General features: G+C 38.1%; 1 pseudogene; it reads left to right on the top strand.

The window, feature by feature from the left end:
• The first annotated feature begins 55,054 nt into the window (after nt 1-55,054).
• On the top strand, nt 55,055-56,655 carry LOC103004409 (E3 ubiquitin-protein ligase Hakai-like; annotated as a pseudogene).
• The last annotated feature ends 15,434 nt before the right edge of the window (nt 56,656-72,089 follow it).

Genomic DNA, 72,089 nt, shown 5'->3' with positions numbered 1-72,089 from the left:
TGAGCTATAACTTACTTAATAAGTAATGAGGCTACAGCTCATTACTTATTAAGTAAATTATAGCCTTCACCCTATAGCCTTCACTGACTGAGCTTTTTTTTTTTTTTAAATACAAAGACTTGCATGTCCTCCAAGTGTCATGTAGTCTAAACAATAAGTTGTTTGCCCAAGTTGTTTTTCAGGATCTTGGGGTCAGCTGTGTCCAGTTAGGGCTTGAGCACGATAAGACTGGTTGGGACCACTGACCCTCCAACTGGGCATGCACAAGTGTCTGATCAGTGACCATTTGATGTCAGAGGGCCAAAAACTCCACCCTCAGAACACGCTAACACCGCCATTTTCATCCCATGAGGAAGCTTATAGCTTAGCTGTGTTTGCTGTGCCTGCGCAGAATGATGATTACCTCACTTTTTTCTTATGTTCAGTCACCTTTCCCCATGCTCCCCATGCCTCAGCTTCATCCCATAAATATCCAGAGCCCCTTGCCTTGGTGGAGGCAGATTTGAGATTTCTTCTCCCATATTCTTGCTTGGTTTCCTTGTGAGTAAACCTTTTCTCTGCTACAAACCTTAGCGCCTCAGCGTTTGCTTGGTGTGCATCAGACAGATGAATCTGGTTCGGTAACAAGGCCAACATTTATCTAACATTGAAGCCAGACAAGTATGCTACAAAAAACTACAGAACAGTATCTTTTATGAATATAGATACAAAATCCTCAATAAACTATAGTAAACTGAATCCAGCAGCATATAAAAAGGATTATACACCATGACCAGGTGGGATTTATCCTAGGAATACAAGAGTTGTTCAACACACAAAAAATAATCAATACAGTACATCACATTAATAGAATTAAGAGAAAAAAACACATGATCATCTTGATGCAGAAGAAGAATTTGACAAAATCCTATACCTTCACATTATATAAAGACTCAGCAAACTAGGAAGAGAAGGGAACTTCCTCAACATGATAAAAGCCATAAATGAAAAACGCACAGCTTACATCATACTCAATGGTGAAAGACTAAAAGCTTTCCCAATAAGATCAGGAACAAGACAAGGATGCCCACTTTTGCCAGTTCTACTCAATAAAGTACTATAAGTTCTAACCAGAGCAACTAGGAAATAAAGAGAAATAAAAGTCATCCAAATTAGAGAGGAAGAAGTCAAATTATCACTGTTCACAGATGGCATGATCTTATGTGTAGAAAACCTTAAATATTCCAATGTTACAGCTAATGAACAAACTCAATGTTGCTGAATACAAAAATCAATATGCAAAAATCATTTGCATTTCTATACACTACCAATGAAACATCCAAAAAGAAAATTAAGGAAACAATTCCATTTATAATAGCATCAAAAAGAATAAAATACTTACAAATAAATTTAACCAAGGAGGAAAAGACTTTTACACTGAAAACTACAAAACATTGCTGAAGAAATTAAAGAAAGCATAAATCAGTGGAAAGGTATTCTGTGTTCATGGATTGGAAAACTTAATATTGTTAACATGACAATTCTACCCAAAGTGATCACAATTTCAATGCAATCTCTATGAACATCCCAATGACTTTTTTACAGAAATGAAAAAACTCATCCTAAAAATCATATGGAATTTCAAGGGACCCAGAATAGCCAAAACAATCTTGAAAAAGAAGAACAATAAAGAGGACTCACACTTCCTGATTTCAAAACTTACTATAAACCTACAGTAATCAAAACAGTGAGATACTAGCATAAGTAAAGATATATGGACCAATGGAATTGAATTGACAGCCTGGAACTAAACCTTCACATCTATGGTCAACTGACTTTCAACAAGGATGCTGAGACCATGTAATGAGGAAAGAACAGTCTTTTCAACAAATACTGCTGGGAAAACTAGATAACCACATGCAAAAGAATGAAGTTGGACCTTTACCTTACATCATATACAAAACTTAACACAAATGAATCAAAGACCTAAACTTAAGAGCTAAAACCATAGAACTCTTAGAAGAAAACATACAAGCAAGTCTGTATGACCTTGGATTTTACAATGGTTTCTCAAATATGACACCAAAAGAAAAGGCAACAAAAGAAAAAATAGACTTCATTAAAATTAAAACTTTTGTGCAAAGGACACTATCAAGAGAGTAAAAAAACAATCCACAGAATGGGAGAATATATTTGCAAATCATATAGCTGACAAGGGTTTAGTGTCCAGAATATATAAAGAACCCTTGAAACTCAACAAAAAAACAAAAAAAAATTTTTTTAATGGGGAAAGGACATTAATAGGCATCTCTTCAAAGAACATATACACATACCCAATAAGCATATGAAAAGATGCTTAGTATCATTAGTCATTAGGGAAATGCAAATAAAACCATCTCATTGGAGATCACATTTACTGAGATGGCTGTGATTTTTAAAATAGGGAAAATAACAAGTGTTGGTGAAAGTATCAAGAAATTGGAGCCCTCATACATTGCTGGTAAGAATGTAAAATTGGGGAATTCCCTGGCGGTCCAGCGGATAGGACTCCACACTTTCACTGCAGAGGGAATGGGTCAGGGAATTAAGATCCCGCAAGCCATGGGGTGCAGCCAAAAAAAAAAAAAAATAGAAGAAGAAGAATGTAAAAGTGTACACCCACTGTGGAAAACAGTTTAGTGGTTCCTCAAAAAGTTAAATACATAATTTTCATATGACCCAGCAATTCCACTCCTATATATCTATCTATCTATATATATATATACCCAAAAGAAACAGAATTAGACATTCAAACGGATACTTGCACACCAATGTTCATAGCAGCATCATTCACAATAGTCAAAAGGTAGAAAAAATCCATGTGTCCATCAAAAGATGAATGGGTAAGCAAAATGTGGTATAATCTAGTCTTTTTATTCATGGTTATTATAAGGTTGCTGTGAACACCAAATTAGCAAATCCTAAACCACTGCTCCTAGGGGAACTTCAGGTTCAGGTTGCTCAAGCCTCTGGTCACAATATTTTCATCATCCAATCAATACATAACCTTGCCTTATGTGTGTTTTTTATTTAATATATATTGTTGATTTATTAACATTGAATTCATAGCCAACAGCACTATAACTCATACCTGAACAAAGCTAATCTAATAATATATTTTCTCCATAAGGCACATTAGAGCTTTCCTGTGCTTAGAAACACTAGATAGCATTTCAACACTATATTCAGTGTCAATTTTAAGCAGAAAAATCACCCCAAAAGGAAAAAAAACACCTAAAACCACGGCACTAACTAGACTTCAAAGAAGACACTTATTTATGAAAGCTAAAACAAGAAGGCAGAGCATCACCTCATTCAACCTTAACTGGGAACATGTACATCAAGAGATTGAAACTTTTTGTCATTCTGCAAAAAATTTGCTCTGCAAATGACTACAAAAATGCCATTAGTATTAACTTAGGGATTACAAATAAATCTCAGTGAGTAGGTGAATTCTCAAATACAGAATCCACGAATAATCAAAATCAACTGTACTTACATACAATGGAATATTAGTCATTAAAGGAAATGAAGTTCTGATACATGCTACAATATGGTTGAACCTTGAAAACATGATGCTAAGTGAAATAAGCCAGACACAAAATGACAAATACTGTATGAGTCCACCTATATGAAATACCAGAATAGGAAATTCATAGAAACAGAAAGTAGATTAGAGGTTACCAGGGATTGGGTAAAGGGTAGTATGAGAAGTTATTGCTTAATGGGTGTAGAGTTTCTGTTTGGGGTAATGAAAATCTTTGGAAATGAGACAGTGGTGATGGCTGCACAACACTGTGGATATAACTAATGCCATCAAATTGTACACTTAAAATTAGTTACAATGGTAAATTTTATGTTATATATATTTTACCACAATAAACACTAAACAAAAAATACACATGATATCTACCCAAATGAAATTTTGTTTTTATGTTACAGAACAAAAATACCAATGTTTGAGTATTCACAGTCATACCCTACCTCACCCCCACCTCAAAGGATGCAGCTATGTTTAACAACTTGCCTCTTGAACTTCTGATTTGGTGAAGACATTAAACTAGAGAATTCGAAGGACTGATTTGATTTTGGAAGGAGCAGACAGTCACTCATAGAGGTAAAACTAGATCTGGGAAGGCACAGAGGGAGAACAAGGTATGGAAGAGCCAGCACAGACAGCCAGATCTTGGGGAATTTCAGGGAGAGTAGACAAGAGATGGAGGGCAACTGCCATACAGTGTAAGTTACCGGAAGAGAGATGGGAAATGAGGATTCTAAGAGGTTTCACTCTGGACTATAATTTTCATCCCTTTCTGGTACCTCATCAAAAAACATTACTAAAAACAATACTTCCAAAGTTTTCCTTAGGGTGGGGATTTCTGTTTCCTTTTGGACGTAACACTTTATTTAGACTGGCCAGCTTTATTCAGATTACATTAAACAATGGTTAGAGGGGTTGTTTAACTCAGAACTTTATGAAAATGAACAAAAGAATGTGTTAAGAATGACTATACCAAATATCCGTAATAAGAACAATATACACTTAACTCTCATGCCTAGATATACTGAACTACAAAGAATACAAATGATTCTGATTTCAGTCGCTAGCTCTTTCTAACTAAGTTAACTGGTATCAACCATGTTCTTTGCTTTGTAACAAACTACCCCCAAAATCTAGTGACTTAAAACAATAACCATTTAGTTATATCTCATGATTTTACAGGTTATGAATTCCAGCAGAGCTTGACTGGGTGGTTCTTCTGTTCCACATGACATCAACTGGGATCACTTAGTGGTATTCAACTGGTGGCTTCACTCATATTCCTGGTGCCCTGTCGAGGATGGCTGGAAGATCCATCTCAATGGAACACCTTTCTCTCTCTATGGAGTCTCAAGGCTTCTCCACATGTCCTCTCAGCAGGATATTGAGACCTTTTACATGATATCTCAGTGCTCCAGGAAACCAAAGGAGAAGCTGCCAGTACTCTCACTGGAGAGGCCCAGAACTGACTTAGCATCATTTCTACATATTTCATTAGCCAGAAGAGGGACGAGCCAGCCCAGATTCAAGTGTAGGGGAGATAGGTACCAACACTTGGTGGGAGAAATGCCAAAGAATTTTAAGCCATCTTTAATTTCCCACAAACACTTAACCAAAAGGGCTAGGGGTCATCTATTCCAATTTAGATCATCTCCTGTCCTACACTGCTTATTCCACACAGTCAATTTTGTCTCTGGGGTGGTTGTTTTATACTTTATGATGCCTATTAATAATGGAAATGAAGTGTATGGCATGAAACTTAGGTTTTAAGATCTTTTTTGAAATCTCTGATGAATAAAAGAGGTGGACAGAAGTTTCAGTCATTTCAAGGACTGCAAGGAGTTCTCTCTCTCTAGAGATGAAGCCTTCATTTTATTCTTGGGGAAAATTGCGTAGTCACTATTAAGGTCCATGCAAAGACTACAGATGGAAATTTCAACTCTACCACTGAATAAATTGGGTATATCTTTAGCTGGAGTTAAGAATATTTTTAATACAAATTTATATTGGATTGTCTCTGAAAATTATTTTTTGTTCACTGAAATTCTAAGTAGGTCTTTTTGTCCAAATATTTGCTCCCAGGAAATTGAGAGAACAAAACCATGCCAAGAAGAGTATGTAGATCTAATCGTTTCTTCATCTCATAATGGAATAAAGGCTGTGAAAAGAAAATGAACTGAATGTACATTAAGTGTTCTGGTTTTGCAATATAAATTGTTGTTCATGGTTGAGCAAGGACTATTTCTGAAGTTTTATGCAACCTAAGGGTGAGTAGAAAAATGTTGCTAGACTATGTATGAACTGAAATAGTATTACACCTGAACAGTTACTTGTGACTAAAGAAATAAGCATGGACTTTGTTTTTTGTTTAGTTTTTCTTTTGTTTTGTTTTGTTTTTGTTAAGAGATGATGTTATGAGACTTTGTGTGCAGCAATGTAGCTTTGGTTGCCTAGGGGACAAAGTTTCATATATAGCTAGAGAGACAGACATTCTCCTTACTTACACAAAGAGCCCAGCATTCCTCTGACACCCCAAGGAGAGGCACCTCTGGAAGATGGCACCTTAGGCACAGATGCTGACAATCATCTGAAGGATAACCCCAATACAAGCTACAGTGAGGCATCCTAAAATGCTTCAGGGGAAGTGGCTACTGGCTGGAGGGGAAGGTGGAACACAAGGAAAATATCACAGCAGTTGTGATGTGGTAGAGGGCAGATAGATTTGTGATAACATTCACCGATACTTTCAGGAACTCCCAGATATGCGGAGAGGAGAATGGGTGCTAAGGTCAAGATATCAAGCCAATAGGAGTTCAAGCTATGGTAATCTGATCATTAAATGTTAGTGTGTCAGGGAAGGATTTCTTAAACAAGACTCAAAAAGCTTAAATTATACAGGAAGACTGATAAATATGAGCACACTAAAGAAATTCTGATGATCAAAAGTCACTATGAAGAAAGTAAAACAAGCCACAACCTGGAGAAAGATATCTGTAACACATATAACAAAAGTATTAGTACGGAGATTATATTAATAACTCCTAAAAATAAATTTTAAAGCAATAGCCAATATAAAAATGGGCAAAAGACACAAACAAGCATATCACAGAAGATGAAACCTGAATGGCCAATAACCATATGAAAAAGTGCCCAAACTCATTAGTAACCAAAGAAAAGCAAAATCACAAAGAGTTAATACAATACACTCACTAAAGAAAAAATAAGAGTTTTGTAATACCAAGCATTGCCTAAGAATTTGGTACACCAAAATTCTCATACATTGCTTGAAATATAAATATGTTCAGTGATTTTGGAATTTAAAAATGTTTTGCATTATCTGGAAAAGTAGAAGACATGCATATCCTACTGTATAGCAATTCTATTCCTAGGTATTTGTCCTAGAGAATTTCTCACCCTTCTAACAATATTCATATACAGGATTCCAATACAGCAACATGCTAAATGTTCGTTGGCACAATAGACAAGTTGTTACATAGTTATATGATGGAATATTATACATAAGTGAAAATGAATCAACTATAGATACATGCAACAACAAAGAACAATCTTAGAATATAAAGTAAAAAATCATGCCCCAGAAAAATATATACAGCATGATACAATTTTTATGAAGCTCAAAATTTAGCAAAAATAAGCAATAATTGTTTAAGAATATCTACATATATGGGAAAGCTCTAAAGAAATTCAAAGGAATACTAAAATACTAACTTCAGGACAGTAGTTACCTCTGAGACACAGCAGTGATATGATATCAGGGAAGAACACACAAGAATTTCAACAGTATTTGTCATTTGCTAGTTCTGTGGTAAAGTGGTGGTTTAGAGTTGTTTTATTATTATGATCAATAACTTTTATATATGTTACATGTATTCTTTTGTGTGGATCAAATATTTCATACAAAAATTATGGAAACTTTTTCCATTGGAAAAAAGTTAATGTGATCACATTTTACCATAGGCTTGTGATGAAGTGTAAACACATATCTTAGGCAGACAAAGCTTGGCTAAGAGACTGTTAGAAACCCTATCATTTTAAAAAATAAAAGCATGCTCATTTTCAGCTACATAGCATGCCATTATGAACAATGCCTACAGGCTGGCTCCTAAGAGGCCCCCCGGGAAGGTGCTCATTACTTTGGTGAATTAACCGTAGTCCTGAGTTTGGCCCTCTGCCTTGCAACCTCTGAAGTCAGATACTGTCAGCTCACTGAGAGCACATCCACCTCTCAACAATGCATGCACACTAATTATGCTCCTTAGACTAAGACAGACACCAAAATGCCAATTCATTTATTGACAAAGTAAACTATAATTCTCACATGGACTGGAATAATCAAGGCAGGATGATGAGAGAATTCTCTCCCAGTAATCACACCACATGGACGGCCAAATCACAATAAAAGGTTATTTTTTTAAATTTACATTGAGAATTAACTGTCACAGGTACCAGATTATTCATAGTTTATATGAATAGTGTATTTTTCTCCCTGTAGTTATGGTGCATGGAAAGCCACATCATACTCAGAAAGTTATCTGATGAGCTTGAAATTGTAACAAAGAGAATAAAGTTAATCAAATGCTTAAAATCATCAGGGTAGCTTGATGAATCCATCTCATTGGGATGCTCTCAATAATAAGTCAAAGTACTAGATATAAATTGGCTCAGGCTCTCTCTTGCACTGAGCATGCTTGGGTGGACACAGCTACCATGTAGCTTCTTGAGTCTCCTTTTTCTATGCTTATGGAATTGACCACATCCTCTTATTGATATAGGTCTTTATTTAGATATATTACAATATTACAGTAATTCTGGTCTTAGACATCTTCTTTTGGGTAACAGTATAGATCTACCCTGACCTATGTGTTGATTTCAAGGGCAATGTGTCCCCTTCATTTTTCCATATTCTTGGGGATACCTCATTAAAGCTCCCCCCAAGTACTTATACTTCCTATTTCCTAATGAATGTAAAGTACCGTGAGTAAAATACAAATATCCACAAAATAGTTCAATAAAGATCAGACAGAAACTAGATACCATTAATAAGAAAGGGAGTTATAGTTGTACCAGAAACTAAAGATGAGATCATTACTATTATTGAGTTTTCAATACAGCAATGCATATCCTGACAGCCAAGTCAGAAAGGAAAGGCAAAAACAAGCTGCACTTCCCAAAAGAGGATATAAATATTCTTTGGGAAGACTCCATGTAGAGTCTGTCTGGTATATTATTTAAGTTGCCTCTTTGTTAACTTTGTAGAAAATATCACTGCTCTTCCTAGACAAAGAGGTCATAACTGACCCAAGATCAGTAGACTGAAGTATTTTTTGTAGCTTGATCGGAGCCAGCCATCTTTCCCTGACTGACTCTGGAAAATAATCATTTGTGACCAAGGTTGCAAGTACCATCTGAAGCTTCTGAAGACAAGTTACCTAACTGTCCCTTCACAAAAATAAAACTTTAGCCATGGCTTCCTTGGCCCCAAACTGAGCAAACCACTGAGTTGGCTGGCCACTAATTTCCCTAAGCCCTATAGTAGTGAATCTTGGGTATATATAGCACCCAAGCAGACTTTACCATTCTTAGGAGCCCACAGACAGTGAAAAGCAAGAAAAGCCCAGAGTTAAATTTAAGAGTCAATAGATAAATACCAATGTCACAGCCTTATTCACATAACAAATGTGCCTGAGGAAACAACATACCCATATTTCTTCTAGGAAATATTTTCCAAAGATGCAAACACATTCCCGTAATCAGGTACATTTTTTTCATACTGAATTAATCAGGGTCCCCCCTCAGGAAAAAGATGGCACACTCAAAAGGATAATTTAATAAAGGGACTATTTATTATGCTGTAAAAAAAATTTAAGGGAAATCAACAAGGGAAGCTGAAGCATTTCAGGGTTACCAACAGAGACAAGAAGGATTTACCACCACCCTTATCAAAGGGGGCAGTGGAGGAAGGAGTAACCAGAACCTGTAGAGAACTTCAAGGGAGAGCTACCAGATAGGAGCTGAGGTATTCAGTAGAGGAACAAAGTTAAATCCAAACCACCTCAGGAAGGGAGTCTGGAATAGACATCTCAATCTCTCTTTTCTCCTACTCTCCAACTTCCTGTTGGTACCACCCCTTCACTAAACCCAAATCAAAAGCCAGAGGGAAAGGGAGCCCATTAATGCAGCCCATTAAGACCGGCCTCCCAGGGCACAAAGTAGGTGTAGGGGAGGAAAAATAATTTTCCCTCTTGTTGACTTAAAAAAAATGCACAACATGAGAGCTGAGAGTTAAGTTTTATTTGGGGCAAAATGAGGACTGCGACCCTGGAGACAGCATTTCAGATAGCTCTGAGAAACTGCTCCAAAGAGGTAGAGGGGGAAGGTCAGTATACATGTGATTTTGGTGAAGGGGGAGTACATGCAATTGAGCACATATTTTTTTGCAGAAGGTCTCTGCTAGTCACGAGGAGCAGACATCACCATGAAGAATTTTACTGTTTTTCTAGATATGAGGAGATACAAGAATTGGGCTCATAAAATCGGCTCCTGAAAATATCTAACTATCTGAAGACCTGTTCTGCCAGTTTTTCCCAGAGCACAGAGTGCCTCATTCCTGATCTCCTTCCAGGGGGGTGTTAAAAATCAGCAGCTGTAGCAGCACATGATTTAATCCTTGTAGAGGTAGATGACAAGTGCCAATGGTGAGTGCCAACTGTAGCTGACACTCTACCCTTCTAGGGTCTTAGCTGGAACTGCCCCACCCCACCCCACCCCCGTGATAAAAGACAGATTAACACAAGAAAAACAAACAGAAATTTAATAACATGTATACCTTCCATATATATGTGAGATACCCAGGAAAACTGAGTAGCTCTCTGAAATAGCCCAAGCCACCACTTTATATACCATACCCATCTAAAGGCAAAAAAAGACTGGGGGTTGAGATGAAGTTGTAGGAGGTTATCAGGCAAAGCACAGTAAACCAGGGTATGGTTGTTATGCAGATTTAAGTCCCTGCCTTCTCCATTGATAAGTGTTTCTAGAAATTTAATCATTTTCCTTTTTTTGGTACAGAAAGGGAGACACCCTTACAAATGGAGATCTCCCTTATAAAACGGTAACTTCTATTCAGTATTCAGAGCTTTTCCGATGTCTGCTGTTTCTTAAAAATAACCAGCTCAAGATAATTTTTATGCCAAAAAGATGTATTTCGCAGTGACTTATTCTGCGCTTCCTCACAGATAAGAAAATTCTGCCTCAGAGAGATGAATTGCCTAAGGTCACACAGGTACTAAATGGCAGAAGCAAAACTTGAATGAAAGACCTCTGATTCCTCTTTTAAGAGAAGAATTAGAGTGAACTTCTTGACAGCCCTGACCATTTTCCCCACCTCATTTGTTGCTTGGTGCAGAGAGGAAATGAGAAGAACAAAAGAGTAGGAGAAAAGAAGCAAAGAGAGCTAGTGGAAGCAGAAGGGAAGGTACTGAGGTTATCAACAATTAATAAACATGCAATCCAGCACTCAGACCAAATGATAACACAAAACATATTTATATTGACAAAGCACCATAGCCAAAGGTTTACACACATGAATAAGCATATGTAACATATTGGGATGTTTTCTCAAATACGCCAAGATTTATGAAGTCTGGCAACAATCCTTTTGGTTTTTCTTACAACAGTTGCTAATTCCCTCTGTGACTTCTAACAGCCCAATTTTCTAAAAGTTGGATCGGTGTAAATGTAGAAGATACTCTATTGCAAAAAATACAGTTCAAAAATGAAGTTACCCTTGGGTTAAATCTGTCCAGGCCAGAAAGATGCCCTGTTTCTGTTTCTTCTGCGTTTCCTCTAGAAAGAGAATCACCAGTCCATTCTAGGTTTTAGCCTCAGCTCTGAAATAACTTGCTACCTGAACTAGGGCAAGCTACTCTCCCTTTTTAACTCTTGGATTCCTCCTATGTAAAGTGGGTGTACAGGACTAGATGATTTCTAAAATTCAACCTTAATGTTGCCATTATTTGTTCTATAGTTCTACTGTTTAATAATTACCTAAGGCTATGAATTTACACAATTCTGTAATATAAATCAAAAGGAGCCAGAAAGCCAATTTTATTTCCTAATGGACCCTTACTTGGAAAGGATTTGACTTAAAAGACATTTTATAAGAAGCAAACAATATCTTAACCCCTCCCCTAGCTGGTCACAGTCTGACTGAAATAACTGAAAGGACTTTTTAAAAGAATAAAACTTTATCAAGATGTAAACGAAGAAAGGGTACCACTGACAATCTTTAAGGAATTCTTGGAATGTAAAAGTCAAATGGTACTGGATTGATGGATAAGCAGAGAAGATGAAACCTCATCCCAGGACAGTAAAAGGAAGTGTAGTTTTTCTAAAAAGAGCCACAGGTGAAAATGTAAACAGGAGAAAATAAAACCATAGGCAGAGACTGGGCCCAGGAGAGATCATCAGTTTACTTCATTTAATAAATTACATTCGGGCTTCCCTGGTGGCGCAGTGGTTGAGAATCCGCCTGCCAATGCAGGGGACACGGGTTCGAGCCCTGGTCTGGGAAGATCCCACATGCCGCGGAGCGGCTGGGCCCGTGAGCCACAATTGCTGAGCCTGCGCGTCTGGAGCCTGTGCTCCGCAACAAGAGAGGCCGCGATAGCGAGAGGCCCGCGCACCGCGATGAAGAGTGGCCCCCGCTTGCCACAACTGGAGAGAGCCCTCGCACAGAAACGAAGACCCAACACAGCCATAAATAAAATAAATTAAAAAAAAAAAAATTAAAAAAAAATAAAAAATAAAAAAAAATAAATTACATTCAAAACACCTGAACCAAGGGGATTCCACCCCCGCCTCAGATATAAGAAGAGCAACTGGCAACAGCAGCTTTTGCTTCTTGGACAGCTGTTCTCAAACTTGAGCATGTTATCAGAATCGCTTGAAGAACTTGTTAAAACACAAGTTTCTGGCATTTATCCCCCCAAATTTCTTATTCAGTATGTCTGGGATGGGGCCTAAGAATTTGTATTTCTGTTAAGATTTCAGATGATGCTCATGATACTGGTTTAGGGACCTTACTTTGAGAACCACTGCCCTAGAATAAAGCTCCCAAATCCTATCTTTTAAAAAGTACTCAGTCAACATAGGGATCATTTCTAATATGGGTGTTAGACCCAATCAGCAAAACAGCTTAGAGACTGTAGTAACACAATTGATATAGGAAGGGAGAATAAAGGAAAACTATTTCTACTCAGGAATAATAATCATTAAATCGTTTAAACCACGCTCCCAGTAAATCTCAATTTACTTTGGAAACTGTGGGTAGCCACTGTGAATCCATCTGCCTGACCCTTGAACCCATGTGCTATAGGAAGATCTGCCCATCAATACTCTATATACACTTAAAAGAATCAAATCAGCCATCCCTTTCAAAGAAGTTTACTGATAAATCTGTATAACAAAGGGGGAAAACTTACTTGTACTAATCAATATAATCCTTTTATTTGTAGATCTGAATGGACAACTAATGATAGCCAGACATCTGGGAAAAAAAAAAAAAAGCATCAAAGAAAAGGATCAAGATCAACAAAAAGGAACACCATAGAGGAGAAAGTAATGAGAAAGGAAAACTGAGATAAAGACATAATTCAAAGGATAAAAACAACTTTAAAAATTCTAATTACTATCCTCATAGATATTTTAAAAGATATGACATCCATAAAAGAGCACACTCTGATATGTAAAAAGAAAAGGAAAAAACAAAAGAGTTCTTGCACATTAAAACTATTATTACCCTAGAAATTTTTTTCATCTCAACGCATAGGATGAAACCACTCAATCTAAAAAATGAAGTCAAGGAAATCTTCAAGGACATAGAGAAAAAAGACAGAAAGATGGAAATTATGAGAAAATAGTTAAGATAACTGAAGGATAGATCGAGGATGTTGAACAAGTATTTAAAATGAGTCCAGAATAAAAGAATAGAGGCAATGAAAGAAAAAATATAGAAGAAAACTTCCCTGAACTTAAAACAAAACTTTATATATTTTTTTGAATTTTTGAATTTTATTCTATTTATTTTTTTATACAGCAGGTTCTTATTAGTTATCCATTTTATATATATTAGTGTATAAATGTCAATCCCAATCTCCTAATTCAGCACACCACCACCAACGCCCCCCCACAGCTTTCCTCCCTTGGTGTCCATATGTTTGTTCTCTACATCTGTGTCTCTATTTCTGCCCTGCAAACCGGTTCATCTGTACCATTCTTCTAGGTTCCACATATATGCGTTAATATACGATATCTGTTTTACTCTTTCTGACTTACTTCACTCTGTATAGACAGTCTCCAGGTCCATCCACATCTCTACAAATGACCCAATTTCATTCTTTTTTATGGCTGAGTAATATTCCACTGTATATATGTATCACATCTTCTTTCTCCATTCATCTGTCAATGGGCATTTAGGTTGCTTCCATGTCTTGGCTATTGTACATAGTGCTGCAATGAATACTGGGGTGCATGCGCCTTTTTGAATTTTGGTTTTCTCTGGGTATATGCCCAGTAGTGGGATTGCTGGGTCATACAGTAATTCCATTTTTAGATTTTTTTTTTTTTTTTTTTTATTTATGGCTGTGTTGGGTCTTCGTTTCTGTGCAAGGGCTTTCTCTAGTTGCAGCAAGTGGGGGCCACTCTTCATCATGGTGCATGGGCCTCTCATTATCGCGGCCTCTCTTGTTGCGGAGCACAGGCTCCAGATGCGCAGGCTCAATAATTGTGTCTCATGGGCCTAGTTGCTCCGCAGCATGTGGGATCTTCCCAGACCAGGGCTCGAACCCGTGTCCCCCGCATTGGCAGGCAGACTCTCAACCACTGTGCCATCAGGGAAGCCCCCATTTTTAGTTTTTTAAGGAACCTCCATACTGTTCTCCATAGTGGCTGTATCAATTTACATTCCCACCAACAGTGCAAGAGGGTTCCCTTTTCTCCACACCCTCTCCAGCATTTGTTGTTTGTAGATTTTCTGATGATGCCCATTCTAACTGGTATGAGGTGATACCTCATTGTAGTATTGATTTGCATTTCTCTAATAATTAGTGATGTTGAGCTTTTCATGTGGTTCTTGGCCATCTGCATGTCTTCTATGGAGAAATGTCTATTTCGGTCTTCTGCCCATTTTTTGATTGGGTTGTTTGTTTTTTTTAATATTGAGCTGCATGAGCTGTTTATATATTTTGGAGATTGAGCCTTTGTCCGTTGATTCATTTGCAAATATTTTCTCACATTCTGAGGGTTGTCTTTTCGTCTTGTTTGTAGTTTCCTTTGCTTTGCAAACGCTTCTAAGTTTCATTTGGTCCCATTTGTTTATTTTTGTTTTTATTTCCATTACTCTAGGAGGTGGACCAAAAAAGATCTTGCTGTGATTTATGTCAGAGAGTGTTCTTCCTATGTTTTCTTCTATGAGTTTTATACTGTCCAGTCTATCATTTAGGTCTCTAATCATTTTGAGCTTCTTTTTCTGTATGGTGTTAGGAAGTGTTCTATTTTCATTCTTTTACATGTAGCTGTCCAGTTTTTCCAGCCCCACTTACAGAAGAGACTGTCTTTTCACCATTGTATATTCTTGCCTCCTTTGTCATAGATTAGTTGACCATAGGTACGTGGGTATATCTCTGGGCTTACTATTCTGTTCCATTGATCTGTTTCTGTTTTTGTCCAGTACCATATTGTCTTGATTACTGTAGCTTTGTAGTATAGTCTGAAGTCAGGGAGTCTGATTCCTCCAGCTCTGTTTTTTTCCCTCAATACTGCTTTGGCTATTTGGGGCCTTCTGCATCTCCAAACAAATTTTAAGATTTTTTGTTCTAGTTCTGTAAAAAAATGCCATTGGTAATTCGATAGGGATTGCATTGAACCTGTAGATTGCTTTGGGTAGTATAGTCATTTTCACAATGTTGATTCTTCTAATCCAAGAACATGGTATATCTCTCCATCTATTTTTAACATCTTTAATTTCCTTCATCAGTGTCCTATAGTTTTCTGCATACAGATCGTTTGTCTCCCTTGGCAGGTTTATTCATAGGTATTTTATTCTTTTTGTTGCAAGGGTAAATGGGACTCTTTCCTTAATTTCTCTTTCAGATTTTTCATCATTAGTGTACAGGAATGCAAGAGATTTCTGTGCATGAATTTTGTATCCTGCAAATTTCCCTAATTCATTGATTAGCTCTAGTTGTTTTCTGGCGGCATCTTTAGGATTCTCTATGTATAGTATCATGTCATCTGCAAACAGTGACAGCTTTACTCCTTCTTTTCCGATTTGGATTCCTTTTATTTCTTTTTCTTCCCTGACTGCTGTGCCTAAAACTTCCAAAACTATGTTGAATAATAGTGGCAAGAGTGGACATGCTTGTCTTGTTCCTGATCGTAGAGGAAATGCTTTCAGTTTTTCACCACTGAGAATGATGTTTCCTGTGGGTTTGTCGTATATGGCCTTTATTATGTTGAGGTAGGTTCCCTCTATGCCCACTCTCTGGAGAGTTTTTATCATAAATGGGTGTTGAATTTCATCAAAAGCTTTTTCTGCATCTATTGAGATAATCATGTGGTTTTTACTCTTCAATTTGTTAATATGGTGTATCACATTGATTGATTTGCATATACTGAAGAATACTCGCATCCCTGGGATAAATCCCACTTGATCATGGTGTCTGATCCTTTTAATGTGTCATTGTATTCTGTTTGCTAGTATTTTGTTGAGGAATTTTGCATCTATATTCATCAGTGATATTGGTGCGTAATTTTCTTTTTTTGTAGCATCTTTGTCTGGTTTTGGTATCAGGGTGATGGTGGCCTCATAGAATGAGTTTGGGAGTGTTCCTTCCTCTGCAACTTTTTGGTAGAGTTTGAGAAGGATGGGTGTTAGCTATTCTCTAAATGTTTGATAGAATTCACCTGTGAAGCCATCTGGTCCTGGACTTTTGTTTGTTGGAAGATTTTTAATCACAGTTTCAATTTCATTACTTGTGATTGGTCTGTTCATATTTTCTACTTCTTCCTGGTTCAGTCTTGGAAGGTTATACCTTTCTAAGAATTTGTCCATTTCTTCCAGGTTGTCCATTTTATTGGCATAGAGTTGCTTGAAGTAGTCTCTTAGGATGCTTTATATTTCTGTGGTGTCTGTTGTAACTACACCTTTTTCATTTCTAATTCTATTGATTTAAGTCCTCTCCCTCTTTTGCTTGATGAGTCTGGATAATGGTTTATCAATTTTGTTTATCTTCTCAAAGAACCAGCTCTTAGTTTTATTCATGTTTGCTATTGTTTTCTTTGTTTCTATTTCATTTATTTCTGCTCTGATCTTTATAATTTCTTTCCTTCTACTAACTTTGGGTTGTGTTTGTTCTTCTTTCTCTAGTTCTTTTAGGTGTAAGGTTAGATTGTTTTTTTCAGATTTTTCTTGTTTCTTGAGGTAGGCTTGTATTGCTATAAACTTCCCTCTTAGAACTGTTTTTGCTGCATCCCACAGGTTTTGGATCATCGTGTTTTCATTGTCATTTGTCTCTAGGTATTTTTAATTTCCTCTTTGATTCTTCAGTGATCTCTTGGTTATTTAGTAACGTATTGTTTAGCCTCCATGTGTTTGTCTTTTTTACGTTTTTTTCCCTGTAATTCATTTCTAATCTCATAGCATTGTGGTCAGAAAAGATGCTTGATATGATTTCAATTTTCTTAAATTTACTGAGGCTTGATTTGTGACCCAAGATGTGATCTATCCTGGAGAATGTTCCGTGCGCACTTGAGAAGAACGTGTAATCTGCTGTTTTTGGATGGAATGTCCTATATATATCAATTAAATCTATCTGGTCTATTGTGTCATTTAAAGCTTCTGTTTCCTTATTTATTTTCATTTTGGATGATCTGTCCATTGGTGTAAGTGAGGTGTTAAAGTCCCCCACTATTATTGTGTTACTGTCGATTTGCTCTTTTATAGCTGTTAGCAGTTGCCTTATGTATTGAGGTGCTCCTATGTTGGGTGCATATATATTTATACTTGTTATATCTTCTTCTTGGATTGATCCCTTGATCATTATGTAGTGTCCTTCCTTTTCTCTTGCAACATTCTTTATTTTAAAGTCTATTTTACCTGATATGAGGATTGCTACTCCGGCTTTCTTTTGATTTCCATTTGCATGGAATATCTTTTTCCATTCCCTCACTTTGAGTCTGTACGTGTCTCTAGGTCTGAAGTGGGTCTCTTGTACACAGCATATATATGGGTCTTGTTTTTGTATCCATTCAGCAAGCCTGTGTCTTTTGGTTGGAGCATTCAATCCCTTCACGTTTAAGGTAATTATCCATATGTATGCTCCTATCACCATTTTCTTAATTGCTATGGGTTTGTTTTTGTAGGTCCTTTTCTTCTCTTGTGTTTCCCACTTAGAGAAGTTCCTTTAGCATTTGTTGTAGAGCTGGTTTGGTGGTGCTCAATTCTCTTAGCTTTTGCTTTTCTGTAAAGCTTTTGATTTCTCCATCGAACCTGAATGAGATCCTTGCCAGGTAGAGTAATCTTGGTTGTAGGTTCTTTCCTTTCACCACTTTAAGTATATCATGCCACTCCCTTCTGGCTTGTAGAGTTTCTGCTGAGAAATCAGCTGTTAACCTTATGGGAGTTCCCTTGCATGTTATTTGTTGTTTTTCCCTTGCTGCTTTCAATAATTTTTCTTTGTCTTTAATTTTTGCCAATTTGATTACTATGTGTCTTGGCGTGTTTCTCCTTGGGTTTATCCTGCCTGGGACTCTCTGCGCTTCCTGGACTTGAGTGGCTATTTTCTTTCCCATGTTAGGGAAGTTTTCGACTATAATCTCTTCAAATATTTTCTCGGGTCATTTCTCTCTCTCTTCTCCTTCTGGGACCCCTATAATGCGAATGTTGTTGCGTTTAATGTTGTCCCAGAGGTCTCTTAGGATGTCTTCATTTCTTTTCATGGTTTTTTCTTTATTCTGTTCCGTGGCAGTGAATTCTACCATTCTGTCTTCCAGGTCACTTATCCGTTCTTCTGCCTCAGTTATTCTGCTATTGATTCCTTCTAATGTATTTTTCATTTCAGTTATTGTATTGTTCACCTCTGTTTGTTTGTTAATTCTTCTAGGTGTTTCTTCTTTAATTCTTCTAGGTCTTTGGTAAACATTTCTTGCATCTTCTAGATCTTTGCCACCATTCTTTTTCCAAGGTACTGGATCATCTTCACTATCATTATTCTGAATTCTTTTTCTGGAAGGTTGTGTATCTCCACTTCATTTAGTTGTTTTTCTGGGGTTTTATCGTCTTCATTCATCTGGTACATAGCCCTCTGCCTTTTCATCTTGTCTATCTTTCTGTGAATGTGGTTTTTGTTCCACAGGCTGCAGGATTGTAGTTCTTCTTGCTTCTGCTGTCTGCCCTCTGGTGGATGAGGCTATCTTAAGAGGTTTGTGCAAGTTTCCTGATGGGAGGGACTGGTGGTGGATAGAGCTGGCTGTTGCTTGGTGGGCAGAGCTCAGTAAAACTTTAATCCGCTTGTCTGATGATGGGTGGGGGTGAGATCCCTCCCTGTTGGTTGTTTGGCCCGAGGCGACCCAACATTGGAGCCTACCCAGGCTCTTTGGTGGGGCTAATGGCGGACTCTGGGAGGGCTCACGCCAAGGAGTACTTCCCAGAACTTCTGCTGCCAGTGTCCTTGTCCTCACGGTGAGCCACAGCCACCCCCCGCCTCTGCAGGAGACCCTCCAACACTAGCAGGTAGGTCTGATTCAGTCTCCTATGGGGTCACTGCTCCTTCCCCTGGGTCCTGATGTGCACACTACTTTGTGTGTGCCCTCCAAGAGTGGAGTCTCTGTTTCCCCCAGTCCTGTCGAAGTCCTGCAGTCAAATCCCGCTAGCTTTCAAAGTCTGATTCTATAGTAATTCCTCCTCCCATTGCTGGACACCCGGGTTGGGAAGCCTGACGTGGGGCTCAGAACCTTCACTCCAGTGCTTGTACTTCTGTGGTATAAGTGTTCTCCATTTTGTGAGTCACCCACCCAGCAGTTATGGGATTTGATTTTATTGTGATTGTGCCCCTCCTACTGTCTCATTGTGGGTCTTCATTGCTGTGCGCGGGCTTTCTCTAGCTGTGGCGAGCCGGGGCTACTCTTCGTTGCGGTGCACAGGCTTCACTGTGTTGGCTTCTTTTGTTGCAGAGCACGGGCTCTAGGCGTGAGGGCTTCAGTAGTTGTGGCACGCAGGCTCAGTAGTTGTGGCACATGGGCTTAGCTGCTCCGCGGCATGTGGGATCCTCCCGGACCAGGGCTCAAACCCGTGTCCCCTGCATTGGCAGGTGGACTCCCAACCACGGCACCACCAGGGAAGCCCTGGGGTATCTCTTTTGGTGAGTTCCAATGTCTTCCTGTCGATGACTGTTCAGCAGTTAGTTGTGATTCCAGTTATCTCCCAAGAGGGAGTCAAAACAACACTTTATATTGAAAGGAGTCACCAAATACCAACTAATGGGATAAAAATGGACAAGTATACATAGCCTCTTGACATTTCAGAAAGCCAAACCCAAAGCGAAAAAAAAAAAAAAGAAAGAAAGTTACTGACAGAGAAATAAGATTCAGAGCAACAGGTGCAAAGGTCTTGTGTCCTTTTACATCCTAATTAGAAGTATGATTTTTCATGTACTTTAAAGACCAAAACCCAAACTCAATATGATGAATAGATCAATTCTTTTCAATCTATTCAACAGATTACATGCAATCCCAATAAAAAACACAAATGGTTGCACGACGGTGTGAGGGTCAGAGTGTTGCCAGAGCTGCTCCAAGTCTTTGCTCAAAACCTGCCAACACCCACCTTTAGCAGGGGTCAACATAAATCTTTAAGTTAAAGGTTCCAGAGATAAGAAAGGAAGCTACAAACAAACAAACAAACAAAAAACAGCTGGAACCAGCTGGGTCCAAGATGGCGATGAATCTGGCCTCCAACAGACCCTGAGTCTCATTATATTTTGATTTAATATTAGCATTTTGAACGACACACCTACCAGCAGCCATGACCAGACATTAAGGACCAAAAAAGGATAAAAAGGGCATGACACCGCACTCCCTTGAAAAAGCACTGCCCCCTTCCCCAGTAGACTAGTGCATATGCCTCCCCATCATTAGCCTCACTCCTCTTCCCTTTGTCTTTACTCTTTAAAATTAGGTCTCTCGCCGGGTGGGCAAGAAGTTGATCTGTGAACTTAGTTCCCGCTTCTCCATTCTTTGGCCACTGAATAAAACTTGTATTGATCTCAGCTTCAGTTTCATTACTGGCTACTCGAACCCAAACAGAAAAAGAACCCCCCCACACACCAAGGCAGAGAGCCTTGGCTGGGCTATGGCCCGAGCAGGGTCCATATGACTTAATTTGGTAACAAGAGCATGTGTGTATCTGTGGAATTTAAAATTCTGATAATAAAATGTATTAATATAACAATATTATTATATTAATGTATTGGGAATTCCATAGCAGTCCAGTGGTTAGGACTCCACGCTTCCACTGCCGGGGGCCAGGGTTCAATCCCTGGTCGGGGAACTAAGATCCCACAAGCCGTGCAACATAGCCAAAAATTATATATATATATAATTACTGTACATACATTATATGTACCATAAATATTAATATGATATATTAATACCCATACTATATAATATTAATTCATAATTATATAATATTAATAAGTAATTGTAGGGGATCAGATATATCACCCCAAAATATGTCTCTTTGGCAAAAGGATTAATTTAGGCTGATTATTTTTAAGAAACTGCAGACACAGCAGAAGCTCTGAAAATTGCGTAGAAGTTACCCTTTTTTAAGAAACATTTACATTTATAAGGGGAATCTCCACTTGTAAGCATGTCTCCCTCACTGTGCCAGGAAGAGGAAGATATCTAAATCTCTAGAAACTGTTATCAATGGAGAAGGCAATCACTTAAATCTGCATAACAAGCATACCCTGTTTACTGTGCTTTTCCTGGTAACCTCCCATAACTGACTCCTCACTCCCAACATCATCTTTCATCTTTAGCTAAAACTGGTATTTAAGGTGATGGCTTGGGCCATTTTGGAGAGTTACTCAGTTTTCCTGGGTCTCTCCCATGTGTACATGAGATATACATGTCATTAAATTTGTTTTTCTCCTGTTAATCTGTCTTATACCAACTTAATTATTAGACTAGCCAAAGAACCTAGAAGTGTAAAAGGAAAAATATTTCCTCTGCAACAGCTGATGTAGTAGTCGGCAGGATAAACTTCCCTGGCTGGACTCTGCTCCCTCCAAGGCTACTGTAGCTGAGAAATCCTGGGACCTCTGACAAAGAGCCCTTTGCCCGCAGGGTCTGATGTAAGCAAGAGTAGTGACAGTCCTTTTATTTTTCTATATTTAGATTAGCTGGAGAAAATATTTGTGGAACTAATTTCTCAGGTATAGCAACTTTGGTAAAAATTTGTTATGAGTACTCTTGTTTTCTATTGATTCCTTTCCTCCCATAGATGGTCATTGTTTTCTTTTGTCTGTGTTGTCTATGTTCTGAGAGCTTGGCTTTATGGTCAGTGAGAATAGTCTCTCCGGTCTCTGGCAACTGGTGGATGGATGTACTGGCATGCATCTGGCAGACAATTGAGTAGGCTGTGGAACTATTAATCTAGCTGGTCAGAAGCAGAGGTAACAACCTGGGCATGTGACTGGTATCTCAGCATTCTCTTTGTGCCAGCTCTCAGTAGAGTTTGTCATACGGGGTCCCAGTCCATAAGGGGCCTTTTTCGTGTCAACTTTCATTGCCTCGTTAGTGCTGGAAAAGTCCCATTCCAGTAGGGCCTGCCCAGTGTCACATTAGTGGGTCTATACCTGGAGGTGTCTCCCATTCTCACGGGAAAGTGGAGACATCATTTGCCCTATACCATTCTTAATGCCTGTGACAACAGTCTTTGCTTTCTTAGACTAACTCTGGGAGTGAACTTTCTGAATATTGTGAGGGCTGTATCTTTTGCACTCTCCTTTAGGGATGCCCCTTGCATACTTGGTTAAGCCATGAAAAGGCTTATTGGTTTGAGTCACTACTGAGATTAATATAAAATCCTTCTCATTAATGGCCAGATGATGAATCCTTTGAACTGGCTATATTTAAAAGAAAAAAATTTTTCTTAGAGAACTCTCACCCTAAACAACTGTCTCACTAGTACCTACGAAAACACCAAATTAAGAAGAGGACATAAAGAAGTGTAACAGTTAGCCTTAGGGACCCCCTTAATAAGATAAAAAAACAGAAATTGGATTTAGAACAAAAAATAATGTCTACATCCAACGTAAATTCACTCTCAAAACCCAGCCCTGGGGCTTCCCTGGTGGCACAGTGGTTGAGAATCTGCCTGCCAATGCAGGGGACACGGGTTCGAGCCCTGGTCTGGGAAGATCCCACATGCCACGGAGCAACTGGGCCCGTGAGCCACAATTACTGAGCCTGCGCGTCTGGAGCCTGTGCTCCGCAACAAGAGAGGCCGCGATGGTGAGAGGCCCGCGCACCGCAATGAAGAGTGGTCCCCACTTGCCGCAACTAGAGAAAGCCCTCGCACAGAAACGAAGACTCAACACAGTCATAAATAAATAAATAAATAAATAAAAGAACGTGAATTTCTAAAAAAAAACCAGCCCTGGGCTTCCCTGGTGGCGCAGTGGTTGGGAGTCTGCCTGCTAATGCAGGGGTCGCGGGTTTGGGCCCTGGTCTGGGAGGATCCCACGTGCTGCGGAGAAGCTGGGCCCGTGAGCCGCAATTGCTGAGCCTGCGCGGCTGGAGCCTGTGCTCCGCAGCAAGAGAGGCCACGATAATGAGAGGCCCACGCACCGCCGTGAAGAGTGGCCCCCGCTTGCCGCAACTGGAGAAAGCCCTCGCACAGAAACGAAGACCCAACACAGCCATAAATAAATAAATAAATAAAATTTAAAAAAAAAAATCCAGCCCCATCACCTCAGCAAATTTCTTCAGATCCCAAAACTCCTCCAACTTCCCCCAGAAAAAATCCCTTAAACACCCAACTGCCTGTTTTGACTTCCCTCTCTTTATAAGATTTACAGACAGCACTCCAGCCTAATCTCAAGGCCCAGAGTATACAGGTTACTCATGTAAATACTGAAAGCCAGGAAATGAATTTAGTAGAAGCACTCAAGATGGGTAGCAGGGGATACTTTGCTATCCCTTACAATTCTTCCTACTTTCCAGGGCTCCATAATCAGGCTCTACCAGCTTCAGGCCTTTTTATGTAATGTCCTTTGTGGATATATCCTGATCCCCCACTGTAAAGAGTTCATGTCCCTTGGACAGCATCAAATCCTCAAGAAACCATTGAAACCAAAGGGTGTAATGTGAAGGAGTTATTTCATTTTGTAAATCAGAATCATCAGCTTCTTGAGGAACTTTTACTGAAACGGATTATGAAGAGTGACTATTTGAGGGGCTGTGTCTTTGGTTTTGAGTGTTGCAGAGTGGAAGAGCATGTTTGGGTTGATACAGACCCTAGAGTTCACTATCCAGATCATGGTAAATGCTGTGACTAAGGGTCCCCCTTTCCCACTGGACACCCCATATAAACTTACTGCTGAAAACTGGATTAAAAAAAGAACTTTGGGGCTTCCCTGGTGGCGCAGTGATTGAGAGTCTGCCTGCCAATGCAGGGGATACGGGTTCGAGCCCTGGTCTGGGAAGGTCCCACGTGCCGCGGAGCAGCTGGGCCCGTGAGCCACAATTACTGAGCAGCTGGGCCCGTGAGCCACAATTACTGAGCCTGCGCGTCTGGAGCCTGTGCTCCGCAAGGAGAGGCCGCGATAGTGAGAGGCCTGCGCACCGCGATGAAGAGTGGTCCCTGCTTGCCGCTTGCCACAACTAGAGAAAGCCCTCGCACAGAAACGAAGACCCAACACAGCCATAAATAAATAAAAAAACAAATACTTAAAAAAAAAAGTAAAAGTCTATTAATTAAAAAAAAAAACAACTTCCTTGTTAAAAGACAGGGAGTTCAGAATCAAAGCCATCAGACTCACCGTTTAAAAAAAAAAAAAAAAAGAACTTTGGGAAGCCTTATCAAATTTTCTGTCTCAGCTTCCCCTCATGGGTCTTAAAAATGCTAATAATTACATGATGTTAATTAACAAGAGAATGGGAAGGGGCCTAGGGAAGTGTCAAAGGGACTCTTACCAGCACTATCAAGGGCTGGGTGAGCCAAAAGGGAACCCCCACGTTGGTCCCCCAACATTAAAGGGCTAATTTAAGTCTCTTGGTTTAATTAAAATAGGTATGTCTTTAGAGTTATCAACACTGAATATAATGCAGACATCCAACTTTTATTCTACCTGAGTTTATTAGTCAAATAAATTCATGTTATCTCTGTCACAAAATTTGTCACCAAGAAAAATAGCTCGGGATGATAGCTGACTTTGTCTAATGTCTCATGAAGTTTTCACAGGTAATCAAAACATAATTGTTAGGAACAAGGGATTTAGATAGATTTAAGTGAGAAAAGAATTTTTAGGTGAATTTTTTGCAATAATTATGCTTTATGATATGTGAACTAAAAAGTAGTTTCCAAAATATTTTTGGTAACTTGAGACTTTACAGTTTTGCTAAGTTAAGTTAAATGATGGAAATTTACTGAATACCTAGATAATCCCCAAATAAGATAAAATAACTAAAACATTAATTACTAAATATAGGTTTATCCACTGTGGCTCCCTCTTACAGAAAAACTAAAGATATTTGGGTATATTGTAACAGGGAAGAAAAAAATCTGACTCCATGTTGAATCTTTCTTTTACTTTGACCTTTGCTTTCCATTGCTTTTGTTCTGTCTATAGCTATAAGCATACACAATGGCCTGCCTCAGGGAACCCTGCCCCTCTGCCTGAATGTTAAACTAAAGTGCCTTTGTTCAACTCACAGGGAAACACCCTAACCCTGTCCACCTGTGAATGGCTGCAAAAAAGAAAAAATTAACACATCCCCTCCCTGAGGCTGGCCAAAACCAGTAGATATTTTGCAAGACTTATGGCCTTTTCGGGACTTCCCTGGTGGCACGGTGGTTAAGAATCTGCCTGCCAATTCAGGGGACATGGGTTCAATCCCTGGTCCAGGAAGATACCACATGGCGCAGAGCAACTAAGCCCGTGCACCACAACTACTCAGCCACAGAGCAACTAAGCCCGTGCACCACAACTACTCAGCCTGCACCCTAGAGCCCACACACCACAACTACTGAGCCCGAAAGCCACAACTACTGAAGCCCACGCACCTAGAGCCCATGTTCTGCAACAAGAGAAGCACGCACGCCGCAACAAAGAGTAGCCCCCACTCACCACAACTAGAGAAAGCCCGTGCGCAGCAACAAAGACCAACACAGCCATAAATAAATAAATAAAATTTAAAGTAAAAAAGACTTATGGCCTTTTTATTTTACTTCCTCACCTCCTCCCCCTCTCTTTTATATAAAAGAAACTAGCAACCAACCCCAATAAGATGGTACTCTAGGACGCTAGTCCACCATCTTCTCAGATGCCAAGCTTTCAGAATAAAGTTGCCACATCTTCTTTATCCATTCATCTGTTGATGGGCACTTAGGTTGCTTCCATGTCCTGGCTATTGTAAATAGAGCTGCAATGAACATTTTGGTACATGACTCTTTTGGAATTATGGTTTTCTCAGGGTATATGCCCAGTAGTGGGATTGCTGGGTCGTATGGTAGTTCTATTTTTAGTTTTTTTTTTTTTTTTCAAACATCTTTATTGAAGTATAATTGCCTTACAATAGTGTGTTAGCATCTGCTTTATAACAAAGTGAATCTGTTATACATATACAATATGTTCCCATTTCTCTTCCCTCTTGCATCTCCCTCCCTCCCACCCTCCCCATCCCACCCCTCTAGGTGGTCACAAAGCACCGAGCTGATCTCCCTGTGCTATGTGGCTGCTTCCCACTAGCTATCTATTTTACATTTGGTAGTGTATATATGTCCATGACACTCTCTTACCCTGTCACATCTCACCCCACCCCCTCCCCATATCCTCAAGTCCATTCTCTAGTAGGTCTGTGTCTTTATTCCCGTCTTGCCACTAGGTTCTTCATGGCCTTTTTTTTTTCCCTTAGATTCCATATATATGTGTTAGCATACTGTATTTGTTTTTCTCTTTCTGACTTACTTCACTCTGTATGACAGACTCTAACTCCATCCACCTCATTACAAATACCTCCATTTCATTTCTTTTTATGGCTGAGTAATATTCCATTGTATATATGTGCCACATCTTCTTTATCCATTCATCTGTCGATGGACATTTAGGTTGCTTCCATGTCCTGGCTATTGTAAATAGAGCTGCAATGAACATTTTGGTACATGACTCTTTTTGACCTATGGTTTTCTCAGGGTATATGCCCAGTAGTGGGATTGCTGGGTCGTATGGTAGTTCTATTTGTAGTTTTTTAAGGAACCTCCATACTGTTCTCCATAGTGGCTGTATCAATTTACATTCCCACCAACAGTGCAAGAGGTTTCCCTTTTCTTCACACCCTCTCCAGCATTTACTGTTTGTAGAATTTTTGATGATGGCCATTCTAACTGGTGTGAGGTGATACTTCATTGTCGGTTTGATTTGCATTTCTCTAATGATTAGTGATCATTAGTAATCTGGCCTCCAACAGACCCTGAGTCTCATTATATTTTGATTTAATATTAGCCATCTGGTCCTGGGCTTTTGTTTGCTGGAAGATTTTTAATCACAGTCTCAATTTCAGTGCTTGTGATTGGTCTGTTTATATTTTCTATTTCTTCCTGGTTCACTCTCAGAAGGTTGTGCTTTTCTAAGAATTTGTCCATTTCTTCCAGGTTTTCCATTTTATTGGCATAAAGTTGCTTGTAGTAATCTCTCATGAGCCTTTGTATTTCTGCAGTGTCAGTTGTTACTTCTCCTTTTTCATTTCTAATTGTACTGATTTGAGTCTTCTCCCTTTTTTTCTTGATAAGTCTAGCTAATGGTTTATGAATTTTGTTTATCTTCTCAAAGAACCAGCTTTTGGTTTTATTGATCTTTGCTACTGTTTCCTTCATTTCTTTCTCATTTACTTCTGATCTGATCTTTATGATTTCTTTCCTTCTGCTACTTGTGGGGGGTTTTTGTTCTGCTTTACCTTTTAAAATAATCTGCCTAAAAAAGCAAGGATTCTGTTTTTTGTCAAAATAATTTCCTGTGTTCAGAAAACTGAAGCTTTGCTATTAAAATAGCTAAGGTTTTTTGGTTTTTTACAACTATTTACTTTTCTGTACTTGCCTTTAACATCTTCTATTGTCAATTTGGTTAAATGGATAGGTAAGCATTGTTTCACAGTGACCTATGATCCTATCTGACCAAGTGTTTTATAACCTTTTTGTTATTTTTGACAAACTTTCCAAAGTCAAAATCTCAATGAAGTGTTTTTTTGTTTTCTTTGTTTTTTAACCTCAAACTAACTTTGAAATTCCCCAGAGGGGCCTGGAACATTTCCAGATTTGTTCTCTCTCTTTATAAAAAAGGAAGATGTTACACTAATTAGACTTATTTGATATGTTGAATTACATGGGAAGCATTGTCAAGTAAGAAACAATACTAGGTCTTCTTTATGTTGTATATGTATAAGTAAATAAATATTCCAGAAATTGTGTGAAATACCTAGAAATCTGATATGTCCTAGTATAATGTTATCAGTCATAACTCTGGTTATTATCTTAAAATGTTATATGTTACAGAAATAACCATTTCCCTGCAATTTCCATTATAATGAACTCTAATCCGGTATTTAACCATCAGCATTTTAGTCTTTTGTCATTTACAGAGTTATTGTTTTACTCTGATGCTTTTACAGAAGCTTCCTGCAAAAGTGCTTCATCCTGAAAGAGATTCAATGAAAAGACTTTTGACAAGTACAGCTTTCTGATAACTTTAACATCAAACAATTGAACTCAGTAAGAATATCCAGAACTACTGGAAGAATGATACAAGCAGAACAAATATTAATTACATTGGACTAAATGAGCTGAGAAGCCTGATTATACATTTTTATGACTTCTTGTTTGAAATATTGCTGATTTTTTTTTGAAATATTGCTGATTTTTTAAATGTTTTGTTTTTCCAGATTTCAGGAAACCTTTTTCTCTTTTCTCTTAAGCTACCTCTGATTTACAGCACTTTGGTAAAATATATCTTTGTGAAAAAAGATGAAACATTTATCTTTTTCTTCCTACCTGATTCCCCTCAGAATTCACAGACCCTAAGTGAGTATTCTTATTTTCATGGCAATATAGTTATTTGCCTAAGTTCACTAAGAATCTGTTCTCTTTGTAACAGGACACAATTGGAAACACTGGGTATACTACCAAGGCTTTAAGTGGAATATCCTATTTGGGAGAGGCGTGCCTAGACTCGGATATGACCAAACAGCTTTAAGTAACCAAGGTTGACTTTATGGAGCCAATAAAGCCCCTTGGAAAACCAGTCTGGTACCTTGCTAACAGGGTCCCCAGCACCTTTACCAGGTGAGTAAGAAAGGTCAATTCCTGGCAAGTGCAGGAACCTTCATATATTTGAGGGACCTTGAGAAGAGAGGAATTAAATCTATAGGTACTGCAGGCAAAGTCTGATGACAGTTCCTTGTTTTGACTTCCTAGCTTTGAGGGTTTTAAAAGTCCAATCTGAGATTCCTTATGAAAAGTTCCAGCAAAGCAGATTTTTAAAAAGCCTGTATGGTCAATGATTGTACTTGCTTCACTTACGCAAATAATCAGGCAAAGTTTGATGAGACTAGACTTATTTTGCTAACAAATTAGTATTAATTTGGCTATCTTAGGTGAGAATGAGGGTGACTTTAGAGAAAAAAATTATGCTTCAGTAACACTTTTGTGAATATTAGATCTAGTTCTGTTTGTCTTTGAGTGTTTGTTTTTCGCCTATAAACTGGACTGGATCGTAAGGTCTAGTTTCCTCCAATGTCCGGTTACAACTCTCCAAATGAATGTTTCCAATTTTCTCCCATCCTTTTGGCTTAGAATCATGGAGAACTAAATCTGCCCTTTCTCCTGAAACCCTGCAAACTGAATGTGAATGACTTGATATAAACTTCAGAGAAATCGCCACAACAGCTCATGTTTAGACATTCTTCTTTGTGCCTTTTGCTGAATGGGCCACTCAAAAAGTTTACAAGTACACCCAATGACATCATGAGAGACATTCAAACTGCAAACCAGGAAAATATGTCAGATTGCCACTGCCTGCCCTCAGTCTATCTGAAGATGTTTTGAGCTTGACACCCACCTAGAAATCTTCTCAACTAGCAACATTCAGGACTCATACAATGGGATTACAATTTTCCCCAAAAATTAACCTTTGTTTTCCTTTTGTTTCCATCAAAATTCCTCTTGTTAAATACCTGACTTCTTGCACAATATCGTCCTGACTTTGGGGACCCAGGTGCATCACTCACCTCCTGAAATGCTAAATCTACATAACAACCATACCCTTGTTTACTGTGCTTTTCCAGGTAACCTCCCATAACTGACTCCTCACCCCCAACATCTTTTGTCTTTAGCAGAAGATGGTATTTAAAGCAATGCCTATGGCCATTTTGAAGAGTTACTCAGTTTTCCTAGATCTCGCCCATGTATACAGGAAGTATACATGTTATTAAACTTTTGTTTTTCCTCCTGTTAATCTTTCTTATATCAATTTATTAGACCAGCCAAAGACCCTAGAGGAACAGAGGAAAATTTTTTTCCTCACCAATATAATACTAACTTATTAAAGATGGACAAAGGAACAATTAATAGGTCAATGGAACACACTAGAGACCCCAGAAATAGGCTTAGGCAAATACAGTCACTTGATACTCTACAAAGGAAGAATAACAGCGGAGTAAAGAAAAGAGGATCTCTTCAATAAATGGTGCTGGAACAACTGAGTGTCCATATAGAAAAAAAAAAAAAAGTGATGACACTGAATCTAATGCATACCAGACACAGAAATCAGTTCCAATAGAAGAAAATCAGTTCCATTACAATAAAACATAAAAGAATTACTACACTCAAGTTAAGGAAAGATATCTTACAACACAAGAAGCACTAACCATAGGAGAAAAGATTAATAAACTGGATATTAAAATTAAGAAATTCTGTTCATTAAAAGACACAAGGAGGGAGGCTGGATCAAGATGGCAGAATAGAAGGACATGGAGCTCACCTCCTCCCACAAATACATCAAAAATACATCTACATGTGGGACAATTCTCACAGAATACCTTCTGAGTGCTGGCAGAAGATCTCATAAAAGCAAAATTGTGAGAAAGATTACCATGTAACAAAGTAAGATGAAACAAACAAACAAAAAAAAATGAATCAGGATGGAACCTGCACCTCTGGAAGGGAGCTATGAAAGGGGAACTGTTCCCTCACCTGGGAAGCCCCTTCACCAGCAGGGAGATCAGCTGGGACAGAAAGGGAGCTTCAGAGGCTCAGAGGAGAGTGCAGCAGTCAGCTTGCAGCAGGGAGAATAAAGAGAGACCAGCACAAAGGGTCCTTGCCACCTCTCTGCACTCCCCACCCCACGACTCACATCTGCTGGTGCACGCTGGGGCTGGGTGCTGAAACACGGGCTTCAAAGGACAGACCCAGGGAGAGGACTGGGGTTGGCTGCACAGAGACAGCCTGAAGGGGTTGGAGTGTGATCCAAGCCGCAACCAGGGGTGTACAAAGTAAGGGGCCCAGGTCCTCCACTGAATCCCCATTGTTAAGGTGTGCACCCAAAGGGAGGGGTGGGGCCCACTATAGTGGCCTCATTCTCAATGAGTGTTGCTCTGCCTCTATTAGCTTTGGGAGCTAATAAGTAATACTTAGGAAAAAACCTGACAAAGGAGGTGAAAGACTTATATGCTAAGAAATATAAAACACTGATAAAGGAAACTGAAGATAATTCAAAGAAATGGAAAGATAGCCCATGATCCTGGATTGAAAGAATATTGTTAAAATGGCCATACTACCCAAAGCAATCTACATATTTAATGCGATCCCTATCAAATTACCCATGACATTTTTCACAGAACAAGAACAAATTATCCTAAAACTTATATGGAACCACAAAGCCCCAGGATTGCCAAGTCAATTCTGAGGTGGAAGAAAAAGGCTGGATGATTCACCCTCCCAGATTTCAAACAATACCACAAAGCTACAGTAATCAAAACAGCATGGTATTAACACAAAAACATACGGATCAATGGAACAGAATTGAGAGCCCAGAAATAAAGAACTGAGAGCCCATGCACCTACCATAAATTAATCTTTGACAAAGGAGGCAAGAATATACAACAGAGAAGAGACAGTCTCTTCAGCAAGTGGTGTTGGGAAAGCTGGACAACCACATGTAGATCAATGAAATTAGGACACTCCCTCACATCATACATAAAAATAAACTCAAAATGGATTAAAGACTTAACTATAAGAAGTGACACCATAAAACTCCTAGAATAGAACATAGGCAAAACATTCCTACATAAATTGTAGCAGTGTTTTCTTAGGTCAGTCTCCCAAGGCAATAGAAATAAAAGCAAAAATAAATAAATGGGACCTAATCAAACTTATAAGCTTTTGCACAGCAAAGGAAACCATAAACAAACCAAAAAACCAACCTACAAACTGGAAGAAAATATTTGCAAACGATGCAACCTAAAAAGGCTTAATCTCCAAAATATACAAACAGCTCATACAACTCAATAACAAAAAAACCAAACAACCCAATCAAAACATGAGCAGAAGATCAAAATAGACATTTCTCCAAAGAAGACTTACAAATGGCCGATAAGCACATGAAAAGATGCTCAACATTGCTAATTATTAGAGAAATGCAAATCAAACCTACAATGAGGTACCACATCACACTGGTCAGAATGCCTGTCATTAAAAAGTCTACAAATAACAAATACTGGAGAGGGTGTGGAGAAAAGGAAACCCTCCTACACTGTTGGTGGGAATGTAAATTGGTGCAGCCACTATGGAAAACAGTACGGAGGTTCCTCAAAAAACGAAAAATAGAGTTTCCTTATGATCCAGCAATCCCACTCCTGGGCATATATCTGGAGAAAACTAATTTGAAAAGATACATGCACCCCAATGTTCATAGCAGCACTATTTACAATAGCCAAGACATGGAAGCAATGTAAATGTCCATCGACAGATGAATGGATAAAGAAGATGTGGTGTACATATATACAGTGGAATACTCAGCTATAAAAAAAGAATGAAACAATGACATTTGCAGCAACATGGATGGACTTAGAAATTATCATACTAAGTGAAGTCAGACAGAGAAAGACAAATATCACATGGTATCACTTATATGTGGAATCCAAACTATGACACAAATGAACATATCTATGAAACAGAAACAGACTCACAGACATAGAGAACAAACTTATGGCTACCAAAGGGGAAAGGGGATGGAGGAGGGATAAATTCAAAGTTTGGCATTAGCAGATACAAACTACTATATATAAAATAGATAAACAAGGTCCTACTGTATAGCACAGGGAACTATAATCAATATTCTATAAAAAACCATAATGGAAAAGTAGACACACACACACCTGAATCACTGTGCTGTACACCAGAAACACAACACTGGAAATCAACTTTACTTCAATTAAAAAAGAGACAAGGAAAGTGGGACAATGGAAGAATATATGTGCATCTTACATAAAGAAATAATATCCAGAAAATATACAGAACTCCTACAAATCAATATGAAAGCTCATGAGCAGGCATTTCACAGAAACATAAATTTTGAATAAACAGAGGAAAAGATTCTTAACTCCATTGGGAATCAGGGAAATGTAAATTAAAATCACAATGAGATACTGTTTTAAACCCTTGAAATAAGCACAACTTTACAAGTCTGATAGTTCCACATGTTGGCAATGATGCAGATGAATAGGAACTTTCACCTACTGCAATGGAAATGTAAACTTGAAGAACCACTTCAGAAAACAATTTAGTATTATCTTTTAAAATTGGAAATTTGCTCACCCATGACCAACAATTTCACTCTTAGGTATATACTCTAGAGAAACTTTGCAGAGGCATACAGAGAGATATGTTGAAGAATCTTCATGGTAACACTGTTTGTAATAGCAGAAAAATGGAAATAACCACAATGTCTAGTGAGAAGAATTGACAAATTATATTTACAATAGAATATTACATATCAATAAAGTTGAGTTTGCTACAGATACACAAACGAAAGCATCTTAGAAGCCTTGAATGAAACTGTTAGAATATTTGCAAATAAAACAATGAACTCGCAGAAAACAACACATAACACATTTTAAAAATGACAGGATCTCCTCATATCAGGAACAAGAGAAGGATGCCCACTTTTGCACTTTTACTCAGTATAGTATTGGAAATTCTAGACAGAGCAATTTGGCAAGAAAGGTAAATAAAAGGCATCCAAATTAGAGAGGAAGAGGTCAAATTATCTCTGTTCACAGACAACATGATCATATTGTAAAACACCCTAAATATTCCACACAAAAAACATTACAGCTAATAAACAAATTCACCAAAGTTGCTGAACACACAATCAACATGCAAAAATCAGTTGCATTTCTATATCCAAAAAGGAAATTAAGGAAATACTTCCATTTACAATACCATCAAAAAGAATAAAATACTTAGGAATAAATTTAACCAAGGAGGTGAAAGATTTATACAATGAAAACTACAAAACACTGCTGAAACAAATGAAAGAAGGTATAAACAAAAATACTGCCCATATTAATGGATTGGAAGACTTAATATTGTTAAAATGACAGTTCTACCCAAAAGTGATCTAAAGATTCAATGCAATCTCAATGAATATCCTAATGGTGTTTTTGGTAGAAATAGAGAAGGCTATCCTAAAATTCACATGGAATTTCATGGGACCCAGAAAAACCAAAACGATCTTGAAAAAGAAGAAAACATTGGAGGATTCACACTTCCTGACTTCAAAACTTACTACACAAAGCTACAGTAATCAAACCAGTGTGGTACTGGCCAAAGGGAAGATGTATAAACAAATAGACTAGAAGAGAAAGCCTAGAAATAAACCCTCACATATATCATCAACTGATTTTTTTTTTTTTTTACAAAGGTACCAAGACCATTTGATGGGGAAGAGTCTTTCAACAAATAAGGCTGGGGAAACTTAATATCCACTTGCAAAAGTATGAAATTGGACCCTTACCTTACACCATATACAAAAAATTAACTCAAAATGGACCAAAGACCTAAACTTAAGAGCTAAAATAGTAAAACCCATGAAAAAAGATAGGAGAAAATCTTCATGGCGTTGGATTTGTCAACTATTTCTAGGACATGACAGCCAACAAAAGAAAAAATAGGTAAGTTAGATTTGGTCAAAACTTAAATCTTTTATATATCAAAAAACACTATCAAGAGAGTAAAACAACTGACAGGAGAATATATTTGCAGATCTTATATCTGATAAGAGATTAATATCCAGAAAGCAAAGAACTCCTGTAATTCAACATAAAAAATAACAACAAGATAAACAATTGAAAAATGGGCAAAGGACTTGAAGAGACATTACTCAAAGAGATATACAAATGGTCAGTAATAAATAAGCACATGAAAAGATACTCAACATCACTAATCATTAGGAAATTGCAGATGACATGATACTATACATAGAAAATCCTAAAGACGCTACCAGAAATCTACTAGAGCTCATTAACGAATTCAGTAAAGTTGCAGGATACAAAATTAATACACAGAAATCTCTTGCATTTCTATACACTAACAACTAAATATCAGAAAGAGAAATTAAGGAAATAATCCCATTTACCATCGTATCAAAAAGAATAAAATACCCTAGGAATAAACCTACCTAAGGAGGCAAAAGACCTGTACTCTGAAAACTATTAAGATGCTGATGAAAGAAATTGAAGATCACACAAACATATACCATGTTCTTGAATTGGAAGAAACATTATTGCTTAAAATGACTATATCACCCAAGGCAATCTACAGGTTCAATGCAATCCCTATCAAATTACCAATGGCATTTTTCACAGAACTAGAACAAAAAATTTTTTAATTTGTATGGAAACACAAAAGACCCTGAATAGCCAAAGCAATCTTGAGAAACAAAAATGGAGCTGGAGGAATCAGGCCCCTTGGCTTCAGACTATACTACAAAGCTATAGTGATCAAAACACTATGGTACTGGCACAAAAACAGACACATAGATCAATGGAACAGGATTGAAAGCCCAGAAATAAACCCATGCACCTAGGGTCAATTAATCTATGACAAAGGAGGCAAGAATATACAATGGAAAAAGACAGTCTCTTCAATAAGTAGTGCTGGGAAAACTGGACAGCTACATGTAAAAGAATGAAGTTAGAACATTCGCTTAGAACATTCTCTAACACCATACACAAAAATAAACTCAAAATGGATCAAAGACCTAAATGTAAGACCAGATACTATAAAACTCTTAGAGGAAAACACAGGCAGATCACTCTTTGACATAATTGGCAGCAATATCCTTTTGGATCCACCTCCTAGAGTAATGAAAATTAAGAGGAAAAAAAAAATCCAAATGGCACCTAATGAAACTTAAAAGCTTTTGCACAGTAAAGGAAACCATAAACAAAATGAAAAGACAACCCACAGAATGGGAGAAAATATTTGCAAATGATGCCACCATCAAGGGATTAATCTCCAAAATATACAAACAGCTCATGCAGTTCAATATCAAAAAAAAAAAAACCCAATCAAAAATGGGCAGAAAATCTAAATAAACATTTCTCCAAAGAAGATATACAGATGGCCAAAAAGCACATGAAAAGATGCTCAACACTGCTAATTATTAGGGAAATTCAAATCAAAACTACCATGAGGTATCACCTCACACCAGTCAGAATGGCCATCATCAAAAAGTCTACAAACAATAAATGCTGGAGAAGTTGTGGAGAAAAGGGAAACATCCTACACTGTTGATGGAAATGTAAGTTGGTACAGCCACTATGGAGAACAGTATGCAGCTTCCTTAAAAAATTAAAAATACAGCTACCATATGATCCTGCAATCCCACTCCTGGGCATATATCTGGAGAAAACCATAATTCAAAAAGATACATGCAACCCAATGTTCATTGCAGCACTATTTACAATAGCCCAGACATGGAAGCAACCTAAATGTCCACCAACAGATGAATGGATAAAGCAGATGTGGTATAGAGATTATCATATTAAGTGAAGTAAGCCAGACAAAGACAAATATCATATATCACTTATATGCAGAATCTAAAAAGAAAATGATGCAAATGAACTCATAAACAAAGCAGAAATAGTCCCACAAGCATAGAATACAAACTTATGGTTGTCAAAGAGGAAATGGGGAGAGGGATAAGTTAGGAGGTTGGGATTAACATATACACTCTACTATATATAAAATATATAACCAACAAGGATCTACTATATAGCACGGAGAACTATACTCAATATTTTGTAATAACATATAAGGGAAAAGAATCTGAAAAGGAATATTTTATATATATATATATATATATATATATATATATATATATATATATATATGAATCACTTTGCTGTATACCTGAAAGTAATACAACACTGTAAATCAACTAAACTTCAATAAAAAATAAAATTAAAAAAAAAGAAACAGAAAACCCACTTTGAAAACTGTTTTAAAAAAACAAAGGCATAGCTACAGAAGAAATGTTTGCATTAAAAAATAATTTAATCCAAAAACTACAGTGAGATACTACATCTAATTAGGATAGCTCTAATATAAAAAAAAAAAAAAGAAAATATCAACTGTTGACAAGGATATAGAGAAAACACTCATGTGCTGCTGGTGGGAATGTAAAATATTGTAGCCTCTGTGGATAACAGTTTGGTAGTTTCTCAAATGGTTAAACAGAAATACCACATACCCAGCAATTCTGCTCTTAGGTATACACCCAGAAGAATTAGAAAGAAGAACTCAAAGAGATAATCCTTATGCACCTATGTTCACAGCAACAGTATTCACAATATCTAAAAGGTGAAAACCACCCACGTGCCCATCAACAGATGAATGGATAAACAAAATGTGGTATATACATACAATGAAATATTATTCAGCAATAAAAAGGGAATGATTTCTGATACATGCTATAACATAGATGAACCCTGAAAAAACATTATGGTAAATTAAATAAAAGCCAGACACAAATGGACAAATATTCAATGATTCCACTTACATGAGATAGCTAGAATAGGAAAATTCATTGAGACAGAAAGTAGAATAGAAGTTACCAGGGAATGGATAGAGAAGGGAATGGAGACATTTTCAGAATGATGAAGAAAAGCTCTGGAGTTGGATAGCAGTGATGGTTGTACAACAATGTGAATGTACTTAATGCCACTGAATTGTACACCAGAAAATTATTAAAATGGTAAATTTTATGTTATGTATATTTTGCCACAATAAAAGAAACTAAAACCAGGAAAGAAAAACAGAGAAGACAAGAAAAAGTAAGTAATATACTGTGTGGGGAATTCATACATATTCAACAGACATTACTAACAAGAACAGTAAACACAAAATTCAGCATAATCATACCTGGAGTGAAATAAGGAGGATGGGAAATGGCAGGAACACACAGCTAGATGGCAGGAGTATGGTAGTGTTCCAGTTGGGTAGTGGCTTTACAGATGTTCATTTTATCAAAATTCAATACTTACATGTATTATATTTATTCTTAGAATGTATCAAATATCATATAATAAAAAACTGAAAATAACCTTCCTCCCAAAAAATAAACAGACCAGCATAAGACTTTTCATCAGCATCACAAAATGCTAAAATACAACAGAAGTGAATTTGCAAAGTTTTCAGGGAAAATGGCTTTGTACGCAGCATTGTATACCTTACTAAGTACTGATCACGGATGAGACAAAACAAAAATTGGGGGACATGCAAGAACTCAAAGTTTAATATCCACTCATAATATATTAAAATACTTAATTGAGATGGTTCATCAATAAAATAAAAATCAAATCCAAGAAGGAGGAAAGCATGGGATACAAGGAACAGTGGCAGATGAGCATAATCCAGAGGAAGTCAAGAAACATAAAAAGAAATGAGTAAACAATACACCTTGACACCTCTAATTTTCCTGCTGGAGGCAAGGGTTTAATAACATATTTTCTTTTCTTTGGAAAAATCCCTATGATTCCACAATGAATAATATTTCACTAATTCTATAATTATAAATGTGGTCTTATGGTGTTTAACATGGTTTTAGAATTAACATATAGAAAAAACCAGAAAAATTGTTTATAGGTGGGTACATAATAGATTGTAAAGTTTAAAAATTCTGAACAATGTAAAAATAATAATGGAATTAAAACTTTGGAAATGGAGGAGATAAGAGAAGTAGATATGCATCACAGCTAAGGAGTCCATATATTGTTTAACATTAAATCAAAAGATGGAGGCAAATATTTTTAGAATTATGGTAATTACCAAAAAGGCATTAAAAAAAAGAAATGGTTTAAAGTAGCTACTATGGGACTAAGACCAGGAGTGATGAATAGATGGGAAATGGGAGAACATTTGGTTTTTATTTACTATCATAAAGGCAAAGAATAGAAGATCTAAAAATAAAAACATGGGAGGGAAGAGTGTTTGATCATGTGTTAAATTTTTTATATTTCATTGTGGGGAGTCCACAGGTACTATTTAAAGAAAACAAATCAAGAAACAGGGGTGTAAGTATGGTATTTACAGTTATAATCAGTGGTGTATTGGTCAATGTTTCCCAGCCAGCTACCGGGAGGGAAGGTCTACTTTGTAGCATTTGCTGATTTCCGTGGCATAATATTCCCACTACAGCCAATTTCAAGTACCAATGTGACACCAATGAGCTTGTAAAATTCCTGAAAAGTTAGTGATGGGTTCTCATAATGATCCTGTTCCAGGGTACCACTGGAAACGGAAGAACTAAAAACAGATAGCTTCTTAATAGTTGTTGCCTCTAGCGACTGGGGCTTGTAAGAAATTTTACCTAACATTTTGTATACCCTTTGAATTGTTTACCCTGTTCATGTATTACTTCTATAAATTAAAAAAAAAATGGCTCGAGAAATAAAAAGGCATTTCATCTTGCATGTAGAAAGAGCATTATTATCACCTTAACAAGAAAAATCCAGATAAACAACAAAATCATACTTTTTTCTGCTGTCACCAGAGAGCTGACATGGCAGGGAAAACAACTAATCTGAAACCCAAGGAAAGACAGGCACCTCCCAAGGCAGAGGTAGGTCACAAACCCTGGCCTACCTGTGGTAGAGCACAGGAGGAAGAGACACTGAGTATCATACAACTGAGGAAGAAGAATTTAGCTACAATTTTAATGTACTGTTAAAAACGAAGAATTGGCTAGTAGAACTCCTGGGCACCTCAGACACAAGGGGAATTTACACCTCTTCACAGACTCCTCTCCACAGACTTCTGTCAGATGCTTACTAGAAAGATTGAGTGGGAGGGAGAATGCAAAGAGCCTCTCTCAGTGGTACAGACCTGGTGACGCTGCCACTGCAGGCAAGGCACAAACTCCTCCCAGACTCTTATCCCCAAAGAACAACAGTCTTAAGCCACTGGCAAAGGAGCAACAAACCCTGTCACTCCCAGGGCACAGGTGAAGACCCATTATGGCAGAGGGAAGTGTGAAAGAAAACTATTCCACCACTAGGGGAGAAGCAGAAAATAGTCCAGGGCTCTGAATCCTATGCTAAATACCATTAGTGGTCTCCTACAACTGGGGGTGGCAGGAAACTCTCCTGCACAAGATCCATCAAAGATACAAGGCAGAGTTTGGCTAGAAATGGCAGGCTAACAGAAAGCTCCACCCCATGAGACCCAGACACACAGGTCTAAAAATGAAACCAGACAACAGAGAACCTCCTCTGGCCCCAGCACCAGACTACCAAGCACTAAGTCACAAGCAACAGCAGTCTACTGTTGGCATGGCAGGCAAGAACATGGGAGGAACACCCCACCCCACCCCCGCTCCAAGGTACAGGTGCACAGGGAAGCCTGAAAGCCAAGGGTGGTGCAGGAACACACAAAACAAAACAAAACAAAAAAAACCTCCATAAACCCAACCCTTATCTGATAGAATTGCAAAGAGAACTGGACAGATCCACAATTATAGTTGAATATTTCAATATTCCTCTTTCAGTCATTGATAAAACAAGTAGATAGACAATCTCTAAGGATATACAAGACCTAAACAACACTGTCAGCTAACTTGACTTCACTAAAATTTCTAGAACACTCCACTCAACAAATACAAAGTGCACATGGAAAATTTCATCAAAATAGCTACATTCTGGATCAAAAAATAATCCTCAATTTTTTAAATAAAATTGAACTCAGAGTATATTTTCTGACTGAAAAGGTACTAAGGTAGAACTAATAACAAAAAAATATCAGGAAAATTCCCAAATATTCAGAAATCAAACTTCTGAATAACAATAAAAACACATATACCTATACCAAAACTTGTGGAATGCAGCTAAAGCAGTGTTTAGGGTGAAATTTATATAACACTGAATGGCTATAATTAGAGAAGAAAAGTCTTAAATCAATGATGTAAATTTCATCTTAAGACTAGAAAAAGAAATTAAATCCAATGCAATAAGAAGAAATAACAAAAATACAAATGTCAATGAAAACAGAAAAACGATTGAAAAGAATCAATGAAACCAAATGCTAGTTCTCTCAAAAGATTACTAAACCTGACTTTTTAAAATACGCAAATGAAAGGAAACAAAACCTTAAGTTTTAAAAAATCATGGACTTCCCTGGTGGTGCAGTGGTTACGAATCCATCTGCCAATGCAGGGGACGTGGATTCGAGCCCTGGTCCGGGAAGATCCCACATGCCGCGGAGCAACTAAGCCCGCGTGCCACAACTACTGAAGCCCACACACCTAGCGCCTATGCTCCACAACAAGAGAAGCCACCGCAATGAGAAGCCCACACACCGCAACAAAGAGTAGCCTCCACTCTCTGCAACTAGAGAAAGCCCACGCGCAGCAACGAAGACCCAACGCAGCCAAAAATTAATTAATTAATTTTAAAAAAATCAGTAGCCTCCTTCTTCCCCTTTCAAAAAAAAAAAAAATCAGCCTCCCACTCTTAGAGGTCTCTCCATCCTTGTGGTCACCACTTCTACCCAGGAAAAAAGCAATAGAAACAACCTAATCACATATTCAGGCTAGTCTTCACATCCATTAGTGGCTATTTGTTTAATAGTCAAATCTATGGAAATGTTTGACTTTTACACCATCAATCTCTCAGACTTCCCCTCAGCCCAGTGATTCTGAATTTGTGGTAAGAATGGTAAGAGTAGAATTTGTGGATAAGACAGATATGAAGTGATGACTATGATGTTTATTAAATACTAATTTATGACAAGCAAAAGTATAGGGGTAAGAATATTATTAACATTCATGTTATGCAGGAACAACCCACAGGCCCCCGGGAAGAGGATTACTGCCAGGCAAAATTATTAAATCACTGAAATCTTTCATTGGTGTCACTACTCACAATGCTTTCATCCATTTCTCACCTCCTCCCATTAAAACCTGCTCTTCTTAGGAAAGAATCAAGGATATAAAGAACTGAGAACAGCTTTAAATGCTACCTCATTCAAGGAAGGAGAAATGAGGGAGGGAAACATTTGTTGGGCCAGGCACTTTATATATATTATCCCATTTCATCCTCACAAAAGCCATGTGAATTAGAAACTATTATCCCCATTTCACCAAGGGGAAAACTGAGGCCCAAAGACATGAAATGATTTGTCCAAAATCACAGTCACACAGATAAAGAATAGCATAGTTAGGATCTATACTCAAGCTTGTCAGGTTCCAAAGTCCATGTTCTTTCTGTTACAACACACTACCTCTCTCCAAGGTGGTGAAGGTTGTATTACAATAGGGACAAGAGCCTTAAACTAAAAGAACAAACCTAGAGATAAAATTACATAGAACTACACACACACATAGAGAGACATAAATAAGTGTATGTAGAAACTAGTGAAAATTGAATAAGGCTTGTAGTCTAGTTAACAGTATTATACCAATGTCAAATTCCTGGTTTTGAAATTATACTACATTTTATGTAAGATTAGCATTAGAGGAAGCTGAGCAAAGAGTACATGGGACTCTCTGTACTATTTTTATAACTTCCCGTGGTCTTTAATTATTTCAAAATAAAAACTTAAAAAACACCTCTCGGTAGAGATAAATAAAATAAAATTAAGAATAAACCTCTACTAATGTTGAGGGGAAGGTAGGCTCCCCAGTCCCTTTAATTCACATCACAAAGGTGGTCATCAACTCTGCTTCCACGTAAGGTCCACCTTGGCTGCCAGAAATCCACTGTGGTTGTACAAAGTAGACCATTAGATGGAAAACGGGGGCCTAACTTTTCCCCTTAGCATTGATGTGTAGTGGATGGGGAGCTCCAGTTCTGATCAAATTCGTTCCTAGTGAACATGACGTGTATTACATGGGGACCTCCTCCCACAACCATCCTCATCCCTGTATCTTGCTGGATGTATATGTCACCATCCATGAAGCCCATATGTATGAAAGAGCAAAAGAGATGGGTCAGTTTCACTGGATTCTTGTTAGAGATGGTGTGATGTTACAGGAAGAGAATTGGCCACGGAATCAGAAAGCCCAGTTCTACAACTTTGTGACATCATGATCTTGAGCAATTTAACACAGCTTAACCTCAATTTTCTCTCTATAAAATAGGGACACAAGTCTACATAATCACATGAGATAATGACTGTCAATCACAATTTAATTACACAGAGGATTGATTTGAACAGAAGGTTTACTGTCCCGGATACTTCACACTGTATGTGGAACTAGCATAGGCCCCTTATGAGGTTATTTCACCACTGCACATTCACAAATCTTCATGCAGAAATGTGTTCAGGTATTCTCCACGGTCTGAATTTGCATGTGGATGTATTTTAGCTTCCAACCCAAACTCTGTGTGATAAAATTAATCCTTGGAGCTGCTGAATTATAAGGCTGGAGGCTTCCATTGGAGGTCCCAGTGTTAGTCACAGCTCTGGATTTATGAACTCATAAAACATTAACTGCATTTCTCTGTGATTTGTGTCTGATTTTGTTTTTCACACATGATTCGTAAGTGAAGTATGCTATCCCCATATGACATCAGTGCCCTGATAAACACAAGAACAAGTTTATAGGTTTAACTGTCTTCACACCCTAGAAATATAAAAACTGAATGATATAAAGATGAACTGGAAATCTATAGACTTCATAAGACTACTGGTTGCACTGTCCTATGCTGGAAGAGTGTGAGTGGGCCAAAGCCTAACATTAGCTAACTGGGCTCTCTTACCAGAAGTTCGGGTAAGATGACTAGGCTTTCCTGGTGATCCCCGAGGAACTTCTATTTTCTATTTTTATTTTCCTACATTTCTTTCAGGGACAGTGGTACACAATGTTTTTGGAAAAATTGCTATCAGTATTTGCTGCAGTGAAAGTTAACCATCTCTCAGACCAGGACCATGGTAGCAGGTAGGTAATATCACATTTCACAAAGCCTTGGCTCTAGAGATATTATGTAACTGATGGGCAAGGTTGACTCCCCAATAGAACAAAGAGGCAATTCTTCTTGTTTGTGCATTTGGTCATCAAATTCAAAAATGGCAAAAAGACAAAAATGAATCAAGCATTAGGGCCATTGCAGCTTGGTACAAAGCCAGGCTCAGGCTACACAATCGCCATGGTCATAAAAGCCACAAACATAAAGAATTTCCCAAGAGCCTGGGATGGGGAAAAGGGAAGAAGATAAGGGAGCAGACAGAAGAAGAGGAACCTTACAGAAGGGGAGTAGAGATCTTTGGATGCCTCAGGCAAAGTGAAGTAATTGCCAACTGAAGGGCCAGACAGCAAAGCAGCATAGGAATTCAAAAGGACAAAGCAACCTCCCCCAAGCTCCTTGCCATATAGTTTACCATCTAAATCAGGAGAATTTGGGGGGTGAAAAGAGAGTGCTCTTAATAATTATGCCAGAACTACAGGTGCATAATGGGTTTATCTGTGGCAGACTGGGACATATGGTCAAACTTTGTGTAAGCTCCTCTCTGATCAGGCTCCTACCTACCTGCCTCCTCATCCTACTCTGTGAAGCAGAAGCCAGTTCTCAGGTACCTCAGCTATCATAAGAGCGACAGCCAACTTCTTTCCCACAAAGACACTCCTGCCCAGGTTGCACGTGCCACACTCACAGTACCTAGTTGATCAGCTCAATTTCCCAGGCCCACCAAACTAACGAGACTAAAGTAAAAACACCAGATCTCACCACCACCTTCTCATACACAGAGTTTAGCTGAGCCTTGACTGGCCAGTCACATTCTGTCCCTATACCCTGAACACAACCTCTGGGAAACAAGTGGACTAACAGAGACTCATTTACCTTAGGAACTTGTACATATCTGTTTCTTTTGATCAACTTTTATTTATATCAAGATCTCTGAATTACCATCTACACAGCGAAGAGGAAATGTAAAACTAGTGTACCATCCAGTGGGTAAACCCCATAGTCCAGGAATAGGTAATGGACACTACCTCTCTCCTAATGGTTAGAAGGACTGTGGAACCCAGTACTCCAGTGCCTGTCATTTCCTTTCTCGCCACAGCTTTTGCTTAGCCCTCTCAAATATGATTTTCATCTCCTACATTTCCCTAAAACTCCAATATAGGCTGTTTTGGTCTGTGGCTTAGACTAAAGTGCTCCAACTATCTTTTCGCTTTGGACTTGATTATCTTTATCAAGACTCTGCTATTTCTTTTACTGTGGCTTCCTAGCACTACTCCTATGGCAAGTTCATGTGCCTGAAGCTTTTTTGCTTTGGAGTTCTTTTCCAAGAGACCCTGTGGTCCTTTATAAGAACTGACTCCTGGCAAATGTGCCTCATAGTCCTTCCAGATGTGCCTAGAGACGCCCAATTAGTAGAGTAATACCAGCTTAGACTCCAACGGGGATCATTCACTACACTTACAATAACCCTATGTATGACAAAGATCAAGTGTTATCTCTATTTTACAGTTGGGTTAACTGAGACTGAGAGGGTAAGACTTACCCAAAGCCACACTGTTAAGAAAGTAGAGAGGCAGAACTGCAGTCTAAGGGTACCTTGTACTCACCAACAGGAAAACCAACCAAAAAACAGTAAATTTTATAAAAGAAACACAATAACAAAATCAGTAAACCAGTTGTATGCAGACAATCTATATGTTTAACATCTTTGTATCTTCACTTTCACCCCAGGGTCTAATCCTTAGTAGTTGGGCCAAAAAGCCATCAGCACCAAGGTAAGGTTACTTTAGATCTGCTTGCTTTGCAGGTCAGATTGAAGGATGCCTGAGACAAGCAATAAATTCTTCCCCTTAATATTTCCCCAATAAATTCTTCTGCTCTTAATATTCTACATACAGTCAGTTGTCTCATGGGTATGTTGGCTGCAGTAGGGCCTTATCTCATGTTAAGCACTTCACAATAGACACTGTGGAGTTTGTCAAACTATATATCTTCCTTTAGCTTCAAACAACTCACATTGAATGTCAGAGATGCATTTCATGATTGAAAATGAACCCAGAAGCAGAGCATTTCAAAGGCTCCATTAGAAACATACCAGAGCTTGAAACCTCCAGAATAAGGAAAGGAAGCAATGCACATATTCATGCCCCCAAAACAGCCAAAGCTTCACAGCCCAGAGCTAGCAAAAACTGGTTAGAGACTCTAGGATAATGTGCAGCAGTTATCAGTCCTTTGTTAAGGCTATCAAAGCACCACCTTTTAAAAAAAAACAAAAAACAAAAAAAACAAAAAAACATTGGAAATCCAAGTCTCCACCAGCCTGTACCCATGGAAACCATTCTGCCTGCAGAAATCGCCCCACCAGGGAACAAGCTAGCATAGCTCCAAATTGCTCCTCCAAGCAAAGAGTGAGGTCGAAATGACTCCTCTAGCCGTACAACTCACTAGTGTCCCATGATTTGACCATTTTCTTCCCACAATTACTCCCTTATCCCCTAAGAAAGGAAAAAATTAAACTTTAGACCCTCAAAGCAAGTGAAATGATGGGTCAGTCTATCTGAACAAACAAGAGGTGATTCATTGGCTGATTTGTCCTCCCAAAGAGGCAGAGGGCAAGAATTTATTGCTTGTCTCAGGCATCCTTCAATCTGACCTGCAAAGCAAGCAGATCTAAAGTAACCTTACCTTGGTGCTGATGGCTTTTTGGCCCAACTCCAAAGCCACTTCCATTATTTGCATTTTACACACACATACACACACACACACGCACACACACACACGTGTCTTTGCCATACCAAGGTCACTCAATATCAAGACCATTAAATCCTCTCTAAAATGAAGCCCCATTATCAAGAGGAATTAAATAATGACTAAATACACTAAGCACTGCCTCTGCTTTAGAAATGCTTATTCACTGTTCTGGCACTCCTTAGCAAAAAGCTAGTTGTCAATATGGAAAAGTTATTTGCACCATTAGGTTAAAACCCTTCCTCTCCTCCTTCAATGCCACTGTCACTTACACACACCCCCACTACCACCATAAACTTAGGTCTAGACAAGTTTGGGAAATAGGTAGACTTTAAGGTCTAGTGTTTGGTTTCTTGCAGCCATTAGCACTTTAGCCTTTAAAATGCTTCTCTCATTTTCCAGCATTCTCTCTGAGCCAAAGTCAGCTCCCATTCCATAATTCCACAGGCTGCATCATTATGCATGGCTTACACTGCTTTAAGGAAAAGGTGGAATGTAAACAGTTCCATCCAAGCACACATAATCAAACAGAGCAGGCAGTGTGAGTGGTGATGTACAACCTTGGACATGACATCGGTATTTCAGGTGGAAACTTCTCCCACAAAATATGTAAAGGAAGGAGGAAGAAGACAAAGAATATACCAAATATCTCATAAAGCCAGGGCAGGTTAAATTCTCACTGCTGGTGTCACCCTGCTCGTGTCAGATTTTGACAAGATAAAAGTAACTCCCTTCAAACAAATTTTCGAAGTCCAGGAAGGAGGCTTCTCTATCTACCTGACACCAATACAAGTAACACTAGACAATCCTCTTGCTATGACTTGATGCTCTTAATATTCTATGGCTATAGTCCAAACAGGTTGATCTCAACATATATTGCCTACAATGGAGAACACCAATATTTCATTCTATTGCTCAAGTTTTTAATGAGTTCAGGTAAAATGAGAGTAACAGGACAAAAATTAAAAACAATCTCAGCCACTAACTCTCTGCTACCCTACTACCTATGCAATTTTAATCTTTCACTATTTTATTAAAGTCACAATTAGCCAGATACTGCCCAATAAATAACATTCATTCCTACCTCTGTACCTTTATTCATTCTGGTTTATACACCTTCTTTGCAAAAGTCTATACTGCTCCTATATTTAGTTTGTCTCACCTTCTCCATGAAGTCTTCCTTTCCTGAACTTCTGGGGTAGTGGTTTCCAAACCTTAGCATACATCAGAATCCCCTGTAGGGCTTGTTAAAACAAAGATTACTAGGCCCCACCTGCAGAGTTTGAGTCAGAAAATCTGAGGCCTGAAAATTTGCATTTCTATCAAGTTCCCTGGAATAATGCTGATGCTGCTGGTGGTTTATCTTCAGTGTATCTAGCACTTGACTACATACTTTATATACTGTCATTTATTGTTTTTCAGTTGATTTATGAACATACCAGATAAGACTTTATGCTGGGAAGAACAGAAAACGCAATGCAAACTGGCTTAAACAAAAAGTGGATTTATTTTCTCACTTAACCGGATCGTCCAGATATTGGTTGACCCAGTAATTCAATGATATCTTCAAGGACTCAATTTCCTTATATCTTTCTGCTCTGACATCCTCAGTGGCAGCTTTATCCTAAAACTGGTTCCTCTCTTGGCAATAATACAGTTGCCAGCCACAATTAAGACTACGTATTTCTTACTAATATCCAGAGGGACACACAGAACATCTTAGCAGCATTCCAAATAAGAGAACTAAAATTCACCCTGATTAGGTAGCCTGAAGCAAGTGGCCTGTGAAGGACAGGGGTGGATATCAGAAGGAAAATCTGAATATTGTTAGGAAGAGAACGTATCCCATAAAGGCACCCAGCAAACGTCTACTACACAACTCAGCCAGAGGGTAAAACCAACTAGGGCATCATCTATATCTCTTATACCACACAGGGAACACTCAATAAATGGATGATTTATTGCTTTTTTAAAAATAATTCTAGCAATTGATTTGGATGTATCCTTGTAGACTGGATAATCACTTAACCAAATTTTGTTCTTGATCAACCAACTGTTTGAACTTCATGCAAAAAATGTTGGTAACAGTGTTCTGTAGTTTTCTTATATTGGGTTGGCCAAAAAGTTCGTTCGGGCTTTTCTGCTACGAACTAACCTGAACAAACTTTTTGGCCAACCCAACAGATCTAAGTTAGCAAGCACCAGTTCAGACTTTTCTGTTACGATGTAAAAAATTATTCTTACTTGTTTAAAGAGAATCAGATATTCTCATGGTATTTTTTATTTTTTAAATTTTATTGAAGTATAGTTGATTTACAATGTTGTGTTAGTTTCTGGTGTATAGCAAAGTGATTCAGTTACATATATGTAAATATATATAAAATATTTATATATGTATTCTTTTGCATATTCTGTTCCATTATGGTTTATTACAAGATACTAAATATAGTTCCCTGTGCTATACAGTAGGACTCTGTTGTTTACCCATCCTATATAATAGTTTGCATCTGCTAATCCCAAACTCCCGATCCTTCCCTCCCCCATCTAATTCTCTTTAAAATGAATTTTTTATCCAAAACATTCATGAAAAACTAGTTCCACTACCTCAACCAAAGGTCTGGGGTCTGACTATTAGGACAGCTCTTACTGCCATGTACTATTGTAATTGTTAGAAAACTCTATATATTGAACTAAAAATCAGTTTCCTTAGAACTTTTACTCATCGATCTTAATTCTACCATTAGGGGCTATGCCAAACAAGTTTTTCTTAGGGTACTGCCCATACCTTAGGGCATATATTTGAATGTAGGTGTCTTATACACTGGAAATTAACAAGACCATTTTTCATACGCTACTTCAAAGAAAAACCAATTTGGGAAAACACGGTAAGCTGTTATACTAGTTTACTGAGCTGCCATAACAAAATTCCACAAACTAGGTGGCTTACAACAACAGGAATGTATTCTCTCACAATTCTGAAGGCTAGACGTGCAAAATCAAGGTGTTAGCAGGGCCATGCTCTTTCTGAAAGCTCTAGGGAAGAATCTTTCCTTTCCTCTTCCTAGCTTCTGGTGGTTGCCAGCAATCCTTGGCATTCCCCAGCTGCATCACTCCATCCTCTGCCTCGGTCATTACATGGTCTTTTTCCCTGTGTTTCTCTTTTGTGTCTCTGTGATGTGATGGAAAAAGAGGCAAAAAAGATTTGAAAGGTAAGAGGGACTCAAACCCACCATTGTTGGCTTTGAAGATGGAAGAAGGGAGCCACAAGCCAAGGAATGCAGGTGACCTCCACAAGCTGGGACCGTCTGTCAGCTAACAGCCAACAAGAAACTGCAAGAAACTGAATTCTGCTAACAATCTGAATGAGCAAGGAAATGGAATCTCCCCAAAAGCTTCCAAAAAGGAACCCTTCTGAAAACTTGACTTTAGTCCACCAAGAGCCTTGTCAGACTTCTGACCTACAGAAGCATAAGATAATAAATTTGTGTTGTTTTGAGGCACTACGATTGTGGTAATTTGTTACAGCAGCAATAGAAAACTAACACAGTAGGTAAATAATAATAATATAACTATAATAGTTATATTATTATTATTATCATCATAATCACCACCACTACCACCACCACCACCATCCACAGACCAAAAAGACAATAATAAGTCTCAGAAAAATTAAGTATTATTCCTAAGGTCACATAGGTAGTAGGTAGCAGAGCAGAAATTTAAACAGAAGCATGCCTGATAGCAGAGGCCATGTTTTTTTAATCACAATGGTATACTGCCCATCCCAAGAAACAGTGAGATCCCAAAGAAATAAGTCTTAGAAGAAATAAAAATTACATTAACCCTGTGCATCTCACAGAGTACTGACAGCAATACCAGTAAATTTAGGCAGGCAGCTTTTCTGATCTTTGAAAATACCTGACTTCAAAAGCAGCATTGACTTTTAGAATAACTGTAGCATGAGCAAATGTTTGTAACCCTTCTTCTCTCCCTTTCTTTTCCTTAACTCCTTCATCCCTCTGTCCAATATCCCACCAACCTAAAATATCTTCACAGAACAAATGGCCAAGAATAAGCAAAATGATCCTGAAAAGTTGGGGAGATTTGCTCCCTTTTCCAAAATCTTAAAACTTTATAAAGCCACAGCAATTAAGATGGGATAAGAAAATAGGCCAATGGAATGGAATAGAGAATCCAGAAACAGACTTATGCATACATGAAAACCAAATATATGACAGAGTTACCCACTGAAGATAAGAAGAGAAAGAATGGGTTATCTAATAAATGGTTCTGGGATAACTATTTATATGGAGAAATAAAATGGATCCCTACATTACACCATACAAAATCAGTTGCAGGTCAATTAAAGAAGACTCCATTTGAAAGACCAAACTTAAAAAAAAAAATTGTAAGGGAAAATATCTTTTATGATCTCAGGTTAGGGAAAACATTTTAAGCATATCAGAGAAACACTAATCATAAAGAAAAAGATGGATAATTCTAAAGCATCAAAATTGACAAGTTGCGTATCACAAGACACCATAAAGAACTTAAAAGGCAACTTACAAACTTAGAGGAGACGATTGTTAAGTCATATAACTGGCAAAGAATTAGTATCAGAAAGATATAAAAAACTCCTACAAACTATTAATGAAAAGTACAAATTGTTCAACAGAAAAATGGTCCAATGATATGAACAGGTATTTGACAAAAGAGGAATTATAAATGGCCTATAAAACATGAAAAGCTGTGCAACCTCACTTGTAATCAGAGAAACACAAAACAGAAACATAATGATATGAAGTTTACAACCACCAAATCTGTAATAAATTAAAAATCTGTTAATAAGAAGTGTTGGTGAAGATGAGGAGCAACAAAAACTTTTACACTCTGCTGATAAATTGATATGAACTCTTTGGAAAAGTTGAATATGCTTATTCTCTATGATCTAGTACTTCCTCTCCTGTACACATACCATAGAAAAGTTTTTGAACATGTACAAGACACATGTACAGAATGTTTCATAGCAGCACTTATAAATCTGAGAACAAACCAAATATTCATCTATAGGAAAAATTTATAATATATTCATACAACGGAATACTGAAAATGAATAAAATACATGCAATAACATGAAATATCTCAGAAATATAATGTTAAGGGAATAAAGTCACAGTATTACTCCATCCCTACAAAGTAAAAAACATGCAAAAGTAAACAATATTTTGCATAAATGTATATACATATGTGATTTTTTAAACTGAAAATAGCAAGAGGATGATGAACACACAATTGAGTATACTGCTTTCCTTTCATGAGAGTGCAGCAGCTTTCAAGTGGGCTGATAATGCTCTATTGCTTAAGCTAGGTGGTAGACATATGGGTGCTCATCTATTATTCTTTTGGATATACGACATGGTTCATTATAAACATTTTATACGTCAGCTGAGAAAACATGTATTTGAGGAGTGGTATTAAAACTGTGCTTCACTGAACTGCCTAAAAGACAACTATAAGAGGGGGTGAAAGGATGCCAGAGCTGTGGGAGTGTTAAGGAGGTAACACTCTGGGCTCCCCTACTCTGACTTCACTCAGAGCAGCTGCACCTTTCTGAATACAGAAAAAGGTTTGAAAACCACTTCAAGCAGGATTATTTTGCAAAAAGAAGAGTGTACACTAAGTCACAAGGTCCCCTGGTACACATGTATTTGCTTGTATGGCATTAGCTATTTGGCAGAAGGCCAAAGAAACCAAAAGCCTAAGTAGCAGTATCCACTATATTTCAATTTTAAAAAAAGCTTAAGTATCAGTAGCCATTGCCCACAGGTGACAAATTCAAAATAAAGACAAAACAGTCGTGAAATGATATTATAGGTCAGGATGAGAAAACTGGTGCCTACTTACATGCAACTTTTCAAGAATTCATCAGTAATGAAATGGACAAAGTAACTTTTCCCTAAGCCTCTGCCCTTGATTCCTTCTTTTTACCACCTGTAAGCTTCATCATCATTTCCAACATCAAAAGGGGGTCTATTATTCTTTTTAACCCTATCTCTGTTGCTCACTCACTCTCTCTGATAAAATGTCCCATGTGGCTATATATTTTTTCTTTTACAAAGTGTATCAGCAAATGTGAAATTTTCCCCAGCATCAATCACGGAGTATTATTGCAAAAATATTCTGATCTAGCTGTATGCTTCGGCAATTCCAATATCTAAATGGAGACCATCAAAAAATGCTTTTATGGCTTTTAATCTTTTTTTCTTTTCTCTGCAGCATTTTCAACCTGGTGCAACATCCCTGCTGACTTTTTTTGTTTGGCAAAGGTCAGCTTTGACTGTGCCTTGGCGTTTCAGCAGAAATGAATAATCTGCTTAATGAGGGCAATTTCCTGCTCTGACCTACCCTTTAATTATTTTTTAATCATGTATTTGGCATATTTGGTCATGATAGTTCATCACTTCCTTTGCAAAGTTGCTTTGTAAATAAGAATGAGAACACTTATTCTGTACAGTATGAAATGAAGCTATCACAGGGAGGGTGAGCCTCACTTTAAAGTAGACTAGGTTCCCAAAAGGTGGGTACAAATGACATTTCTGTATAACCAGCCTTATCTTCCCATAAACGAATATGATCATTTCTAATATGCTTCATATCCATCTTGGAGTAGTCATCACTACTGATTATTTGCCCCTTAATTTTTGATTTTACTAAGGTCTCTCCAACAAGTTGTTAATACTCTATAAACATATATCAAATATACCAAGAGAATATAATATTTAAAGAACCAAAATGAGAAATTTGGGGATATGGGAAGGTATTTTATGATGTGACTAATCACCTCCCTAATTTGTTGGGGCTTTTAACTTTGAACTTTCATGCACAGATAAATACTCTTATATACAAATACCATTATAAAGGATTCTGTATAAAAAAGGTTTCCAAGTCCTACTGGATGACCTTGTATTGATATTCAGTAAAGGACCCACTCTTTATCATGCATCACAAACTAGCGTACCAAAACTGAGGGGAAATCCAGCAGTGTGTGACACATATCCTGGCACATCTTCCTGGGATTTCACTATTACTCAAAGACTTAGGGGCAGGGAGAGATTCAAGTAATTTAACTAAGTAATCAAAAGCATTATTTTTTATTAAAACAAACATTCTAAAAAAGGAAGTTATATTCATATAATATTCCTATAATTTAAAGTACAACTATTCAGATAAATATCTTGCTTTCAGAAGTACTTAGAACTCTGTCCCCCCTTACCCTCACAGTTTTAGTAAAGTTTTCTCTACCATTAGGGGTACTTTGTCAGAAAAGTTTGAGAAGCTAGATCTACAGCATCTCTGACAAGAAGCTTTCCAGTCTCTATTTGAACATTTCAAATGATGGGTGAGCTTTCACCTCCAAAAATCAAAGCACTGCATTGTTTAAAAAAAAAAAAAACCTTTAAGGATGGGCTGGCTGCCTTACCTGCTCGGGCTTCTGCCTTCATGTACTACTGTGCTTGCGCGTGCCAGCACATACACGCACGCTCTCCCCTCCCCCATTCCGGATTAGTCTCTTTTTCCAGTTAAAGGCTATTTTTTTTCTTGAAGCATAACAAGAGCAGCCTAAGCACCCTCGGCACCAAAACTCTTCAAATATTCACTCTTCCTCCTTCTGCCGGACTTTCTCACTGGAAAGGAGGTTGGTAAGAAGCGGTCAAAGGTACGGTGACCTGGACGTACTTCCGCTTCCTGAACTCAAGAGAGTACGGCACACGCGCGCCCCAGGTCAGTAAGGTTGACTTCCGCTCCCCTCGTGCTCTGAGAGCTGAATCACGGAGCGCGCCCAACCATTCGATCGTAGTGCAGAGGACTGGTATGACTCCAGTGGGTAAAGCTTTTAGAAATGAGCAAGGATCTGTTGAAGATGTTTTTTGGGACTTTCAGATGAACATCTTAGGTGAAAAGGATGATACCCCAGTACATTTCTGTGACACATGCGAATTGCCAATTAAAATCTATGGGCCGGGGCTTCCCTGGTGGCGCAATGGTTGAGAGTCTGCCTGCCAGTGTGGGGGACGCGGATTGGAGCCCTGGTCTGGGAGGATCCCGCATGCTGCGGAGCGACTCGGCCCGTGGGCCACAATTGCTGGGCCTGCGCGTCTGGAGCCTGTGCTCGGCAACGAGAGGCCGCGATGGTGAGGGGCCCGCACACCGCGATGAAGAGTGGCCCCCACACCGCAATGAAGAGTGGCCCCCGCTTGCCGCAACTAGAGAGGGCCCTCGCGCAGAAATGAAGACCCAACAAAGCCATACATACATACATAAATTTAAAAAGAATGTAAGCAGACAAGAATAGCATTAAAAAATTTTTAAAAATAAAAAATTAAAAAAATTAAAAAAAAAAAATCTATGGGCGGATGATTCCATGCAAGCATGCTTTTTGCTATGCCTGTGCTATTTTACATGGAAAAGAAGGCAGTAAGATGTTCCCAGGCTGTAGTAATCCTGTGGAACGAATTGAGAAGCATACGCAAGGTTCTCTCTTCATGTGTGGCACTGTTCAAGGATGCAAGAGATCGTGTTTGTCTCGAAGAGACTTAAAGGCTCATCAACCACGGCCATACAAGAGCTGAAAACTCTCTTGCCCGTACTCAACTTGAAAATGTTCATTCTGCATGTTGTCCCACCACCTACTGAAATCTGATCATCTTATAACACCGCCAGATGAGCATCATATGAACCATATTCTGCCAAAGCAATACCTTATGATACTACTACCTCCTTTGCAAAGTGTTCGCACAAGCCATATAATCTGCCACAAGAAGATATTAGTGCTCCTCCAGCAGAGTTCATTGTCCATGAATTCACCTCTATATCTTTCAGTGAGTCAGGAAGCTGAGTCAGAAAACCTTTACATTTCAACAAGAAAACATAGCAATTTAGTAACTGTCCCTATTCAGAATGACTCAAATTCGGGTACTTGAGAACCACTTACCTCCTGCCTCTGCAATTGCTCTCCATCATCCTGAATATCAGGGTCAACCAGTGGTATTGAACTCTCATGGAACTATGCCTCCACAGCAATATTTTACCACGCTACCTCCTCTGCAATCAGTAAGTCATCAAAGGCCACATCCTTTCCAGGCCACAGGTACTTTTCACTTGATTCATAGCCACGCTTCAGGTGCATCAGTGACTTCTACTCCACCACCCTCTCCATAGACCTATTATTGCTCAGATGCCACCTTATATGAAATATCTTCCACCAGGACCTACCTCACCTCAACAGGGTAATCCACCTGTAAGTACACATCCTTCTCACCATTATAATGCTCACTCTTTACCCCAGTTTACTGAAGATCAAGGAACTCTGGGCACTCCATTTATATAACTAGGGGAAGTAAGTCATGTTATGTGGCCTGCACCCAGAGGACCACCCCTTCCTCCAGGAAAGCAGCGTCTTCCTTTCTCAAACCTCACTTCTTGGACTACACTTCCCAGATCAGACAAGATATAAACCATATTACCAGTAGTAATAGTAAATATTTTTGAACAGAAGATATGAGGGGAAGGAAAGTATTGTCAACCTTCTCATTAAGCTTTGACCATTTGGGGAAGGAAAAGCACCTCTTACAGAAGTGGCTATAAAACATTTAAAGTCTTGTCTCTTAAAATGGTTTTAAACCTTGATCTTGGGAGTGATTTTAAGTACTTTACTACAGTGCAGATAAGTGGCTCAGTTGAGATTAACTATGCTTTAACAACTTTGTTCCTCTAGTATGGTAAATTGATCCCAGAAGTGACCATTTGCAATATTATATCCTGGGCGGGGGGGGGGGGGGGGGGGACTGTGTTCTGCTTTCAAAAGTGTTGTTTTTATTAAACCCAACGTTTAGTTTTTCTTGTGATACATTTTGTTAACCTGGGTAAAAAGAGTAAATTTCAATATGGTTGCAAAAGAACAATAAGGCCTTTGTACACAAATCTGTCTCCCTGTAACTTCCAACGTTCTTGTTTCTAGGCCCAAATTGCTTTTTCTTTACTGTAGCTTAGGCTCTGTGGCCCAAACCACCTGCAGGCTGAGCTCTGCCCTGGATTCTAGACACCACACAAACCAGAAGTATTTAAGCAGTTCTAGCCCAAATCTGTCAAATCCAGCATCAAATCCCTTACTACTCCAACCCTGATCTTATGCCCCAGTTTTAATGGGCCATTGCCCCTTTCCTGTGTTAAAAGATGAACTGAGGCATATTAAAATTTTTAAGAGTTATGAATTCAAATCAGGCAGCATTCAATCTAGCAGATAGAAAAGAGCTCTGAGGAGCTGTATAAAATGAGCAACTTTTATAGGCAGAAGGGAACAGGAACAAGGAAGTTACCCTAGGCAAAAAAGCAGATTGGTTATTGCAAGGTTACTTTCCTTTAGGGGATGGCAGGGATTAGTTAGGCAGGTTGCCTAACTAGTGCCGATAAGGTGATTTCTGGCTGATTGGGTTAAGATTCCATGTCTGGGAGAGCCAAAGCTGTAATTAAGTCAAGTCTCAGTTTGGTGACCTGGGACTTAGCATAAGTGACTCCATTTTGTTGTCTTGTTTCTAACACCTGAGAGCCAGTGCTCACCTCATACTCAAGTTCCAGTTACTAAGGCTGTTTCTTCTTCCTATGTGTGAGTCCCTATCCAAGTAATATATTAGGTAGTATAGGCCGTCTATGACTTTTTCTTGCCAGTGTAAGGGTAAATAAAATCTTAAAAATTAAATTTTCCCTAGTGCCAAAAAGTAGAGAACTTTCCTCCTCCCATTTTCTTTTAGCATTTCCTTCAGAAAACTTGAGATTATAAATGCTAGCTCTGCCTCTGAAATATATGTAAATCTTTTTCAAAGCTAAATAAGCCTCTTGCAGTTTTACATCCCAGGAATGTCATTCCTGGGGCCAAGGAGCCATTTCTTTGAAAAATGAACACCAAGAGTGGTACCCTATCTCCCTGTCTGTGGGAATTTAGTTCCAAGATGTAACTTCTTGCTTGTAAAAAGGATGAGATTTTATTTTTGCTCTGGATAGATACAATTAATGTGTATGTAATAGATTAACATATATATATATATATATATAAAACATATGTACATGTTAATGGGTTAACAAGTATATAAAAGGGTAAGAGTTCTTTTTTGTCTCTGCAATCTATTGCGGAGGAAGAAATTTTTCTCTACCCTTCTGGCTGGTCTAAGAGTTAAATTGACATGAGACAGATTAACAGGAGAAAAATCACACAAAAGTTTAATAACATGTATACATGGGAGAGACCCAGGAAAACTAAGTAACTGGCCAACATGGCTAAAGCCCTTACCTTAAATACCATCTTCAGCTAAAGACAGAGGAGGATGGGGGTAGTGGTTTGGGACTTCCAGGGGAGGAAGGCAATTCACATGGAGATAGAAAAGCAAATGTTTGGTAAACAAATGTTTGCTGGGCCAGGCAGGCAGAGACAATGGGACACAGAGCAGACTCTGATCTTTAGGCCCTGCCTAGAGTTCCCCCCAGCACACCTAGTCCATATTCTTTGCAGATAGCTCTGGTGATAACTCTATTCTGGAACAAACCCACTATCTACATTCTTTTAGGCAGTTCAAGGGAAGGTCAAAGTTTCTTTTAAGGCCCAAAGAGTCTTAATCAGCTTAAATTAATCCTCATGCCAAAGAGACTCATTTTAGGGTGGCAAATTTTGCTCCCCTACAAATCTCTTTAGCAGATTGCCTATGCTGCACATGGCAGTCTGGTTTAATGTTTATCAATTAATAAAACTATTTCATTCTTCTCCATGTTTTATAGAGAGGTCTTATTGGGTTGGCAGGAAGCTTTATGTTTGTTATTTCCCCAACAATTTGGCAATGAGGATAGGATCCATCTGGCAATTCCTGAATTGGGTGGATTGGCTGAAAGTCTTGTGGCCACACAAGAGTCATGTGAGAGACCCTGAATTATAAAAATTCTTTCTAGCTCTCCGCTCTTTTGGAATACTAGCCAGATGTGAATTACACTCTCCAAATTCAAGATTATATTATTGACTAAGTATAGGTGACACCAGTTCTAAAATCCCGTCAGGGTCACCATTGACTTTGTTGGTGGAAAAATATGGGAAGCCGGAAATGCTGCCTGCAGGTCTCCCACTCAAATTGCCAATACCTTTCTGTCACATTTGGAATGAGTATACATACGAGAATCCAGTCTTACAGTGGCCTGAGGACTGTTTCTTTTCATTCGGACAGATTAACATATTTACAGGGGTTCTTAGAAGTACCTCATTCTAAGCATATGAATTACTGGTATTTATCATGATTATCATTCTAAGGAGAGAGTGAAAAATTATTTGATAACTAGGAAGAAAGACTGAGAAAAACTAAGAAACTCAAGAATTAAAGTCACTTTCTCTTACACAGAACTGCCCTCTCTTCTCTGCTATCCCAGCTTTCTCTCTGAGTCTCTTTATCTTTCCCTATTTCAAATCAACTCCTGGGAAGAAGGCAGGTGATCTTTTAGATGGGCGGTTCCTTCCATTAGACTTCCCTGCAAGGAGAGACAAGGGTACAACTTCTCCAGCTGTTAATGAATTATTTGCCCTGCTTGAGGGCATATGTTTGTATGCCTCATGTTCTAGCCTGACTCCACTTCACATCTCAGCCCTTGAATCCACCTCCAAGAGTTGCTTAGCAAACACTCACCATGTCACAAAAAAGCAGACATGATAGAAAGATGTCATCGGGGAATAATTGAGGATTTGGGTAAAAGACTGGGTCCCTGTATGAAGGTAACAGGACAGAGTAGCTGCACAGGCCACATGGGGAAAGACAAAGGTGTTAGGCCTGATAAATATTCACATGGGAAAAAGAAACCAAAGTGCCATATAATCCTACATTATTCTTGTCTCAATATAAGGAAAACCAGACCTTCCTATTCAGATCACCAGTGAAGCCAATACCATCGAGGAGCTATCCAAGCCTCCCAGGTAAGCCATGTGCCTCTCTCACCACTTGATATTAGTCATTTAAAGACTTCTCTTCCTGTGCCTGAAAAGACTCACAAAAGTACTCTGCAACATGTTTTCAGTTTGTAGCCCCGTAAATGGGGATGTCCACTGGCTGCTACAGGGAATTCTGCAACCAGCAGACTTCACTCAGGTTGTGCAGCAAACATGTTGGGGACTAGAGGTGACCCACTACAATGGGTATAGTGGCCAAGGGAACCCACCACTGCTGTGGAAGAACTGAGGGCTTTTAAAACCTATCAAGAAGGGTTGCTAATGGTGAGCTGGGAGACCCTGCCACAGTATACCCAGAAACAGGTGCCTCCCCACTTGATTTCCACCAGCAATGTGTTGCTTTCTCACAATTCACTGGCATGGATACACGGGCAGATCAAAATCACCCTCTAGTCCTGTTCACCTTTGTCTTGGCTCTCTTGCAAACTATCCAAACTCAAGTTAGGGAAAAGGTAATAGGTTGGCAAGGACAGACTATTTCTCAAAACTTAGCAGCAGCTACACAGTTTTGTGGCAATCTAGAGAAAGACAAAAAAGCGAAAAAAATAAAACCCACAGTGTTGGTTTAACTGAGCAGCTATTTACTAAAGGGGATAACCCTACTCTGGTCAATCTATGCAGGGAGCAAAGGAAGAAGGGAAAACTGCATATTATTATGGCAAAAAGCCAGGATATTAGAAGAGAGATTGTAGGAAGAGACTCCAGAGAATGGAAAAATTCCAACAAGGGAATCAAGAAAACCCAGAAGGACAAAACCCTTAGCTGGGAGATAATTGGCAAATGGCTCAAAATTGACAGATTGTGGGAGTCTCATAGGTGAGAACTGGCAAACCATATTCTTCAATAACTTTCCCTCAGGCTAACCTATCCTTGCCTTTTCTGGTAGATAGTGGTGCTACTTATTCTGCAATTAACTTGGAAATTTCTCATTTTGCATCTAGTGATAGATCAATACAGGTTGTTGTTAAAAAACAAAAAAAGTTTGTTGGTATTTTGTGTCAGCCTGCTAATTGTTCCTTTTCTTCCGTAGTTCCCATACAAATTGTTCCTCTGACTGAGGAACATGCTTTCTTACTTTCTCCTGATTCGCCTGTCAACCTACTGGGGAGAGACCTGCCATGCAAATTAAAGGCTATCATATTCTATACTCCAGCTGGAGTGTTTGCTGAGCTCCCTTGGAAGACGGCACCTGATTTGGTTACTATGTGCCAGAGCTGAAACAAACTGATGCATTGCTTTGGGCCATTACTTGGGAATAATGATACTGGTTTAATTTGAGATAGAGAACCAGGAAAAATAGCTTACAAAAAGGATAAGCCATAGCCATGTGTAAAACAAGATATCCTTTGTTTAGAACTCAATTTGTAGGAATAAAACTAGTTATAAAAAACTAGGAGGAAAAAAGGAGGGATAATTTTCAAATGTACTCACCCTGTAATACTCCCATACTTTTAGTAAAGAAGGAAAATAAATTTGATATAACTACTATACAGATTTGTATAATTTCTTAAATAAATTTTCTGCTCCTTTAATCTATATAGTTCCTAACCCCACAGCTCTTCTGATTTCAGTACCATTGTCTGTAAAGTTTTTCACTGTAGTTGATCCATATTCTACTTTTTTTTTCTTTTCTTCTAGTGGATAAGTCTATATTTTTGTTTGCTTTTACTTATGAAGTAAGTCTTATGAAGTTAGAGGATTCCAAAAGGGTTTGGGGATTCTTACACTGTTTTCCCTAGTTGCTTACAAGAAAACAGAAATTTGTCCCACCAGGAGGATCTATAATTATTAAACATATAGATGATTTTCTGATAGTTTCAGAAATTAAAGAGTAATGCAAAACTGATCCTTTGGCTTCACAGGAGCTCAAGGGCTCACTAGAAAATTTGCAATATTACCAAGCTGAAAAAAAAAATATTTGAGGCATCTGTTATCAGCTAAAGGACACAAAGTGATAATGAGTCGGCCAATTATGTAGATGAAATGACCTACTACCAAAAAATAATAATAAAATAAATTTTTTAAAATAAACACTACTTAGAGAGTTTTGGAGACTAGTAAGATACTATGGACAGTGAATTCCAGTTTTTGCAGAGCAGGCAAAACCGCTGACAATGCGATTGCATAATTCTTCAGGTCCTCTAGTTTGGTCCCTAGACTCTCAAGAGGCATTTGAACAATTGAAATTGGCTACAGTCTCTTTCCCAGATTTGGCGATTCTACATTTTGTAAAACCTTTCCATTTTTTTTGTCCTGAAAATACAGGTGCTGCTAGTAGAATTTCAACTCTAAAGTTGGGATTAGACTAGACCAATCTAGATGCCATGGCACTGGGACCACACTTACTGAAAAGGCTCAAGCCCTTGCATTAGTTGATTGTTTTATTTGAGTATCCCATATGTGGTGATATTTATCTTACAAGTGCATAAGACCCAGCATTTGTTGGTACATTGTCAGACTGGCTATGAGCAAGCATTATCATCCAATCCTAGTATTTTGCTTGGAAGATGCAATCTCTTAAACCTGCTACTGTTTTACCAGATCCTAATCATATAGATGATGATTGTACAATGGTAATAGAAGAAAACGCCAGGCCCCAGTCTGATTTATTTAATAATCTTTTTTTTTAGAAAACATGGAAGAACTTTTTTTTATAAATTTATTTATTTATTTTTGGCTGCGTTGGGTCTTGGTTGCTGCACGTGGGCTTTCTCTAGTTGCAGCGAGCGGGGGCTACTCTTCGTTACGGTGTGTGGGCTTCTCATTGCAGTGGCTTCTCTTGTTGCGAAGCACGGGCTCTAGGTGCACGGGCTTCAGTAGTTGTGGCACGCAGGCTCAGTAGTTGTGGCTCACGGGCTCTAGAGCACAGGCTCAGTAGTTGTGGCGCACAGACTTAGTTGCTCCGTGGCATGTGGGATCTTCCCAGACCAGGGCTCGAGCCCGTGTCGCCTGCATTGGCAGGCAGACTCTTAACCACTGTGCCACCAGGGAAGCCTGATAATCCTTTTAAAGGCAGATTTTATAACGTTTACTTATGGGTCATTTACTAGAGACAAAAGTGGCCAATTTAAGGCTTTCTGTGCTGTGGTGACTTATCATGAAGCTTATGTTTTGCCTGCAATTAAGTTGGCACAAGCAGGTAAGTTAATAGCCATTACTGGAGCTGAAATTCTTGGTTCTAGAGTTAAAAGTAAATATATATGCTGTTGGTAAATATGTGTTTGGTGTCTGTCATGCAACAGGGCAAAATTAGAAAAATTGGGGATTCTTGATTTCTATGAGAACTGAAACATGTCATGGAGAATTGAAAGCTGATTTGTTAGAGGCTTTACAGATGCCTACTCAGATTATCGGTAGTCCATTACAGAGCCCACACAGGGCAAAATGACAATTTCTGAAGCCAATGATTTTGCTGAAAGAGCTGCAAAAGCCACTATTAAAACCTGACAGACTCCAAATTTAGAAGCCCCACTTCTAATACTAGAAACCTCTGTCCATTTTCAAAAACAAGCTTCATAAAGAGAAATGAACAAATGGATCAAAAAAGGGGCTAAAAAAAATTCAACTGGACTGTAGGAATTACTAACAAAATAATTCCTATATCACAGTTTTTATTTGCTTGATTAGTTTATTGTTCTGTTATCAACAAAATCAAACTGAAAGGGGTTTTTTAAAAGGCACTAGACTAATACTATGTCTATCAAAAAGATGAAATTATTCAAAACATATTAAAGAGTTTTGTTATCTGCCAGTAGAATAATTAGAGACCACTTCCAAGGTAGGTGCAGAAAGGTTTCCCTGACCAACTTTACCAGGAACCCAATGGCAGTTAGATTTCATAGAATTCATGCCTATGGAAGGTAAGAGATTTTGTCTAGTTGTGGTATGTATGCTGTCTGAATGGCCTAGTCTTTTCCCTTTTCAAAAGCAGATGCTCAGGCAGTGGGGTAAAGACCCTCTCCATGCACATAATCCCCACTTTTGGGACCACAGGGCTTACTGAATCAGATGGAGAAAATCATTTTATGTCTACTGTTGTTCAGGAATTGTGCAAATGTTTGCAGATTCCTAAAAGCTATCATACTCCAAGTAGAATGAAAGACTCAAACTCTAACAAACTCATTGGCTAAAATTCAGCAATCTATGGGTAAAATGGCCTAGAGATTTACCAGTAGCTTTGTTAAAAATTAGAGCAACTCTTGCAAGCAATAATGTTCTCTCTTTGAACTTACGTTTGGCAGGTCTATGAATTTGGGTCTGAAATCACTTCCTCTGCTTTGATTTAACTGAAATCTCTCATAATCATGTTCGATACCTAAATGGCTTTTCTCTTCCCTAGAAGCCCTGAGACAAAGTCAGAAGGGCCTAGAGGGACCTACTGGAAGAAGTCTGTCACTCTTATCAAACTGGGCAATTTAGTTTACATAAAAGTGTTCTGGAGGAATGTGTTTTGTCACCATGTGGAGGGACCACTTCAAGTACTGCTGATCACCCAAATGGCCATCAAGTGAAAGAAAACCCAGATGGATTCATGCTTCTCACATGAAGCCAACTGTTCAAGAGGACTGGACTGTGGTTCCCACAAAGAACTTGAAACTTAAATTTTCTAGAATAAATGGTGTTGGTACTGAACTCAACTGAAAGGAGGTATTCTAACGAACTTATTACTATTCTCAGACTGCCTTGTTGTCTTATTCAAAGTATTAGTAAACAGTAGTATAAGAGTGAATTAGTTGTTATTTCAGTTACTGTAAGAATCACATTTTACTAGAAAGTAAACAGGTTATTCGTTATACCACTCTCTTTTCTGTATGCCCATAATGGTTCCTACAGTCACACATTTCTCATCAGCTCTAAATTGCATTCCCAGTATGGACATGGCCTGGACTTATGAATCCAACAATCTGATTTACTGACATAAAACATAGAACCATATTCATTACTAACTTTTTATAATATTAAAGTGAAAGTAACTAATATGCATCCAGAGACTCAAGCCCCAAGTTTGACACAAATAATGTTTTGTTAACTAGCTTGATTGGAAGGGTGGTATACAAGAGCATCTGATTAATAGAAAAACAGAAATCTGGCATTTATGGATAAAGACTACAGAAGACAGGTATAATGTCATTGTTAATCACTTTGGGATACAAGTTTTTTCCAGTCCTAGTGTGGATAAACGTGCCTGTTATACTATTATAGTAGTTCATTAAGTACCCATGGATAACTACTGACTTAGACGGAGGTGAAAAATGGCCCATAGGTTGGGTTTGTCCGCAAGACTTAAAATGATTAGAGCCATGTACACTGAACACTGGAAGTTGAAGGGGAGAATTTGCCACCCCAAAATATGCTTCTTTGAGGTAAGGATTATCTTGAGCTGCTTACTTTTAAGAAGTAGCAGATACAGGAAAAGCTATTAGTAGAGGGGAAGTTACCCTTTTGTAAGAGATATTTACATCTATAAGGGAAATCTCCATTCCTAAAGGTGTCTCCCTCTCTGTACCAGGAAAAGGAAGATGATTAAATCTCCAGAAACTTATCAATGGAGAAAGCAGCAACTTAAATCTGCATAACAACTATACCCTCGTTTTCTGTGTTTTGCCTGCTAACCTCCCATAACTGCCCCCCACCCAACACCTTTTGTCTTAGCTGGAGATGGTACATAAGGTGACGACTTGGGCCATTTTGGAGAGTTACTCAGTTTTCCTGGGTCTCTCCCATGTATATGGGATGTATACATGTTATTCAATTTGTTTATTTTTCTCCTATTAATCTTTTATTACAGGGGGGTTTAAGCCAAGAAGCTAGAAGGGTAGAGGGAAAGTTATTTTTCCTCTCCTACAAAGTTTAATCTACACCCTTCAATGGTTGGCTCATACTAGGACTTTGACACTAGGTAATGGCCATAGGTGTCTTTGTGTTTTATATCTGGGAGAAGTATTTGGGAAGATAGAATAATTACAGAAGGGTCTAGTTTATTCTGTAATTATAATGTTACTTCTGTGACTGATGAGAACTCAGGGGAAATTTATTGGGCCTTAAGAAAAACTCAGTTAAAAACTTAGATTATCAGGCTCCAGAATTAAACTACTCATTAGACTTAGATTGGATGGAATATTATAAAAAACTACAAAATAATACTCAAGTAGTTATTCGAAAGCACAAAGATATAACAGTTTGTAAACTTAATGTATGACAAAAGAGAATTTTTGTGCCTTTTTTCAAGAATCTGCTTTAACCATTCACCATTAGTATGATATACTTAAAATTTTTTCCCCAAGGCAAATATTATACTAATTTTTTCAATTCATTCCATTGTAATTCTGGTAATTGCTTTGTTCTGTATTTTACTATGGCCTTACAATGTATACTTAGACTGTTTCTGGAGAAGGATATAAACGGCATTGTAGATAATTAGAAACTGTAGTTTTACTAGAAAATACCAACAGAACGAGGAAATTGTAAGGGTAAATAAAAATCTAAAAAATTTTAATTTTTCCTTAGTGCAAAAAAGGAAAGAACTTTTCCCTCTCCCTTTTCCTTTAGCATTTCCTTCAGAAAACTTGAGATTATAAATGCTCTCTCTGCCTCTTTGAGATGTATGTATTTTTAAATGGGAAATAAAGTTTCCTGCCAGTTTTACATCCCAGGAATATCATTCTTGGGGGCCAAGGGACCATCTCTTTGAAAAACATCAAGAAGGGTAGTGCCCTATTTCCATGTCTGTGGCAATTTAGCTCCAAGATGCAACTTTCTACTTGTCAAAAAGATGAGAAATTTTTCCTTTGGATAGACAGTTATCATGTATATAATGGATTGTATCTGCTTGGTTACATAAAAAGCATAAGATTTCTTTTTTGTTTTTACAATCTCTTTAGGGGACTGCCTGTGATATGCATCACAGTCTGGTTTAATGCTTATTCAAGAATACTATTGTTTTATTATTTTGTACGTTTTGTGGAGAGGTTTTATTGGATTGGCAGGAGATTTTATATTTTCCCAACACCAGTCACCTATCTCAGGACAAAAGTCCTTCCCTGGATCTCCAGCCTGGTGGTGAAAGCCTCACAACACTCATCTCAAGCTGGACTCGCCTATTGCAGGCTGCCCCACAGCTGCCTAGATTTTTTAGCTCTCTTAACCAGACTCTACTTAACTGACTGATGAGGTTAAGTGAAGCTCTCAGTCTCCTCTATAAAACATACTGATGCCTTCAGAATGCTAAATGCTCATAGCACATAGACTATGCTATAGTATTCACTCACACTTTAGTTTCCGCCAGTTGAATTATATGCTTAAGAGTCAAATATTTTAGTTCCCAAATCTGTTGTAAACCACTTGAACTTATAACTGTAATTATAAAATATAATTAGAATTGACAAAACAATGATACATGACTCCACGCACACACACACACACACACACACACACACACACACACAGAGTCATTTCTATAAAAAGAAATATTGCTTTGGAAAGATCTACTGACATTTGGTGGTCCCCTAGTGAAAAAAACTGCTTGTCACCCTACAGTGAGGCCCACAAAAAGGTAAACCCCAGTAATCCATAAATAAAAAGAAAGCAAAGCTCATTGGAAGTTAAGTCAACTTTACTGGAGTATAACTCTCAGTAAAATGCACCCACTTAAGTGTACAGTTATGAGTTTTGACAAATATGTACACTAGAATCTACCACAATCAAGATATAGAACATTTCCATACAACAAAAAGGTTCCCTCCAGCCCCTTTGCAGTCAATCCCTACTCCACCACTGGCCTCAGACAACCACCAATCTACTTTGTTACTATAGATCAGTTTTGCATATTACAGTATTTCATCTAAATGAAATTATATGATATGTTTTTGGTGTCTGATTAATTTTGCTCAATGTAATGGTTTGAAATTAACTCATGTTGTTGAATACATCAGATTGTTATTTTTATTATGGATTAGTATTAATATATTAATCCATTATATTAATATACCACGTTTTTTCCATTTAAATGTTGATAGACATTTTGGTTGGTTGATTTCTACAGATTCACTGTGGGAATTAAAATAATCTCACTAGCCAAGAGAATATAGGATGTCTCTTAATAAGCCAATAAAGAAATAACATACTCGAAACAAATGATAGATTAATTACACTATTGTATCAAGCAAGGTGAGATGAAAGGAATAAAGTCCAAATTTAGTTAAGGTGTACCTTTTCTATGAGTTTTGGTTTCTCCTGAGAGAAGGCTTTGCCAACCAAGATCTGACTTCCAGCTGCTAGCATAAAAATAAAAGTCCCTTGTTGCTAGAGCGCATTGCTAGGGAACAGTGGTGCCGGTACCTATAGGCAGGCTGATCTCTGGCTGCAGTTCGGACCACCGCCAATACAGGCACTGCCTTTACCAAGGCAGGAGCTAATGCCCCAAGGTCTTCAAAGAGCTATTAGCAAAGGGTAGCTTTTACCCAGACTGAAACTCTTGGATATTCCTCACTCTCGGTATTTACAGTCTAAATGTCTCCTTGCCATAGTTGCTTCTCCTCCCTTTCTTACCAACAAGCCCCCAGAAGGGCCCCTCAGCAGCTGGGCTACTAAGAGCTTATCAATGACAACAGATGACAACTTACTTCATTCTTATATCAAAATAACCTTACTTCTAAAAACAATTGTTTTGTTTTTGTCATAAACAAGTGGATTAAAACAACTTCACTTAAGTCATAAACAAGTGGATTTGAAATATCAAACTAATACTCAACATTGACCTTTATTAAAAAAACTGCCCAACTAGTTTCCCAAATAACTGTATAATTTTACACAACCACCAGCAATGTATAAGAGTCCCAGTGGTTCCACATCCACCCCAAAACTTGGGACTGTCAGTCATTTTAATTTTAGCCATTGTGGTGGGTACAGAGTGGTATCTCATAGTGTTTTTTATTTACATCTTCCTGCTGACTAATGACGTTAAACATCTTTTACTATACTTATTGGCTATTCATCTTCTTTTGTGAAGTGTCTGTTTAAATCTTTTTTCTCATTTATGTTGTATTGCTTGTCTTATTGAGATGTAAGAGTCCTTTGTATATTATGGATAAAAGTCCTTTATCACAGGCATGTATTGCAAATATTTTCTCCCTGCTCATGACTTGCCTTTCAATTTTCTTCTTAAAAACAGAAGGGTTTTTTTTCTTTTATGTTTTAGTGCAAGGCTTCAAAGATATTCTCCCATAGATGATTCTTTTAGAAATGTTATAGTTTTTATGTTTAGTTCTATAAGCAATTTAAAGTAGATTTTGCGTTGATATGAAGTAATGGCCAACATTCATTTTTTTCCATTGGTTTTCCAGTTGTTCTCATACCATTTGCTGCAATGGCTATTCTTTCTCCAGTCAATTACCTTGGCAATTTCATCAAAAATTGATTGAACATATGTGTAGGTCTATTTCTGGACTCTCTGTTCTGTCTCACTTCTCTAAGTCACAGTATAGTTAAGGACAAGGGATATTACCAGGAGCATGCTGGTAAATGTTTACCAACAGGCACTTTGGGAGCATGCATGCAAACGAACAAACAAAAAACCCTGATTTGTAGCGTTTGCTGATTGCCAAGGTATAAATTCTCCAAACATGGTCAATTTCAAGATACTCTGCACTACAAACTCCAGCTGCCTTAGACTCCCCAAACTATGTTCTCTAGCTCCTCAACTCAGTGAGACTTCCGTTTCTTTGCTTGGATACCTTCTTCCTATTCTGAGTTCTGAAAAGTGCCTCTAGGCAGAAAGCTGAGATGATCATAAACATGACCTTGTTTCCCGTCTCTCAGAGATCACAGACCTGTACTGCCTCTAGTCCAAAGTCTGAAAAACAGTCGTTTCATACGTTTTGTATAATTTTCTAGTTGTTTATGGCAGGAGAGCACATCTGTATCAGTTATTCCATCATGGTCAGAAGTGTTTCCCAATTAGCTTTAAATGCCTCACTCTTAAATATGAATATATAGTCACAAACCACCGTATTTTTGAGGAGAGCCTCCAACATGAAACATAAAAACAAGCAAACAAAAGAATTTGGTAAGAAACAGATAATACAGAGAACAGAAGGAAACATATTTTTAGAACTAGGATATCTTTAGAGAGTTAAGATATTTAATCCATGAACAAGGAAAAAGGATGCTGTAAGAAAAGGAAAAATCAGAGAAGATAGATGTCTTAGAAATGAAATATATGCATATATGTGTACATGTATATGTAATTATGTATATACACATATACATGCACTCATATCTATATATAAGATAAAATAATAAGTTATGGATTGGAAGAAAGTTCAAAAATTTTTTCCTAAAACTTAAAACAAAAGGACAGAGATAGGCAGTAGGAGAGAAATAATTAAATATAGGATCAATCCAGGTCATTCAATAGTGCTTTCAGAGAAGAGAGGAAATAAAGAGTAGGAAATTAAAAGAAATAATTGAAGAAAATTTCTACATTTAAGGGTCATGTCTTCATAGTTTTCAAAGGCCCAGCACAATGATTAATGCAACACACAACAAAGCACATCGTCACAAAACTTTGGAACACCCAGAATGGACAGAAGATTTTAAAAGCCTTCAGAGAGAAAGAATGTGAAACATACAATGATTTACAGAAGAGAGTAACATTAAACTTCTCAACAGCAACATTAGAAGGTAAAAGAGGAATGAATGCCTTCAAAATTCTGAGGGAAAATTATTTTTGACCATGAATGCTATACTTTATACCAATCTAATATGAAGATAGACTAAAGACATTGGAGACACATAAGTTCTCAAAAATAAAGGATAAGCTCCACCAGAAAGAAGGGAGTAAACCAAAAAGATGGCACCAAGGGATCCAGAAAACAGAACCAGTATAGAAGAGAAAGTGTTTTTTTGTTTTCTGTTTGTTTGATGATAGTGAAGGGAAGCTCCAGGTTAACAGCTATACAGCAGAACTAAAGAGCAACTGGTCCAGACTGAAATGGCATGATGGGAAACTTTAGGAGGGATGTCTCCAAGAAAAAAAGTAGAACAGACAAATTAATTCCTGTGCCTTCCTGTATTAAGAAAAGCTTACAACTCTATACAGGGACTATGAAAGTTACATAGAAAACTAAAACATGAGCACATTTTTAATTCTGAAGAAAAACAGAATTTGTAACAAAGTGCCTTGGTCCATTCAGGCTATAACAAAATATCACAGACTGGGTAGCTTATAAACCACAGGCATTTATTTCTCACAGTTCTAGAGGTTAGAAGTCCAAGATCAGGGTGCCAGCATGGTCAGGTGAGGGCTCTCTTCTGCATTGCAGACTTCTTGTCGTATTGTCACATGACATAAGGGGCTAGGGACCTCTGTGGGATCTCTTTTTACAAGAACACTAATCCCATTCATGAGGGCTCCACCCTCACGATGTTGTTATCACCTCCCAAAGACTCCTACCTACCAATACCATCACCTTTGGGGGTTAGGATTTCAACATATGAATTTTAGGGAGACACAAACATTCAGACTATAGCAAAAAGAAAATAATAATATAGTACATAGTTCAGCTGGCTGTGCACAATATTTATAGATGTAAATAGTAATTACTGATTCATCCATATATTGGGATAATAGGAAAAGAAGTGTGCGTGTGTCCGTGTGTGTGTGTTTGTGTGTGAGAGGAGAAAGATTTTGATAACTAAATCTTCATACTAAATAGTGCGAAATCAGTAGATAATGCTAAAAGTTAAATATCAAGAAAAACCAATAAAACATTTTAAAATATGAAGGTAATAACAGAAGAAATGACTCTTGGGAATAGGAATCAGGAGTGATGAGGGTAGGTAGGAGGACTGCTGCTTTTATATTGCAGTACTAGTAGTTGACTTTTTAAATCATGAGCACATATTGCTTTGGTAAAATTTTTAGATTTAAAA

The sequence above is a fragment of the Balaenoptera acutorostrata genome, chromosome X, assembly GCF_949987535.1.
Source record: "Balaenoptera acutorostrata chromosome X, mBalAcu1.1, whole genome shotgun sequence".
Lineage (NCBI taxonomy): Eukaryota > Metazoa > Chordata > Mammalia > Artiodactyla > Balaenopteridae > Balaenoptera > Balaenoptera acutorostrata.
The sequence above is the reverse complement of the archived record's forward strand: the minus strand, read 5'-3'. Positions and strand labels throughout refer to the sequence as shown.